Source organism: Trachurus japonicus, chromosome 4 (assembly GCF_045865225.1).
Source record: "Trachurus japonicus isolate A0001 chromosome 4, Traja_1.0".
Classification (NCBI taxonomy): domain Eukaryota; kingdom Metazoa; phylum Chordata; class Actinopteri; order Carangiformes; family Carangidae; genus Trachurus; species Trachurus japonicus.
Window position 1 is genome coordinate 32,421,555 of NC_140910.1, and position 71,704 is coordinate 32,493,258.

Genomic DNA, 71,704 nt, shown 5'->3' on the forward strand with positions numbered 1-71,704 from the left:
TCGATTTCACAGTAATGTCCAGAAATATCACCAAGAGATAAGGATTGATTGTGTAGAAATCGCCCAGAAATATTTTTTCTGTTCATAGAGATGTTGACGGTGTCCAGCGGTGGTCACTAGGAATTATTAATATTATTTTTCATATAGCAACATTAATTTATATGCCGAAGTTTGAGTCTTTTGTAACGCGCACAAGATTACTGGAGTGCAATCCTCAACTCCGCCAGAAGGTGGCGCATAACCCCAGTGGGAATTTTCTAGATGCACTCACTTTTCCCTTCTTCCGGTGGAGATGTTGCCAGAAAGCGTCAAAGACTGGTATGGAAATATGAATATCCTCTGAGGGATATAAATTCATAAAATCTCCTACCATGTATTGAATTACAGTGTCTGTCCATCAGGTTGAAAGCAGTGAGAGAGAGAGTTGAGCTGCATGAATCTGCGAGCCCTCTGGTAAGGATGCTAATGCTAACCAGAGTGTTATGCTAACTGTGCTGGCTCCGTTATGCCGTGAAATATTGTTCATTAAAAACAAATTGGAGTTGTGACCCCAATATTTGGTGTTTGATACCATATAGACACGAATTCAGATTGTTTTATGTTGTTGGAAATGTTTATAAAAGATTGCTAATCGCGTTAGCCGCGTGCTAATCGCGCTAGCATCGAGCTAATCGCTAGCATTTAAATCTGAATTTGTTTTGATTTTAGCTACACTGCTAGCTCAGCTAAGCTAATCACCACTGTAGCAGATCTTTGATAGCATTTACACCGCTAAAGGTGCCTTTATACTCTGTTTTCTTGACTTAGGGAGTATTTATTCTCTTGTTTATCATATGTAAGATAAGGGTGATTTTCCTAGTTCATTTAATTGCCAATACATGTTTGATATGGATATGAGAAACAGAAGTTCATCTTAACTGTTAAAAGAATGAATACATTAAAATGTTTGATTAAAATGTGATGTTTAAAATGTTATTAAGATGCATAAATAGATTTAAAAAGTTAAAAACATATATCTGGTTTCAGAAACCTCATGATTTTATTTCTATGCTGTGAGATGGAATGATTGACTGATTGATTGTAACTGACCTATCTTATGTGGTGTGGTGTGTATCTACTCATTTACATAGTGATTAGAGTATTTATATCCTTTACGATTGGTTATATTTGATTAGACATTTGAATGATGGAGATAAATTGGTCAGATTTAAACAGAAATGAGACAATAGTAACTAATGCATTCTGTACTGTATGCATAGATGGGTTTTTTGATGAGAGAGAGCGAGATCATCTGAACCTGACCTTGGCGGTCAGTGGCGAGCCAACCGCAGAAGTCGACATTAAATGGACCAAGAGTCTGGTGTGGCCAGCCGTGGCGTCTTTGGAACCATCATCATCCTGCTCCTTCATTTGAGATACAGATAAGATCACACGTAAAACCTACCCGGCGAGTGAAAATAACATACATACTTCAAGAAACACACACACACACACACATATCAATAACTTTGATGGACTCCAAAGGAAGCAACTTTATTTTCTTTAACTCCGCTGAGGAATTTCACAAAGGTTAAAACAAATTATTTATTTTGCGGCCCCTTTAATGTGCACCTGTGCACTTTGGAAGCCGGCTTAGATAGGCAGGGAATGTAAATTATAGTTTATAATTTTGTATAATACATTTCTCAAACGTACGTGTTTTGTGTTGTCTGTTCTCTGCCGACCTTTTACTACTTCAGGCTCCGTAGTCGTACCTAGAGTTTTCTGATATTAGCCCAGCTTTAATTCATAGCTAATAAAATTAGTTATCAGTTACATTTACCTGGAGATCCGGGTTACACATTACACAACCTTCTGGCAGAGGTTGGTGACCTCATACCTCTGCAGCAAAAAGCTGTTTCTTACAGTTCACGATACACAGCCACAGAACTGCTGTCCAGTATAGCAGACACTGTGCATGCAGCTCTAAAAAAAACAAAGTGAATGAATCTCCATTTGTGACTGTGCTCACAGATGAGTCTACAGACATCACCAACCACAAACGCTTTGTTGTATATGTCCAAATCACTGATACTGAATCATTTCAACCAAGAACTCATTTTGTTGCAAAAAAAGACTGTCTGGATACAACAGGTGCAGGGATTGCAAAATGCATCCAAGAAGTGATGTCAGAGCTGGATGTCCCATTAACCAAAGTGATGAGCATGGGATCAGATGGAGCTGCAGTCATAACAGGAAGAAACAAAGGCTGCACAGACATACTGCTTCGGTCCAACCCCCATATGGTGAATGTGCACTGTGTTGCCCACCCAAAATAAGAGAAATACAAAAACAGCTGGAAGACCCAGTGCTCACCTACAAGGAGCTGCTTTCCATTTGATGGCTAGGCTATCTTACTACAGTGCTCTTCAAACTGTGCACAGGACAACTGACAGCCTGCTGACATACTTCACTGAAGTGACCCAGAATGTCAGCAAAGATCCAAAGGCAAACGGCCTAAAGAAAAAGATAGGCACAGTGAAGTTCACCAGCATCACTGCTCTGATGATGGATGCCATGGTTACAACCTTAACAGAAAACACTGATGTAGCATTGGTAAAAGTGAAGCTGGACTTTGCCATCAAGGATCTGGAAAAGATCAAATAAATGACCTCTCCCAACCTCACAGCATTAGCCAGCGACATCCAGAGCAACATGTACAGGGGTGAGCATCAAATCACAAAAGCCACATTTAATCTGACGCAGTTGTGCATCAGATTTATTGACAGCTTGATAAGTAACATGCACTCCAGGTTTCCAAACACCTTGCTGTCGTGTGCGCTTGGTGTGATGAGTCTCCGTCCCATCTGCTTCATGAGTGAAGAAGAGTTGAAGACCTATGGAGAGGAGGAGTTAGAACTGTGTATTGCCCACTATGGGCATGAGCAAACCCACAAATGGACAGAGGGCGCCGAGGACCACCAGATGACTACCCAGCCCCTCATCAATGCTGAACAAACTCGAGAGGAGTGGGCCCTGGTGAAGAAAGTTAAAAATGCACCTTTACTATTTATTATAGTTGTTGTATTTGGTTTGTGAATTTTTATCTTAGTCAAATAGTTTTATTTTCTTTTTACCTGAGAGAGGACATTTTGCTGCACTTTGCTTTCTTTTTGTTCCTCCTGAGTCCCCGTAGTCCTCCAGGATTCTGTAGCCCCTCCCTTCTTCCCCTCACAGTGATCTTTACAATGGCTGAGGGTGAGTTCGGACGGGAAATCCCGCCAACAATTTTTGTTGTTTTCAGTGTAAATGTGGGTTTAACCTATTGAATGTGTGATGGGAAATGTAAACAGAGAATGTAAATATGTTTATCAGTTGTTTTCAGTAGTTTTTACAAACCATTTATATTACAGATATCAGCGCCACTCGGCTGTGGTTCTTTCGTGTGTGTGTGTGCAATGAGTGTCGTTCTGTGTGTTTAGGGTGAGATAAAGGACGGATGATGAAACGTGGTATCTGAATTGTCACCCGCAGGGTTATGATTTTACTTTTTAAGTTTTAGACGTAGCAAATGCTGCGTGTTTTTGGCCACGGGATGGCACTCTCTGTTAATTTAGTTCACACCCCATGTTTTGCTTCTGTTCAAGACAGATAGGTTTTATTTTTGTAATTTTCTTTGAAAATGTAACTGGAAATATTACAGGGAAAAAAAAGTGACAGTGATGTTAACAATGGCTGAGGGGTGAGATAAAAGACGGATGACGACAAATGTGGTGTCTGAATTGGTTACAAAACATGTGGAAGCTTTGGGCATTGGTGACAAAATATCACCTGAAAGATTTCCCCAACCTCACCATCCTTGCTCAGCTGGCCACCACCCTGGCTGTGAACAAGGGTTCTCTGCTCAGAACCTCATCCTCACCCCTCACAGGAACAGGAACAGGCTGTCATCAGAACATCAAGAGCAGCTTCTCAGGCCCCGTCCATACGAACCCGGGTATTTTTGAAACCGTGTGTTTCTCTACACGGTTTGGCCTTTCGTCCACACGTAACCGCAGAACTGGGCTCCTGAAACCGGAGTTTTTTGTAACCGGAGTCCAGGGTGAACTTTTTCGAAAACTCCGGTTTCAGCTTCACGTGTGGACAGGAAAACCGGACATTTTTCAGAAATCCCTGCCCTCCCTAGTTACTGTTGCTAGCACGTCAAGTTCTCGACGCTGACCATGCGCTGACCACTCAGACGCTCCTGTGAATATCAATAATCACTAAACATGCGGACACTAATACAAAACCGCGTGGTCACCATATGTGGTTACATGCTGCTATTCCGACATGCCGCTATTTCGACATTGACTTCTAATTTTATTTTTCAAGCGTCCCACTAGTCCGAGATTCTTTTTTCATTGTCGGAGTGGGGGCACTTTACTATTTTTCAAACATTCCGCTTTTCCGACATTGATTGATTAGGCTACATTATAGTCAGACCTGTCCTGATTTTTTTTCTTCATCTGAGACACTGTTTCTCATACACAAATACATAGGCCTATAAGAGAGAAGAAAAAACAAACCCTCCAAGTTTAAAAACACACCGGCAGCAGCATCCCTGATCTGCAGCTACTGAGACTGTTATTATTCTGTCACTGAAGTCAGCTGAAGAGAGAATAACTTTGTTGCTGCTCCACAGAGAGCACATGGCTAATTAATATGCACGTGCTGACCATTGTGTCTACGCATTCCGGGGGCAGAGGTGTGTTCACGTGCACAACTGCACACCATTCAACCAGTTTGATTTATCAAAGAGAAATTGCGGAGAGTTGTGCATGCACAGTTTGATAGATCTGAAAAAGGTGTAAATATTTTGGGTGTCTTTTCTCCGTAGGCCTAAGCAAAACATTTAGTAGCAGCAGTTTTACACTGCTTACTTACAGTTTTGATAAATGAGGCCCCAGGCCCTGAGCCCAGAGCCCAGACGCTCACAGACGCAGCTCTCCGCTGTCCGTGGTGCTGAAGGTGACAGGTTAACTTGACAAACAAACTGCAGCATAGTTCTGTTTGTTTATCATGTGTGTTAGTTTTGTTTGCGACTTGATAGTTGAGTTGTTGAAATTAAGAACATCACTCCCTCATCAAACCGGTGACAGGCATGCTGAAAAGAAAAGAGAGAGAGACGCGCCTGGGTATCGCAGCTGTAAAAAAAAAAAAAAAAAAATCGGAATAGCGGTATCAAAAAGTGTCGGACTACCGGCATGTCTAGATAGAGGGATGTCGTCTAATAGCGGGATGTCTAAATAGAGACATGTCGGAATAGCGGGCGGACCCCACCATGCTGATATGGCTAAAATAGGCTTTTATCAAATTGTAAATTGCGGTCACTTCCCCACTGTGTTGCTTCCTTCCGTCCTGTACATTTGTTTTAAATGAAGCCTTTCAGAATCAATCAGTGGATCGATGGATTGTCGTTACGATGTGTGTATTTGTGTATTTTCGTATCTGTCATAAACAAGAGATTACGGGCGGGGTGTGTTAGTAGCGCGGACTCGCGGTGCCGGTCAGTTTGAGCTGTTTGAGCCTCCACTCTCTCTGTACAGGTTATAGCTGCTTTCCTGTTAGGAGTGATATCACCACCTACTGCTTTGGAATGCACATGAAGACGGATTTGCGGTTTCATGTGGACGGAGTTATTTTTTATCACACCGGTGGTGTGGACGCGAATTTTTTTTTAACCGGGGTCCAGAAAAGTTCGGTTTCAAAAATACCCGTGTTCGTGTGGACTAGGCCTCAAGGTCAGCCTGGGGCCCAAAAGCTCAGAGTTCCCTTTTGAAGAGGCACTAGCCAAATGGAAAGAGGTCAAGCAGAGAAAGCGGTTCACTCTGAACTCTCATACGCTCTAGACTTGACATTAAGCTGCTTATAATGCACCAAAAACATAACATATCTGCATCATTTTATTTTTCTCAAACAGACTTCCCACTGTGTTAGTTATGTTTCATTTTTGTGCTAAAAGTTTCACAGTGATTGACTTCATTTGATTTAGTTGATGTTCAGACAAGAAGATTTTGGTGTTATTTTGGTGACAATTTATTTGTTGACTCATGGTGATGAGAATGTTTTGTTTTGTTTGTGTGTTAGAATCAACACTTTTATTGAAATTTTATTTTGATACTACACACCATTTTGTTTTCATTTGAACTTTAGTAATTTATTTTGGTGCTTATGTTGCTACAAAAATGCTGTTTTATTTTAATGTTGTATGTCATGCCACGCCACTGTGACAGTTGTTTTACAATAAACTTTTCAGATTTGGAATTGTATTTGTTTAATTTCAGATATTTTGAACATACATGAATATATACAGTACATTTATTACAACCATAATCATACCAGCATCAAAGGAGACACTACAATTTAAGAAATATAAGAAATAGAAATAAATATATTTTTTTAATTGGGGAGTTGGGGACCCACTCAAATCACCACCTATGGGTCCCGGGGACTTACTACATTGAAATATCAACGTCACTGTCCCAGTGTGGTAGGAAACACTGGAGATAAAAACTAATGCTTGAGGACTGTAGCCTCTACATGGGGCGGCCGCCTTAACCACTGCGCCACACACCGCCCCATGTAGAGGCTACAGTCCTCAAGCAGGCATCCCCGGTTCGAATCCCGCGTCGGGCAGACCTTTCCTGCATGTCATTCCCCCTCTCTCTGCCTCCCCCTTTCCTGTCTATCTCACTGTCTATCAAATAAAGGCAAAAAGCCAAAAAATATACTTTAAAAAAAAAACTAATGGACTAAAACTACTAAAACAGTAAAAGCTATACAAAATACAGGCATAAAGATGTAATTAAAACATGTAGCCAAAACCATATAAAATAAAGATTAATTATGATAAGAAGCCTGATTAAAAGGAATAAAGAAATAACAGAAATCAGTTAAAAGCTTGATTAAAAGGGTGGGTCTTGAGCAAGGCTGGATTAGGAATTCAGACTCTTGGAGGCCCTCACACATACACACTGGCGACAGCATATTATAGGAAAAGATCACATATCATATAGATAAATTCATCACAAGACCCTCAACCAAATGTTGGTGTATTTGTGTGTTATGTCAATACACTCAAATATGCAGAAACACTTATAAATATAGCAAACAACATAACCTGTTTTTAAAAAAGTATTCCTACAATTTTTTTTTCTAGTTTATTTCAAACCACACCACAGCAACCAGAGAAAACAAACTACAGACACCAACATACCAATACAGCGAACTCCCTCAACAGTCCTACATTTGTACTATAATTATTAATTTAACCACCCCCATCTCCCCTACTCAGTCCCTCCAGGATTTCGCGGGCTTTTTTTGTGATTGTTGCGGCCTAAAATGCCTGATTTTGCGGCCACATTTTGAAAAAATTGCGGTGAATGTTGCGATGTTTTAAGCGCTTTTGTTGCGATTAAATTGCGGGAGACAGCGAAAGTTGCAAAAAAAAGTTGCAGTTTTGTTCTGAATAATTCAAAATCAAAGGAAAATTGAAAATTTTGAAATGTCACAAAATAATGTGAGGTCCTGTTATACCAGCAATTTTCCACTTGTTAAGAAAGGCACAGGAAAATTAGAGTTGAAAGTTGTTTTACTTTTAATTAAAATGTCTGTTTAAAAATCGTGGTAAAAGAACTGTTTTAAAATGCCATTAAAACTATCCAGTCTTTGAATAAAAGGGGGAGGGTGGCTACTCAAGTCCAGGGCCAGGGCCAGGGCCAGGGCCTTAGGATGGGGGAAGGGGCACCTGGCCGCCGGCTGCTCCGCTCCGGCCCTGCAGTGGCGCACTCACTGGATTCCCCCTCGGCGAGTGCTGCAGGGTTGACAGCCTCGGGTGGTCAACCAGGACAACTCACACACTCAACACGTTCAACTCAGCTTGTGTTCCTTTACTTATCACTTTGTGCACATTGTTGTATCAAGTTTCTTGCCATCAGCCCAGCCACGCCGTTCCTCCGTGGACTCACTTTCAACCACCGCTCCGTCCAGACTCGCACTCTCTGCTGTGTAACTCGCGGAAAGCACCGACAATTGGTCCAATTTGCGGAAAAGTTGCGGTGATTGTACAAAATTGCAAGATCGCAAAAATTTGCGGGGATTGGCTGAATTTGCGTTAATTGTTGCGATCGCAACATCGCGAATTCCTGGAGGGACTGCCTACTGTACAAATCAATCATCTGTTGTTTCACTTCACCCTTCACGTGCGTGTGCGCACGCGCAGAGCTGACAGACACACACAAACTCCACATCTACAGGAGCGTTGGCGCATGTTCTTCATGCCATAGATTATGAACCAACATATGAGACGTGTTACCGCAGCTCAGTATTTCAGAGTCGGAGTTTTCTCGTCCACTTACTGACCGTCGTAGGCTATTATCACGTCGCTCTGACTCCACACTGCTCCTCACAGCAGCAGACATGATGCTGCTGGAGCCTCCTCTGTCTCTACACTGACCTGCCGCTACACTGGACACTGAATCCTCCGCCTCCAACACTAATTAAAAAAAAATAAGTCTCTGGTGCGAGGCTTCAACACATGGCGAACTGATTACTTTATTTACAATCGGCTGGTGACTGGAGATCGCTTTATCGCCCAGCCGTATATGTAGGCAATTTTTTTTTCCAACTAACTAAATTAATAACATCCAATAACACAGAGTTCAAAATAGATTAATAAAAGTTCAGTTGTGCTACCACTTATATTAACATTGTTAATATAGGCTAAGTGGTATAACAACTGAACTTTTAACAACCCCAAGTTCAAAACTACAAATAAAACCACACACACAAAGTGATGGAGGCCTCTGTGAGCTTGAGGCCCCTGGACCGCGGCCCAGACAGCCCGGTTCAGGATCCGGGCTTGATCTTGAGCAAGGGGGGGGTTGTGGGTTCTACAAGTGAAGACCACTTCCGCGTTCAAAAAGCTGCAGTTCTTCCACGGTCTCTGGGGGCTGGGACCAGAAGTGAGCAATTCTCCATTGACCCCCATGTTAAAATAGCCGACTTTACAGCTTAAAAAAACATATTTACAGCCTGGTACATTTTATTTTTTTGGTCTCTACCAATAGTTTCCACCTCCGTGAACACTGTGGGGCCTTCTCGGCCGGCAAACCGCCGCACCTCTCCAAATATGGAAAGTAGATTACCACTAAAATTCAAGATGCCCGTAGTAGGAGAAACAAAACAGACTCCCCCAAACCAATGAGTGACGTCACGGGTGCTACGTCCATTCTTTTTACAGTCTATGGTCTTGAGCCTCTTTTTAAAAACATCAACAGGCTCTGCGGCCCTGAGGTTCTCCGGCAGGCTGTTCCACAATCGGAGGCCATAATAACTGAATGCCGCCTCCCCGTGTGTTTTGGTATGGTTAAAAGTACAGTGCTGGAGGACACAGTACATCAACTTCAGCTTTTATTCATTTTGTCCCCCAGGGGGGCAATTGGTTTTGCAGTAGACAAGCAAGGGACATGGGGATAACACAACCCCTGAGACAAACACATACACATCCAATTTCACAAACCACAGTTCTATCAACACAGGGATGGTGATCCGCAATGCACAACCACAAGTCAACAATAGAAAGATGCATGTCAGTAGTACAGAAATCACATTTGAGGCAACTAACAGGAAACTGTTCAGCTTGGATCAGAACTGGATTTTTGGCCCATTTCTCCAGAGAACTGGTGGAACTGAATCACGTTTTTGCTCACACGTGCCTTTACAGCATCACCCACAAATGTTCAGAAGGACTCTGATACATTCAACAGAGACTCACTGAGGAACCAGGATTGGACCTGAAGAGTCTAAACCCAGGATACAGAGGTTGAGTGAAGGTGATGTTGAAGGTGTAGAGGTGGATCAGTGAGTCAGAGGAGACTCTGTAGAAGGACAGAGAGCCAGCAGGACAGTCCACATACACTGCTACTTTGTTAGAGACAGAGGAGGAGGAGGAGAAGGAGGAGGAGGAGGAGGAGGAGGTGATCTTTGTCGATCTGTTATTGTGCCAGACTCTGTAACCACCATCAGAGAACTCCAGACACCAGGACTTATCGTTCCTTCCAAACTCACAGTCATAACTGTCTCCTTTCCTGCTGATTCCTCCGTAACTCAATGATATTTCAACCTTTCCACCGCACTCAACCTCCCAGTAACAGCGACCAGTCAGACCAGTTGAACACAGCAGCTGTGACCAGTGGTCAAATCTGTCTGGATGATCAGGATATGACTGATGCTCCTTCACACATGTCGCCTTTCTGTTGTTGTCAGACAGTTTGATCTTTGTGTTCACTGTGTTTGTGTCGATTCTGAGTGGACAGGAATCTGATGGAGAGAACAAGACACAGCTGCAGTTATTGATCATTGATCAGTTATTGACAGTTTGATGAAGACTCACGACGTCAGTGATGTGACAGTGTGAAGATGGTTGAATGTGCTGCTTTGTTTCCATGAATCAAAGTAAAAACAGACTTACACTTCCTCAGACCTGGTGTCAAGAATCGGACTCCAGCAGGCTCCACCCTGAAAGGAGGAGGGAGGTCAGAGCAGCACCTTCTCTGTCAGCATGCACACATGGACATTACATGGCTCTCACACACACACACTGTTTTATCACTGTGTTCACATGGAGGCTGGTATGTATGGATTAACACTGAGCACAGAGAAGAAGGAGCTGGAGTCTTTATCTAGTGATGATACAGAGCAGGAGGAGACGAGGAGGAAACACTTCATCATGTGTTTTCTCTATGTGATGTCACTTCAGTGTGAGACACACACTTTCACCCTCTGACTCTCAAGCTGCACAAACACACGTCACAGCAAATAAGATGAAGACACAGCAGGTGGAGCTGACCAGCCCAGATATCCCACAACGCACCAGGAAAGGAAGCTGCAACATACTGACTCACTGAGATCAGTTACATCATGTGGAACAAAGCAGCCGTCCTCAGGACCAGTCCTGAGCTCCATCAAACCTGTCCACACATTTTTACTGGACTTGAAGTCAGAGTCCAGAGGAAGCAGAGAAACTGTAGAGCAGAGAGAACCAGGCTCAGCTCAGAGCACATGGACTCAGACATGAGGTGAAGCTCCAGCTGCTGGAGACTTTCATTAAGGAGCCACTTTGTGGCTTCATCTGATCTGGAGTCTACACTCACTCAGTACGTTTACATGACACTTGAAAAAACCGAATTATTGCCTTAATCCGACTATAACTGGATAACTGAAGTGCATGTAAACACCTTAGTCCGACTGAAATCGGAGTTGAGAACTCCGATTAAGACACCCAGATAATGCGATTGGAATTCGATTTTCTCCGTCATGTATACACCTTAGTCGGAGTATAACTGGACAATGCATGTCCGCATGCTCCACAACAGTAGAGACGGCACAAAGTGGAGCAGAGAAGCCGCCCGAACCCGGCAAAGTAAAGAAAAAAAACAACATCAGCGCGGATTCAATGCATTTCACACAGCGCGACCAGCAAGAGTGTTTTATTAAAAAAAAAAAATTTAAAAGAGAGAGAGAGAGAGAGAGGGGGGGGGGGAAATGAAGCCCGTATCCTATTCTCAGTGCGCATCCGGCCCAGACTGACGCGTCTGGTCGGGAACTGCAGTTGAGAATTTATTATTAAGCTACTACGTTGTTTATATTCAGTTTTTTACGAAGTGACAGAAAAGTCAACAGGACAGGCGGCGCATTAACCCGCTGAAACAACAGGTGACGCCGCATTCGGGGGCGGACCCCGTCAGTTATTCGGTTTTCTCAGTTGCATGTATATTGAGACAAGGACAGAAGTCCAGCTTGACGCCAAAATCGAATTTTGAGCATAGCTCGATTAAGCTCTGCATGTAAACGTACTGACTGTCTTCTGATTGACAGCTCCAGGCCTCTTGACAGTGAGGACATCTGGATGTCACACTTGTGATTTACTGTCTCCTCAACACAACAACAGATCTCATCAGGACAAGATCAGAATCTCAGAGAGACTGAGCTGATTATTGATCATCAATATCTGACCAGACAGAGACCTGACGGTGCCGCCTGGTTTCTGTCTCTTATTTCCTCCTTGGTTGGAGACGCTGGGAGACGAGTGTCTCTGAGCAGTGGACATGGTTTGATTCTTGTTGCTGTGTTGTTTTTAGTGTGTCCAGACTCAACGGGTGTCTACAGTCTCTGGGACTGTTCAGGTCAAACACTCTGTTGTTTCAGGAGCAGTTCAACCAGCTGCAGCTGAAATGTTTCCTGATACACTCTGAAATAAAGTCTGATCCAAACATCTGGAGAGATTCAGAGCTCAGCTGCCAAAAGCTGCTTTCATCACTGACATCTCTTCTCCTGAATATGACACAGTGAGTCATGATGAGACACTGACACTGACACACATCATGAGGAGAAACTCCTGATCGATCCCAGTAGTTCATCACTGTGACTGATGGAAGCTGCACAGCTCATGTTTGAAACACTCTGAGATTTTGGCTTCAGTATAAACTGTGTTGGGACGAGTCAGACTGTGACAGAGGACGTCAGTGGAGTGGGCGGAGCTTCACTGTGGCCTACACCACCTCTGGATATGGTCTGAGTGATGGGATCTGATGTCATCAATGCATTGATCACCTGAGACAGATGTTAATACCAGGTGTGACCAGGTGTGAACGGGGCCATAGAAAATGATCCAGCTCCTCCTCTATCAGACAGTGTGTGTGGCTGCAGCAGCCTCTCCATACCTGAGAGAGTCCAGTCTCCAGTCTGGATTCTCCAGTCCAGCAGACAGCAGCTTCACTCCTGAGGCTCCTGGATGATTGTAGCTCAGGTCCAGCTCTCTCAGATGGGAGGGGTTGGAGCTCAGAGCTGAGGCCAGAGAAGCACAGCCTTCCTCTGTGACCAGACATCCTGACAGACTGAACACACACAACACACAGGGAACCACTGTCAACACCTGGAGGTGTGTTCAAGTGTCATCGGATAAACAGCTGGATTGATCCTCACCTGAGAGTCCCCAGTCTACAGTGTGGACTCTCCAGTCCACCAGACAGCAGCTTCACTCCTGAGTCCTGCAGGTTGTTGTTACTCAGGTCCAGGTGTCTCAGACTAGAGGACTGGGAGCTGAGGACTGAGGACAGAGCTTCACAGCTTCTCTCTGAGAGGTTACAGCTGCTCAGTCTGGAGAGGAATTCAAGGGAAAGCACTCACATACTCAATATGAAGGAAATAGCAGGTTAGAATCATAAATACACAACATTTCAACACAAACCTGAAAGTTTACAGTGTTTCTTACTCAACATGTTCCAGTTTGTATAAATAGATTTGATTATATACTGTGATCTCTCACTCATCTTTGTATATTCATAGACTGTATGTACTTCCTTTGTTTATTGATTTAGGTTGCACATGTTGTTTGAATGTTATCATATTGATTTTTATGTTATACTAGAGCAGGGGCAGCAAACCAGCCAGGGTCTTACCCCAGATTTCCACTGGGTCCGTCAGCGCAGATCACGTGAGATCACGAGATCATGCGATAATCCTGAACATACTACTGAAATGTAGTTTCTGTAAAGTTAATTTAAAATCAAATTTTTATAATCTTCAGTCCTTTCTGCCATTGTCATTATAAAAAGGATCTGTAATGTCATAAATAATTGTGTTTTTTTCAACTTCCACAATTAATCTCTTGTCGTCCATAATGTTGATGTGAAGTTGTGATAATCTATATGAACTCTGTATTGTGTTTTATTTTGAAAGGGGGCGGAAGTGTATTATTTTGATTCTGTGTCTGGTAGATTTCCTGTCTGGTGCGATGTGCTCTGCTGAGCTAAATAGAAATGCTACAGATTGATAGCGCTGTGGTGTGGAGAGCCGCTGCTCTTTGATTGATTCAGTTAAACATTCACTAAAAATATGAACATGTCCAATGAAGCACAGCCTTCCTCTGTGATCAGACATCCTGACAGACTGAACACACACAACACATAGGAACCCTCTGTCAACACCTGCTGCTGTGTCCAAGTGGCATCAGATAAACAGCTGGATGGATCCTCACCTGAGAGTCTCCAGTCTACAGTGTGGACTCTCGAGTCCACCAGACAGCAGCTTCACTCCTGAGTCCTGCAGGTTGTTGTTACTCGGATCCAGGTGTCTGAGACTAGAGGACTGGGAGCTGAGGACTGAGGACAGAGCTTCACAGCTTCTCTCTGAGAGGTTACAGCCGCTCAGTCTGAAGAGATGATCATGAGGAATTAAAGAAGAAAGGAGTTCATTATCTGTCCTATTTAAGAGACACAAGTGTTTTATATAATGATGAATAAATCCAACTATCTCTACACTTACAGAGCTTTGTTAGAGGCTTTGACTACTGACAGCAGCCTCAGAAGAGCCGCCTCTGAAGCAGAGTATTTCTTCAGGTCAAACTCGTCCAGATCTTCTTCTGATGACAGTAAGATGAAGACCAGAGCCAACCATTGAGCAGGAGACAGTTTATCTGTGGAGAGACGTCCTGATCTCAGGGATTGTTGGATCTCCTCCACTAGAGAACGATCATTCAGTTCATTCAGACAGTGGAACAAGTTGATGCTTTTCTCTGCAGAGGGAGTCTCTTCAATCTTCTTCGTGATGTACTGGACTGTTTTCTGATTGGACCGTGAATCACTTCGTGTCTGAGTCATCAGACCTTGTAGGAGATTCTGATTGGTCTTCACTGAAAGACCCAGGAGGAAGCGGAGGAACAAGTCCAGGTGTCCATTTGGACACTGTAAGGCCTTGTCCACAGTGCTCTGGTAGAAGTTTGTCTCAGATTTCACTTCTGTTGTTTCAGTCTTCTTGGATGTTGTTTGTTGTTGTGACATCAGGTTGCGTCCAGAGTTGATGAAGGTCAGATGGACATGAAGAGCAGCCAGAAACTCCTGAACACTCAGATGGACGAAGCAGAACACCTTGTCCTGGTACAGGCCGCTCTCCTCTTTAAAGATCTGTGTGAACACTCCTGAGTACACTGAGGCTGCTCTGATATCGATGCCAAACTCTGTCAGGTCTGATTCATAGAAGATCAGGTTTCCTTTCTGCAGCTGCTCAAAAGCCAGTTTTCCCAGAGTCTCAATCATCTTCTTGCTCTCTGGACTCCAGTGTGGATCTGTCTCAGCTCCTCCATCATACTTGACCTTCTTCACTTTCAACTGGACCACCAGGAAGTGGATGTACATCTCAGTCAGGGTGGTTGGCAGCTCTCCTCCCTCTCTGGTCTTCAACAGCTCCTCCAGAACTGTAGCAGTGATCCAGCAGAAGATTGGGATGTGGCACATGATGTGGAGGCTTTGTGAGGTCTTGATGTGGGAGATGATCTTTCTGGCCTGCGCTTCATCTCTGAACCTCTTCCTGAAGTACTCCTCCTTCTGTGGGTCAGTAAACCCTCTGACCTCTGTCACCATGTCAATACACTCAGGAGGGATCTGATTGGCTGCTGCAGGTCGTGTGGTTATCCAGAGGCGAGCAGAGGGAAGCAGGTTCCCCCTAATGAGGTTGGTCAGCAGCACGTTGACTGAGGTGGACTCTGTCACATCAGTCAGGATCTCAGTGTTGTGGAAGTCCAGAGGAGGTCGACACTCGTCCAGACCGTCAAATATGAAGACGACCTGGAACTGATCAAACCTGCAGATTCCTGCTTCTTTGGTTTTAGTAAAGAAGTGATGAACAAGTTCCACCAAGCTGAACCTTTTCTCTTTCAGCACATTCAGCTCTCTGAAGGTGAAGGGAAATGTGAAGTGTATGTCCTGGCTGCCTTTGTCTTCAGCCCAGTCCAGAGTGAACTTCTGAGTTAAGACTGTTTTCCCAATGCCAGCCACTCCCTTTGTCATCACTGTTCTGATTGGTCGGTCTCTTCCAGGTGGGGCTTTAAAGATGTCTTCATGTCTGATGCTTGTTTCTGGTCTGTCTGGTTTCCTTGAAGCTGTTTCAATCTGTCTGACCTCATGTTCATCATTGACCCCTCCAGCCCCTCCCTCTGTGATGTAGAGCTCTGTGTAGATCTGGTTCAGAAGGGTTGGGTTTCCTGCTTTAGAGATCCCCTCAAACACACCCTGGAACTTCTTCTTCAGGGAAGATTTGAATTTACGTTGACAAACTGGGGCAACAGATTCTAAATGAAAACACAAGAAAAAAGATCAATAAGTAAATATAACATTTTAATTCATGTTTCCCTCCATGTGTTGATGTCAGTGAACGTCTCATTTGTCCATCATGTTGAATCTTTAGAGAAATCCTCTTACTGCTCTGCAGACACTCAGCCAGCTCCTCCTGCTTCATCCTCCTCAGGAGAGTCACTATGATCTTCACTAATCAGGGCTGTAAACTAACGGTCGCCACTCGCCAAATGCGACTAAAATATTCCCCTGGCGACTTAAATTTGGAGGGCTACACGCCACGGGGGCGCGTAGATGTTTGTCCTGCTTGTCCCGTGTTGTTGTTGTTGTGTCGCACTGAAGTAGCTCCCCCGACGACCCCGCTGTAGAAAACAGTTTCCCTCAGAAGCAACGTAGCCTCACGCCAGTGTCACACGCGGACACCACGGAAGCGCTACAGCGCCGCGCTCCGCGTGAGCCGGAGCCCTCCCTTCCACACCAGACGTGCATTTCTCCGCGCCGGTTGACAGCGCTTTTGCCCCGCAGCTGTGTGTGTGTGCGTTCGTGCCTATCTCTCTCGCGCTCACGGAGCTATAGACCAGAGATGAGGACTCAGTTTGCGACTCGAACTCGAGTTGCATACACAGAGACTTCAGACTTGACTAGTTGGACTCGTGTTTTGAGACTCGTGAACAATCATTATTATTATTTTTGGCTCGTGCCAGAGTGCAGCCAAACACAAGAGAGAGAGGGACAGCAGCTCCTCTGACAGCGCAGTCAGCTGCGAGTGAGTGACAGGTGACTGTGAATCGGCTTTTTTTTTTTTTTTTTAATAGCCTATAGCCGCACCGTCCGTACAGGTGAGGCACAACGTAAACGTTTGTTGTCTGGCCTTCCTTCACGGGGACTAGCTGCTGCATAACTGGTCTGGCACATATCAGGCTACTGTAGGATAAGTTGTTGTTGTTTTTTTGCTGCGAAATATGACTGAAGGCCCGTATGGAAGTCTGCACGGGTCGACACGCCCCCATGAGTTGACTGAGCTAATTAAAAAATAATAATAACAGCAGTTCATCTGTCAGACACATGCAGAGGGGCAGAGCAGCCTTGATTCTAGATACAGTTTTTCTTTAAAGGAAAATTCATTGTGTGTTTTCTTCATATTGCATTGCAATAGCCTATTTAAAGTGATCATAAACAACTAATAAATAGGTACTGTATGCTAATAAAGGAGTGATAATAATACAGTAAATGCTTTAAATTTCTTAGATTTAGCTGTGCAGTATTCTTAGTAGACCGGATAGCAGCAGATGATAGAAGGGTCATTACAACCAGAAGAGACAGGAGACTTTTATATTTTGGAGACTTGAGACTTGACTTGAACTCGTGACCAAAGACTTGAGACTTGAGACTTGACTTGGACTTGCAAAAAAAGACTTGTGAACATCTCTGAGTAACAGAATACAGAATAGAATAGAATAGAATAGAAGGAGTGTTTCGTTTGTTAGTTTTGCAATGTTAAGGTTTCCCAATTTGGAATGTTTGGATTATTCAATAAGATTACAATTTATTTGGCTTTGGCTTCTTTTCTAAGCATGTATTGCTATAAAATACTGTTATCTCAATGAAAAGTGCTGAAACTGATGTACTGTAAATGTAACGAAAAGAGGCAATTTATTATTTGGCCGGTAAAAAATGTCCTTGGCCGGTAGATTTTTTCATCTACCGGTCCCCTTGGCAGGTGAGTCAAAAAGTTAGTTTACAGCCCTGTCACTAATGCCTCTCTGATGCTCCTCTTCTGCTCTTCATCCTCACTGCCCAACACCTCCTCATCCTCCCTCTGACTCCCTGAGCATTCTGGGTAATCTGGACTCAGAGATTTGTGGATCTCCTTCAGCTCAATTTTGATGTTCTCCTCCAGCAGCTGGAACAGAAACTCTATGAGTGACAGCATCAAACTAAAACCATGGAGCCAAACATCAGATCCATATTGGACAGACTGACAATCCACTGGTGTCAAAGTGCAGCATGGAGATGATGGTGAACACAACAGATGTAACAGCAGCTGTTGGACATGTCCTCACCATAAATATGGAGTCCAGGTGAGTTTGATGCTGCTGGGCAGACTGACCACTGGGAACCTCTGAGCTCTCCTGGCCCACTCTGTGGAGGAATCAGTGTCAAGTCAACATCAGGACAGAGAGATAATACAAGATGGACTTTATATGTCCCCTGAGGACGTTAACAACAGACAGAGACATTTTAAATTCAGACCTGGTCCAACAACAAGTCGTACAAACTGGTTCTTTTGTACAATAACCTGAGTCTGACTGTCAGTTACAGCTTACATCTGATCAGCTGATCTACGTCCTCCTTTAAAGTCAACAAACAAGCCCTTTGACATGTTGCTGTTTAAAGACAGACAGCTGGGTTCAGGAGAGTCTGGTCTCTGCTGCTGGATCCTGAAACAACAACACAACTTATGTTAAATAGTGTGCAAAAAATGAACACAGAAAAAAACATGAACCTTGATACTTTAATAAAAACAATCCTTCACTTGTTTTTCCTTATTCCTATAGATAAGAGATTTTCCAACTCAGAAAATATCATTTATCTGTTTGTTTTGTTCTGTAGGTGAGTTAAAGCAGGTGGTCCACAGAGGTACTACAGGGGGGGTCACAAAATTTTTGGTTGATTACACTTTTTTTTTTTAATTTCCAAATAAACAAATTTACAAATAAAAACGTAAATTTGAATAGCGGACACGGACTGATACACTAGCATTAATTCTTGGTCCGAGCCCGTTCAAAAGCCAAGGTCACTGCATCATTTTCTGTAGCTATGCTTGTCAGGCAGTCATCTACGTAAAAGCTGTAAGACTGTTTGCACAGCTTCTGGTGATGCAGTGGCTTTGTGGTCCTCTGCGGTTCTTCTCAACGCGTATGAAGCAACAGTTGGTGACGAGGTGGCACCGAAGAGGTGCACTGTCATCCTAAATTCTTCCAAGGGCTCATCCAATTTGCCATTAGGCCACCATAGAAAGCAGAGGAGATCTGCATCCTTTTCTGGGACATTGACTTGATAAAACATCGACTCGATGTCTGCCATCATGGCTATTGGCTCCTCCCGAAAAAAAAAAAGCGCGTTGGTCAAGTCGGGTCCCTGAAGTAACTCCATTCAGATACCGGCCCTGAAACGATGCTGTGTAGTCGAAGACCACTCGAAACTTTCTTTACTTTGGGTGATACACCCCGTGGTGCGGTATGTAGAACACCTTCTTGTCGTCACGGCTAAGCTGATGTGTTGGAACTTGGACAGCATAGCCTTTACCAATGATATTATCCATGATGTCTTTGTACAGGATTCTTCTTGAATTTTCTGGCTATGCGCTGTTCTGCCACACAATGGTTATTAAAGCAGAAGTAAGCTTTATTTTTGTGTTAATATAAGTCTTAAATAGTTTTATCTTCCGACAGCAATCACTTACATAGAGTGTTTGGACCGAAACACGGGTCTGTCAGTCCCTCTGCTCTGCTCTGAGCCGAGGAGAAAACTTTTCTTGTATCCTACAATTTTTATCCAATGAGGAGAGAGAACGGCATGAAGGGCTGTATGGTGCAGCCAAGGGATGCACGTGAATGTGGTGACGTAGGGACGAGGACCAATAGATCCATGACGAGGGTGGGGGCTGCTAACTCCGTCGGCTGACAAGAAGTTATGGTGCGTTCAGGGCAGCCCGTAACTCGTGTTTTTCCCGACCTGTGAAGTTGTACCAGTTCGATCTGGTGCGCGTTCACGGGTCGGAAGTTACGAGTGGCTGTTATAGTGCACTTTCACAGGCATCAGGTTGGAGAAACGCGAGTTGCGGGTTGCCTGGAACGCTACAAAGTCGTAAGTCGTGACTTGAAGCTGTAACTTACGGTTTCAAAAGCCTGCCTGGAACGCAGCATTAGCCAAAACGACCGGATCGCTTACTTCTGCTTTAACTATTTGGAGCTTCCTGTTTCTGAGTGGCAATCCAACGCTGTAATGTCCGTAGGGCTGGACGATTAATCGAATTTTGATCGTGATTACGATTTTGGCTTCTCAAAATCATAAAAACACTGTAATCGAAGAAAAACGATTATTTTTTTGTCTATTGGTGTTTTATTCTGAAAAACACACATGTGCGCTTCCGCCCCCGCGCCTGCACTGCACTCCTCTCTCAGTTAATGCTGTGGACGAGTCCACTCGTGTGTTGACGGCGGCGTTTAAAAATCAGCGCCAGTGAAGAGAGAGCAGCGGCCACCGCTCAGGACGAATGAACGGGAAATAATAATTTAAAACACTCGCTCGTCTCCTCAAAGCGGCCGCACAACAACAACCCTCCTCCTCCTCCTCCTCCTCCTCCTCCTCCTCTTCCCCCGGCCCGTAGGCTACATGTGCATATGTTTACAAAGCAATCTGTAGAGCGGCGGATAACGTTATACGATGTTACGACGTGTATTTGTGTAGTTTAATCTGTCATAAACAAGAGATCACTTATGGGGCGCGTCAAAAAAAAAAAAAAGTTATGGGGTGCGTTTGTGACGAGAGCTGGGACAGCGCAGCGGGGCGGAGGCTCTGATCTTCCCAGGTTGGATTTCATCCCAGAGACGCAATAAGCGACGCACACGGAAGCAGAGAGCCTCCATTCTCCCTCTTAATAAGTTAAACCATGACAATTACTCCAAATCTGTTTATTCAAGGTAAAAATGTAGAAAAGTTAAGCTAAACATCCTGTATAGTTTCTGCTGCTGGATCATAAAACTTAAAAAAAAAAGTTTTAAATACATTTTGAATAAATATTAAAAATTTTAAACTTAAAAACCTTAAAAACACACATTGGCACTGTTAATTTAAGGTAATAATGTAGCCCATAATCGTGTAAATAATCGTGATTTCAATATTGACCAAAATAATCGTGATTATGATTTTTGCCATAATCGTCCAGCCCTAAATGTCCGTTTTCCAGAGTGGTTCCTTTCTGCACAGACTGCATGAATAGTTTGTCTTCTTGTGACAACTCTTCTTTTTCATTTTAGTTGCACTCTGAGAAGTTGTATTGTTGAACCAGCAGCTTTTCAATTTCCATCACAGATCCTGTTGACTGAACACTGAGGTGACTTGTTCTGTGTGTCATCCAGTTTCTTTATCATGGGCCCATTGACGATCCATCCAATGGCAGTCTTCAACGCATAAGGGCCTCCGTTTCTGCTGTTGATGATGTGCCACGGCTCCATGGCAATTTGCTCCAATGAGCAGGCCTTCATCGGCTTTCAATTCTGGCAAGTGTACGTCTTTGAGGTAAGGCCACTCCTCAATATCGAGATTATGAATGAATTTGCAAGATCTCGTGTTCCCGGAGCCGCAACGATCAACATCACGGACGGATCCGGTGGGTGTTGATGGACGGCGGAGTATGGAGCGGAGCCATTCTGGAGCCGGTCCGTATCCAGTGGAATCCCGGCGTGAGGTTTCTCCAATTTTTCCCTGTTAAAAGGGTTTTCTATGGAGTTTTTCCTCAGTCGATGTGAGGGTCTAAGGGCAGAGGATGTTGTTATGATGCCATGTAAAGCCCTTTGAGACAAACTGTTTGTAAAAACGGGCTATACAAATAAAATTGCATTGCCTTGCCTTGCCTTAATGACTTTCTGTTCTCCAAATTAGTTTTGACCCATTGTGCTGAAAATATTTTTATTGGTTTCCCTTTGACGTTCAATTTTTTTTGCAGGTCTCCGGTGCAAAATGTTCCTGTGCTTCCCGGGTCCATAAAGGCTAACGTTTCCACATATTTGTCGCTCTTTTTTGACTTAATCTTCACCGGTACATTGACATTTGACCCCACAGAAAGAACGTTCAACAGATACTCAAAAGCTTTGAAATTTAGTTTTGTCTCTTACATTTGATCAGCTGATCCACTTCCTCCTTGAAAGTTAATGCCCCAGTCCTTTGATTCGTTGCTCTTTAAAGACAGACAGCTGGGTTCAGGAGAGTCTGGTCTCTGCTGCTGGATCCTGAAACAACAACACAACTGATAAATGTGCATGTTGGAGAAAAACTGATGAAAAATATCTTCAATCTTCTAATAAACACAACAACTGACTTTTAGAGAGAAAAGTCTTTCTGACTGTTTAAATTCTGACCTTTGACCTGTGGTCTGGCTTTTGGTTTTAGAGGGAGGGGCTCCCTTCTCTTTGTCCTCACACTGATCCATGCTGCTGAGCTCACATCCACATCAGCTCACACACACTTTGTAGCTTCACCTGCAGAGGAAACACACATCATTCATCTGCTCACATGTCCATCATGTCTCCAGCTGCTCCTCCACTGATTGGCTCTTCTCCTCTGCTTCATGTCAGTGTCAGTTGAATGCAGTCACACAGCAGTGAGGAAGAGGAAGCTGCCATCAGCTGCTGTACTTCTACAATCAGTCCACTAGATGGCGTCATGAAGCTGCAGCCCAGCAACATGATCCATGGACCACTGTTTCCATCCACTGACACACACAAGGACTGAGATCCACTGAGTTGATGTGACACAGTCTCTGTGTGGACAGCGTCCCTGTAGAAAACCACTGGATCAAACAAGCTACAGCTGATTATTACACACACAACAACTGGGCCAAGACTTATTTCACCTCACAGCTCCACTATCACAACAGTTTATATTACAGTCAAATCAAACAAAGAAAACAAGGAAATCTTCAGTTTTTGAGGCTGAAAACTGAAATTTTCTGCTTGAAAAATGTTGATTGAACAACTGTTGCAGCTCTAAAATATTCTTCACAACAATATTGATGATTTGTGTCCAATAATCAATAACCCAGAGTGTTTGCTGTGTGTAGCCTAATCACAGACATGACTGGTGAGGACACAGAGACAGTGTCCAGCTGCTCCTCTTATCATTCATTCTAATGAGTCAGTGAGCTGATGTAACCTACAGAGTCACAGGAAAAACATGCTGTGGTTTCATCTTTAATCATGTGTTTATGAGCTCATCAGGTGTTTTTACATCTACAACCTGCAGCTGGAAAGTAGCTTCACCTGTCGGGTACATGAGCTGCAGTACAAGCAGGAAGTAGCACAATAGGGAAATACAAGTACAAGTACCTCACAGCTGTACTGCACTAAATATACTCAGATACTGTGAATAACCTGTTACTGAGAACTGATCAACACTGGAAAATCAATCATCAATACAGTCAGTTGAGTATTGATCAGACTAATGTTCATCAATAGACTGTAGTAGCTGTTGAAGCCGGAGCCTGAGACTCATTTGATGCGGTGTTCACTGTCTTTCTGAACATCATCTAGGACAGGGGTGTCAAACTCAAATACGCCGGGGGCCAAAATTTTAAAATTGGTACAAGTCGAGGGCCGAACTGGTTGTTTATTGAGAACTTATTGAAATGACCTTTTTAACAAAGCCTGTAAGTTATTGCATATAAAACAACATTAATCATTAAATAAATAAAACTGTTGCATTAATTTCTAATGGCTCTATCTGCAGCTTTCCATAGTCATTTCTAATTAGGGACGCACATTATAATAACTTTGACTGATTACTGTAATACTATCATTAATATTTTTATTTATTTATTTTTTGATCTAGAGCCTTAAAACCCCTGTGAGCCCCTCAGCCCGCCGTACTGTAGTGTAAATCTAATGACACTCACCAAAGAGCAGTGACAAAGTCCCAGCTGTTCTCCAGCGGCTGTCCGGACGAGCTCAAGCCGCGTTTAGTGGCTCAGACAGCGGGAGAGCAGCGGCTCCTCTCCGCCTCGTCCACAGACTGATTCAGACGGTAAAAGCTGCCTCCAGGCATCAGGAAGTGAAGCTGCACACAAAGAACCACAACTACTGACCATCTACCCACAACACCCACACAACATGACGGATGTCACGATTCTGTCGGTCCAGACTTTACAGTTACAGCTCCGACTCAGCTACAGTAACATTATAATAACACAACAACAACACAACGACAAGTTGAAGGACAGAGAACTCAGGTAACGACAGGTGTCAGCGAGGAAAACATTCAAACTGTTCACCTTACCTTCACACGAGAAAATGAACTGCGACACAAGCGCTGGGTGAAAGTGAAAGTAACTTCTTTACACAACAAAGAAGTGGAGGGGGGAGGGGAGGAAAGGGAAACCAGTTGGACACGTTAACAGATAAGAGAACACCTGTGTCCTAGACCTAGACGTTAGAAAATGCAAATAATTATAGCTCTAGGGATAGGCCCTTGTCCTGTTGACTTTTCTATCACAGAGTAAAAACCTGGATATGAACAACAAGCGTAATAAATTCACACAAATGAAGGTTCACTGGCTTCCTTTTTTTTTTTTTTTTAAATAAAACATAGGCTACAATACAGTGACACTATTTCAACGAAATGTGCTACTGTAGAGAAAAGGGCACTTTTTTTTAGTTTTTCTCAGTCGCTTTGGTGCATTTCTGCATGGTGCATTTCTCAAAACAATCAGTACAAACTGCAAAACCTGGTGGATAACCTGCAAAAGCGCATCAAATGGATAGCTCATCCCTCAAAAGCAAGTATGTAATTGTAAACTGTCTTCAAAATGAGAAGTCCTGACCATAGACACATAGAGTCATATGTCTATGGTCCTTACACCGCTGTCTATGAACACGTCGTAGAGAATAAAGTGTCATAATGAAAACAAAACCATCTTGTTCATAAACGATGGTGTCAGGACCACAGACATGTAAAGACTAAGTCATATGTCTGTGGTCCTGACACCATCGTTTATGAACAAGATGGTCAGATGGTTTTGTTTTCCTCATGACACTTTATTCTCTACGTGCTTTCTAATGCAAAAAATATCAGATCTTGGTGACACTACCTGAAAATGCTCAAGACATCACTATACGCTACTTGTACAGCCATTTGAAAACTACAGTAAAGTTACACATTACTGAGTAACTGATGCTGAATACATATGTTTCATATTTTTTACTTGACTCTTTGCAGTTCTACAGTAATTTGATACACTACAGTCACCTATTTACACCAAACACAAGAAACACCCTTTGGGTAGAGCTGTGCACACTGTAAACAATATTACTGTGTACTGTAAACCATTCCTGCACATCCAGACGTTCCTGTCTGTCTGGCCACATGTTTTCATCTACAAACTGATTAAATATTCCCAAAGATATTGTCATCCTCACTTTGTATCTCTCAACCTTATGTCATTGTAATCACCATTGCACAAAGGGCTTCCTCTTGTTGCAAAGTAAAATGGGTCCTCTTCCACCTGTGGGAGGTTCTGTTGCAGTCCTAATGTGGTGCAGAGTAAAAAAAAATGTGGTGCAGAGTAAAACATCAACCCATATTACTGTAGTGCACAATAACAGTGCTTCCCACTTGTAAAATGCTGTAGTACAGTGCCATACTGTAAATATAGCAACTCTTTACTGTAAGTAGTCTGCTGTAATAAACTACAATACAGAACATTTGACGCTGCATTTCTTAAAGACAAGACCTTTTTAAATGAGTCGATCAGTATATATCATACACATGGAAAAAAAAGAAAAGAAAAGAAAATATATAACATCAACAACCCACATAAACAAACACTCAGTAAATAAATAATAAAAAATAAAAAAATTACAACAAGCAGGATAATCACAGTTACAACAACAACATTATGGTTAAATGAATTGTACTAGGCTGACCACTTGGCCCATCTTATCTCATATAGTCTGAGGTTACCCCTCATTTTACATGTTACATACTCCATTTGATGTACCTGTTGAATGGTGTCCCTCCATTTTTCTATTGTTGGAGGGGTTTTCTGAAGCCAGTTTCTGGTGATTTGTTTTAGAGCAGTTATACGCAGCACCCTGAGCAAATAGTCATCATTTTCCTCATGGGGTGTGTCTATGGTCCTTCCCAATAGCATATAATCCATATTTAGTTGTACAGCACATCTTAAAATATGACTGATTTCTTTCTGTACCTTTTCCCAGAATATTTGCAAAATGGGACATGACCAGAATATATGTTGAACATTAGCATATGGTTCGCCACATTCCCTCCAGCAGCTTGCTGATATTCTATTATTATATTTAGCTTACTGCACCAGTGTTATGAAGTATCGTGATTGTATTTTCCATGCATATTCCCTCCATACGGCGATACAGTTGTTGTGTGAACATTCTGATTCATTTCCTTCCAACTCTCCTCTGATAGGTCTATATTCAATTCTTCTTCCCATTTCAGTTTTGCCTTTGTATCTTGATATTTACAGTTATTTTCCAAAATAGTATATACAGCCGAGATTTGATGTGGGACTTTAATCTTTTCATAATTCTTTATCAAAGATGGTACCAGTGGATGTAAGTCTCTGCTGGTCTTATTTTTTATTTAACTATTTTGGATATAACTTCTTATTTGTAAATGTGTGGGAATGCGGCAAATGATACGCTTTACTTAAAGATTCAAATTGTATTATTCCCTTCTCATTTAAACACTGCCCAAAAATGGTCAGTCCCTTTTGTGCCTAGATGTCGAAGGCTTCATCCGTTTTGTTAGGCATGAATTCAGGGTCTTCTTTTATCTCTCTCAGAGCCAGTAAGTCTTTCTTTATTTCAACAACATTTTTAATTCTAGCCCAAATTTCTAGAGTGTTTCTAAGTGATATATTATCTTTTACTGGTACTTTTCGTTGGTATTCTGTACAGAAAGTAATCGTTTTTATTGAACCATGACACATAAACATCTCTATTGATCTCCACTTTGCCTCTGAGTTGTCATTTAACCAGGTGCATATGTGCTTCATTTGCGCTGCCATATAATCATGCTTCAAGTTTGGGAGAGCAAGTCCCCCCCTCTCTTTGGGAATTTTCAAGGTCTTCATCTTAACTCTAGGTTTCTTATCATCCCATATAAATTTACCAATCATTGTATCCCAGGGAGTACATTCATTCTGATTGCATCTATTCTTCTACCCAAAGACCATATGGCTAATTTCCACCTATGCATATCCTGTCTAACATGTGCTTCCAAGTCTTTGTAATTCAACTGATACAATAATTTGTTATTCTCTGGTAGCACAGTTCCTAGGTATTTAATTCTATCCCTGTCCCACTGCCATGGGTAGTTACTCTTCACCTCTCTGCTTACTGGGGCTCCTAGTCCTAGAACCATTGCTTCACACTTCTGTATATTTAGTTTATATCCTGACACATTACTATAGTTATCATATGGTGCGTTCCTTGTCCACAGTCTCGTCACCTCCCGTCTTGATTATTGCAATTCTCTCCTTTTCGGTCTTCCTCACAAGTCTCTCCATAAGCTTCAACTGGTTCAAAACTCCGCTGCACGTGTCATCACCAAAACTACTTCTTCCCACCATATCACCCCGATCCTACAGCAACTTCACTGGCTCCCGGTCACATTAAGAATCCAATTCAAAATCCTTCTGTATACTTTCAAAGCCATCCACAACCTCGCCCCTCCATACTTGTCTGACCTTCTCCACGTTGCCACTCCAGCACGCTCCCTCAGATCCTCCTCCTCTCTCCACCTCACTGTCCCCCCTGCTCTCCTCAGCACCAATGGGGAGCAGAGCTTTCAGTCGCTCTGCTCCCCGACTCTGGAATTCTTTACCATCTCACATCCGTTACATTGACTCTCTCCCTCTTTTCAAAACAAAAATCAAAACCCACCTGTTTCAAATTGCTTATCCACCCCACCACCCCTCACCCTAACTTTTTCCCTTTTATTCTGCACAGTTTTATTTATTTATTTTTTTCTTTCTTTCTTTCTTACTGATGTTTTAATGTTGTTTATTCTGTGCTTTTTAATGTTGTTTATTCTGTGCTCTTGTGTTTCGGTGTGTTTATTGATGATTTATTCTGTGTTTTGGTGTTTGATGATTTTAACTGCTGTAAAGTGTCCTTGAGTGGCGTGAAAGGCGCTTTCTAAATAAAATGTATATTATTATCAATTTTCTTTTCTTTTTACCTGTGAGAGGGCATTTTGCTGCACTTTGCTTTCTTTTTGTTCCTCCTGAGCCCCCGTGGTCCTCCAGGTTTCTGTAGCCCCTCCCTTCTTCCCCTCAGGGATGTTTACAATGGCTGAGGGTGAGTTCGACCAGGAAATCCCACCAACAATTTTTGTTGTTTTCGGCGTAAATGTGGATTTAACCTATTGAATGTGTGATGGAAGATGTAAACAGAGAATGTAAATGGCAATGGCAAATATGCTTATCAGTTGTTTTCAGTAGTTTTTACGTTCAGAACAAGTTTTACAAACTATTTTATATTACAGATATGCCTCGTTTAGAGCTATGTACAGAGACTGTGGTTCTTTTTTGTGTGTGTAATGAGTGTCCTTCTGTATGTTTGTGTAGATAAAAAGAGATGGATGACGACAAATATGGTATCTAAATTGTTGCCCACAGGTTTGGGCCAAATAAATGCATGTGAACACTCCAAAATCCTTCTCCTCCTTCTTGTGCCAACTCACCTTTGTTACAAAAGCACATCACTACCCCAGAGACAGCATGTGGAAGCTTTGGGCATCGGTGACAAAATATCACCAGAAAGATTTCCCCAACCTCACCATCCTTGCTCAACTGGCCACCACCCTGGCTGTGCATATGGTGCGTTCCAGTTACCTCGGAAGTCGGAGCTGGGATTTACTTCACACCCGAGTTGACGCTATTCCAGTAAACAAGTCAGAAAACGTCAACACCTCCTGTTACCTCCTACAATACCGGTTGAAAACAACACAGAACGGTATTTAAACCATACCATACCATGTCCACAGATAGACGTTGGACAGTACTACATTTACCACTTATTTAATTTCACAAAAACAAAACAATACGTGCTAGTAAATAATACATTACAAGAGCTTTCACTATTGTTGATGTACAATGCAGGCATTCTGGATGACGTTTTTATGATGTGGTCAAGTCGGGGCTGGTGAGGTTTCCGACTTCAGGGTGCGTTCCAGATGAAATTTCCGAGCGGGAACTCGGAAAGTCAGCTGGCTGTGAATGAGGGTTCTCTGCTCAGAACCTCATCCTCACCCCTCACAGGAACAGGAACAGGCTGTCATCTAACATCAAGAGCAGCTTCTCAAGGTCAGCCTGGGGCCCAAAAGGTCTGAGTTCCCTTTTGAAGAGGCACTGGCCAAATGGAAAGAGGTCAAGCAGAGAAAGCTGTTCACTCTGAAGTACAAGTAATCATGTAAAGAGACTTTCCACTGTGTTAGTTATGTTTCATTTTTGTGCTAAGTTTCACAGTTATTGACTTAGTTCATTTGATTTAGTTGATGTTCAGAAGATGTTGGTGTTATTTTGGTGACAATTTATTTGTTGACTCATGGTGATGAGAATGTTTTGTTTGTGTGTTGAAATTTTATTTTGGTAGGCTACTACAGACACCATTTTGTTTTCATTTTAATTTTAGTAATTTATTTTGGTGCTGTTTATGTTGCTACAAAAATGCTGTTTTATTTGAATGTTGTATGCCACGCCACTGTGACAGTTGTTTTGCAATAAACTTTTCAGATTTGGAATTTTATTTGTTTAAAGGTGTACAGAAAAGAAAACTGAATTTGAGCCCACTCTGGATCATAAAATTAATGTGATAACTCATCTATCAGACGATGTAGGCCAAAGTTTGTGCAAAATTCTATTTTTGAGTAAATCCGGGATGAAAGTGTGTATTTTTTTTTTCGCATTGGATAATGCAGGCGCACGGATTATACGTCAGCCTGTACACGATTCATCAGCCACTGATATTGGATCCGTCATCCGTCATTCAAACGTCTGAGACACACACACACACACACGGAGCTCGGTCTCGCCCCAAGCTTTGAATATCCCGCCCGCTCGATAACGACCAATCAAATTCGTTTTCCTTACTCAGGTAAACTCGTGTTGCAGCTCGTGACAACTCGGTGCGACAAACAGGACAAACGGCCATTTCTGTACACCTTTAATTTCAGATACATTTTGAACATACATGATTATAACCATAGCATACCACCATCAAACCAGTTTAACAGTACAATTTAAGAAATAAAGGAATGTAAGAAATATTCCTTTATTCCTAAGTTTTCCTTTGTCCCTCACTCCACGGCTCTACTAAACAACTCGCGCTGACTCACTATTGTACAACATTAACAGACGAGCAAAGTTTCAAGGAAGTTTATTGGACACATCTAGAAAATGGGATAACAAAACATGAAACTAAGACAAGCTACATACACTATGTACACATGTGTGTGTGTGTGTGTGTGTTGGTGAGAGTGTATGGCTATGTGTCGGTGATCATGTGTCTGTGAGGTGTGAAGTGCACTGTTAGACAGATCTGTAATACTGTTATTTACCATATATCAGCCAGTATAATACTGTAAACCCCTTTTGTAGTAAATTACTGTAATTTGCAGTGCATCATGGGAAGTTTTAGTGGGAACATTCACAATATACAGTACTGTACTGTAATTTCAAAAAAATACGTATGATACTGTATTTTAATTTGGTATGATACTGTATTTTTTTAACGGCTGCTGCCTGCTTGTAGCGCGTTTTACCAGACCCCCGTCATTTTTCTAAGGGAGCCAGGTCAGTGACGGAGTCATTGTTCCCCGGAGACCACTGAGTGGCAGTTTGACCTCTGCAACTGGCACATCATTTCTTATGGTGCGTTCCAGGCAGGCTTTTGAACCCGTAAGTCACGACTTCAAGTCACCAGTTACGAGTTTGTAGCGTTCCAGGCAAGTTACGAGTTACTAACTGGGAACTGGGAGTAGATCGATCTAGTACGAGTTCACAGGTGGGAAGTTACGAGTTTGACTGTACGTTCTAACGGGTAACCATAGGAACAGGTCGGAAAAACACGAGTTACGGGTTGCCTGGAACGCACCATTAATATCAGGTAAGCATTTATCTAATCTTTGTAACAGTTACCCAACTGGTGTTCACTCCGAGGTTATTAAACAAGCTTTTACCAGTTTGTTTCGTGGGAATGTTAGCAGTAGCCTACTTTTGTTTCATAAATAGGATGTGAAAAGATCGATGCATAACTTTAGCGTTAGCATTAGCGCTAGCGTTATCATCCGAGATAACCTTTATTAACTGTAACTTAGATAAGACGACAATGTCAGCTCGGATCAGCGATCAAGGATGCATAGTTACAGTCCCGATAAAAGCAATAGGATCAATTTACAGCTATTTTATTAATTACAGAGTCTTAACGTTTTTTCTGATGTTAGCATTTTATGCTAGCCAAGGCCGGATTATAATTGGGGCACACTGGGCACGTGCCCAGGGGCCCATGGCAACCAAGGGCCCATGGCAACCAAGCCCTTGGTTGCCAGGGCCCAGCCCCTGCCGAGCAAGAGGTAAGAGTGTGTGAGCGGGAGGTCAGTAGTAGAGCGTGAGTAAGAGAAAGCAAGATTATGGATAAAAAAGTTTTTGAGCGGTGGAAAGAGGAAAAGAAGAGAGGAAAAGCAAGAGAGAGAAGCGGCGGTGATGAAAGATGTCCCGCGAATCACATCATTTTACAAAAAATACAAACTGGAGGATGAAATAGACCCGGAGTTATGCCAGTACTAGCACCAGCAGTACCACCCCATCCGCTGCCCGGCCTCGACCAACATCTCCGCGGTGATGAGAGCAGGTGAGCCGTCGGAGGACCCCGCTTTATGGGGTGTGTTACGTGAGAGCCATCCTGAATATACTATAGCGCGCACGCACGCGCACACACACACACACACACACACACACACACACACACACACACACACACACAGCAGCTCGTTCAGCCACTTGCGCTCATAGATATATCTATGACTTGCGCTGAGCCAATGGTGCGTTCAGTGACCTGGGCAGTGTGGGAATTCACAAGGGCTGCAATTATAAACAATGAAAGAAGCATGCAAAGAGGGATCATCTTATCTTTTGTACAGGCTTCTTTTCAGTTCACAGAATTGTTTGCAAAGTTGTAAAGACTCAGTGTGTGTATGTTGCTATTTTGTAGTTGGTTTGTCAAGTTCATATGTTGGCTGCATTTAGCTGTGCTGTGTGGCTATAAGGATGGCATTCTTGTAAGCTCCCTAGTGGTCATTGTGTTGATGTTGTGGGTTGTGTTGTGTTGTGTTGTGTTTATTTGACCTGCTGTTTGTGTCAGCCTTCGTTGTACTAGAAAGTCTTGACATAATAGTTTGTGATTATGGTCTGGTTTTGACATGGTAGGTCATATACACAATTGTGAATAGGTCTAATTAAGGTGGAGTTTAATGACTTTCCTGGTTTGTAATGGGTGGAGGTGATGTGTGAGATGCCAACGGTCTGTGCGACAAGGGCCCTCTGGGACCTGGTGCCCAGGGGCCCTTGGGGTGCTAATCCAGCCCTGATGCTAGCGATGTGACAGCAGTGGATGTTGCTTGGATACAGTGGTGACAGTGATATGAGGGTGTGTGAAATCCGACTTTTGCTCTACAAGTTGTCCTGCAAGAGTGACAGTGTGTGATTTTCAATGCCACTGATCAGAGAGGCTAATACAGATTTGAATTTTTTTTTTACTTTTTATTTTGTTAATGTCAATGACATTAGCACAACTAGATGAGACCAGCAACATGAATAAAGAGCATGTTGTTGAGCCATAATATATTTAGCCTGCATCTAGAGTTTCTGAGATGGTTGTGCTGAGTTTTATTTTACTTTTCTTTTCTTTGTTCCGCTTGGCGTTGTGGCTCCGTTCCTTGTTGACTCAACTAGCAGACCTTGTGTTGTGCTAGTTGGTTCTTGTTCTTTAATCCGTTGGTAGGCACTCGCGTCGCTGCCAAGGGTTGCTCCAGTGTAGGCGTCTGCCTTGTGCAGGCCTCACGGAGGTTGGAGAGCTATAGCAGTAGCTCCAGGTGAGGAGCTGAGAGGAGCGGCAGCTCCTTCTGAAGAGCGGGCAAGAGAAGAGTGCGAAAAGGAAAAGCACTTATCCTTTTATATGGCCTGTGACCTCACAGGTCCTGGGGCCATACCTGACCAATGGGGGGGCAGTAGTGGAGGTTTCACACCTAGGTGCGAAGAGGTGAAGGATTGAGTTCCATGGTTTTCCTTTGTCTGAGAGACAAAGAAGCCATGCGGCCTTGTCCTCCATTTTGACTGGGCTGAGTCCATAGACTGTAAAAAGAATGGACGTAGCACCGTGACGTCACCCATTGGTTTTGGTGAGTCTGTTTTGTGCCGCTACTACGGGGGTTTGAACTGCGCCATGTTGGATTTGACTTGCCATATTTGGAGCGGTGCGGCCGTTAGCCGGCCGAGAGCCCGCCCACTGGCCTCGAAGCAGTGGTCTCCGGACCTGTCACTCAACGTTTCCGCGCCCTAATTGGCCAGAATTTTAACCTAATAACAGTAAAACAGTAGAGTTTAAAAAAAATTCACCCCCCTCAGAGTGTGTGCGGGGGTAGAAACTATCGGTTGAGACCAAAAAACGTTCTGACACCAGGCTTTTAACATGTTTACTGAGGACGTAAAGTCGGCGATTTTAACATGGAGGTCTATGGAGAATGCTCCCTTCCGGTACCAGCCCCCAGAGGAAGCCGGGGGGATTGCAGTTTTTTGAACGCGGAAGTGAGCTTCACTTCTCAGACCGACAACTGCCCCCTTGGCTGAGTCCCAACACTATGAAACACGATATTTACAGAAAAGGGCTTAAACTCATCCCAAGACTACAGGCCAGTTATTGTCAATACATGCACACATGTTGCTCAGCCAGATTCACATCACACTGCAAGTCCTCCCTAACATTTGCAATAGCATCCAGAAAACCGAATATGTGAGAAAAGTTTTTTTTGTTTTTGCTGTTTTATTGTATTGTGTTTATTATGTTTGAATGGAGTGTACTGAAATGGTGCTGAAGATTTGAAGCTTTGAAATGTGCCAAGCATTCTCCCAGTCCTCAAGAAGTGTCCTGTTCTTGTCTTCATATTTGCGCTTAGCTTTGCATTTAGCTATTTTGACGGTGCTCAGGTAGAGGTTCGATTTTCACATGTTGAACTCTTTTTATACAAAGTAGCCAAACACCAGGCTGAAGAAAGAGGAACAGCAGAGGTTCTGACGCTCTGGCTAGAGCGAGCGAGAGCCGTATTTCTTTAAATTTTTTATTTACTGTAAGTTGGAGAGCCACATTCTTATTGGCCAAGAGCCGCATGCGGCTTGCGAGCCGCGGGTTAGCCACCCCTGCTTTTCAGCATCACCCACAAATGTTCAGAAGGACTCTGATACATTCAACACAGACTCACTGAGGAACCAGGACTGGACATGAAGAGTCCAAACCCAGGATAAAGAGGTTGAGTGAAGGTGGTGTTGAAGGTGTAGATGTGGATCAGTGAGTCAGAGGAGACTCTGTAGAAGGACAGAGAGCCAGCAGGACAGTCCACATACACTGCTACTCTGTTAGAGACAGAGGAGGAGGAGGAGGAGGAGGAGGAGGAGGAGAAGGACATGATGGAGAAGAAGGAGGAGGAGGAGATGATGGAGGAGAAGAAGGAGGAGGAGGAGGAGAAGAAGGAGGAAGAGGAGGTGATCTTTGTTGATCTGTTATTGTGCCAGATGTAGTAACCATCATCAGAGCATCTCAGACTCCAGGACTGATCGTTCCCTCCAAACCAACAGTCATCACTGTCTCCTTTCCTTCTGATTCCTCTGTAACTCACTGATATAAAAACGTCTCCTCTGCACTCAACCTCCCAGTAACAACGACCAGTCAGACCAGTTGAACACAGCAGCTGAGGCCACTGGTCAAATCTGTCTGTATGATCAGGATATGACTGATGCTCCTCCACACATGTCGCCTTCCTGTTGTTGTCAGACAGTTTGATCTTTGTGTGCACTGTGTTTGTGTCGATTGTGAGTCGACAGGAATCTGATGGAGAGAACAAGACACAGCTGCAGTTATTGATCATGTGATCAGTTATTGACAGTTTGATGACGACTCATGAGGTCAGTGATGTGACAGTGTGAAGATGGTTGAATGTGCTGCTTTGTTTCCATGAATCAAAGTAAAAACAGACTTACACTTCCTCAGACCTGGTGTCAAGAATCGGACTCCAGCAGGCTCCACCCTGAAAGGAGGAGGGGTGTCAGAGCAGCACGTTCTCTGTTAGCATGCACACATGGACATTACATGGCTCTCACACACACACTGTTTTATCACTGTGTTCACATGGAGGCTGGTATGTCTGGATGAACATAGAGCACAGAGAAGAAGGAGCTGGAGTCTTTATCTAGTGATGATACAGAGCAGGAGGAGACGAGGAGGAAACACTTCATCATGTGTTTTCTCCATGTGATGTCACTTCAGTGTAAGACACACACTTTCACTCTCTGACTCTCAAGCTGCACAAACACACGTCACAGCGAAGAAGATGAAGACACAACAGGTGGAGCTGACCAGCCCAGATATCCCACAATGCACCAGGAAAGGAAGCTGCAACACACTGACTCACTGAGATCAGTCACATCATGTGGAACAAAGCAGCCGTCCTCAGGACCAGTCCTGAGCTCCATCAAACCTGTCCACACATTTTTACTGGACTTGAAGTCAGAGTCCAGAGGAAGCAGAGAAACTGTAGAGCAGAGAGAACCAGGCTCAGCTCAGAGCACATGGACTCAGACAGGAAGTGAAGCTCCAGCTGCTGAAGACATTAAGGAGCCACTTTGTGGCTTCATCTGATCTGGAGTCAGACGTGTTTGAGCAGCGCACACCGTCCCGACGGCATGGGCAGGCATCGGCGGGCTGTGCCCACCCACAGAGTCAGCCGTGCCTGCCCTGGACTGGAAGCTGTTTATTTTATTTGGGTTTTGGTTTTTACTTCTGTTGTGCTCTAGCACAACTAAAGAGAAAGTGTAATTATGTCTCGCACGGGGAAACCATTTAATGTTGTGCTCTAACACAATTTATAGGTAATTTATTAAGAATATTTAGATGCCTCACAAAGGGGGCACCATTTATGTTGGGGTTATACCAACTTATAAGAAAAGTGTTATTAAGAGGGTTATTGGCTATCAAATTAGTAAAATATCAATACCAAAATATTAATAATTACTACAAAAATTATTAATGGGATTTAATTTTATTAAATCCACCTCGGGGCACCAGACAGCCAATGTACCAAAGTCAGTCTCATAAGGGTGTGCTAACTATTAATATAGAACCTTGTTTAATGATTAAATTAATAATTATAAACAAATTAACATTATTAATAGCTGCAAAGTTGAAGGATTTAGAAGTTCTACTGCGTAGAGGTTGGCATACTCACTATTGTACAACATTAACAGACGAGTAAAGTTTCAAGGAAGTTTATTGGACACATCTAGAAAATGGAATAACAAAACATGAAACTAAGACAAGCTACATACACTATGTACACGTGTGTGTGTGTGTGTGTGTGTGTGTGTGTGTGTGTTGGTGAGAGCGTATGGCTATGTGTCGGTGACCATGTGTCTGTGAGGTGTGAAGTGTGATCTCAGACAATGGGAAAGATGGAGGATGGTTGCTTTGTCCTGAGACAAAGGGGTTTACAACCAAATGGCCTCCAAGATGGCCTCTAAGACCAACCCCATGTGATGTGGGGGAGGTGAACAAAGGTGTGTCCTTTGTTCAACGCTCAAGTTGCATGTTAAACATAGGTTAACTAAATATGAGACTATAGCTGACAACAACAAAGCAACAACAACAAAGCTCAAGTATTTAAACTGATTTCAATCAATACATACATTGGCATGGTTGAAGTACTCTATGCTTAGTCAAGGTGCAAGGTAAGCTAACTAGACCCAGTTACGTTACCAAGTCACGTGAGGGTGAGAAGTTCCCGGTGCTGGTGGGGATTCCTGCGGTTGCAGGTTTTGCTGGTCCTGTTGTGGTAGTCAAGTCCAGTGATTGTGTCTTTGTCCAGTGAACTGCAGCCGTCCTGGCTGTGTAGTTTGAGTTGCGTTGAGGAGAGTCCTTCTCCTTGCAGAGTTGGTTGGTTGTTCTGCTTGGCGTTGTGGCTCCGTTCCTTGTTGACTCAACTAGCAGACCTTATGTCGTGCTAGTTGGTTCTGTTCTTTAATCCGTTGGTAGGCACTCGCGTCGCTGCCAAGGGATGCTCCAGTGTAGGCATCTGCCTTGTGCAGGCCTCACAGAGGTTGGAGAGCTATAGCAGTAGCTCCAGGTGAGGAGCTGAGTGAGAGGAGCGGCAGCTCCTTCTGAAGAGCGGGCAAGAGAAGAGGGCGAAGAGAGAGAGAAGAGAAGGGCACTTCTCCTTTTATATGGCCTGTGACCTCACCGGTCCTGGGGCCATACCTGACCAATGGTGGGTCAGTAGTGGAGGTTTCACACCTAGGTGTGAAGAGGTGAAGGACGCTGGGAGGCTGAGTTCAGAGGGTTTCCTTTGTTTGGGAGACAAAGGAGGCCATGTAGTCTTGTCCTCCATTTTGACTGGGCTGAGTCCCAACATCCCCCCTTTGGTCTCAGGATCCCACGTGATGTGTGATCCTGTGAGCACCATAGTCCATAGTCCATTCAAAATGTCTGGGCAGTTCACAAACCAACTGGGCATTTGGTTTCTATCTATCCTGACTAAGCATAGACAGACTACAGAACAAAATCCACTTACATACAGAATGAAACATAACACACAACAAATAACATCTTCTAGTTATTCATAAGTGTAAGTGATGCTATGGTGAGAAGGGGTGTGGCACCTGGAATGACATGTCATTATAGGTGTCTAACAGTGAATGCCATTAATAAGATACTGCAGAGGAGTCGATCCAAGATTACTTGCAGAAATCACAGTGATGGCTGAATCAAATCAGAATTTGCTGCTGTTGCTAACAAAACCATGCTGAGCTCTAACTGTAAGGAAATCAAGGAATCCTGCACTAGTACTTGTTTGACTGTCTGTGGTGTGAGGAGGAAGCTCTGGAGCTTTTGTGTCTTTGGTGTTTCCTCACACCTGGCTCAGGGCTGTAACGCTCCTGGTAGCTGGAGACAGAGAGGCATTCAGAAGAACTGTCACTATCTGAAAGGTGCTGACCATGTTCTTCACTGTGGTCAGAGATGCTATCATCTGATTGGTCATAGTTTTGGGCCACAATTTCATCATAAGGCTTCCTACAGCTTCTACTGTGTGAATGCCTATCTCTATGCGGCTGGTGGACACGGCGGTTGCGCTCAGTGTCTGGACGTGGCCGGCTGTCACCCCCCTTTGGCGTGTTGCGAGGGTGAGGTCTTGAGCGTGCAGGTCTGTGTGACACATGGGTGTTTGAGCTGCTGGGCTCAGTTGTTTGCCCCTGTGTTTTGGAAGAGACGAGAGTTTCCCAGGCAACCTGTGTCATCTTCCTTACTTCCTGCGTGGTGGGCTTACCATTATGTGTCATGAGTGTGACGTGAGTGCGTATAGAGGGGTGAAGGTTTTTCACAAACAGGGACCTGAAAGTGGTGCTTTCCTCCAAGCCTGGGGCGCTCTTTCCTTGAAAATACGCATATCTGAAACGTCTGAAAAAGTTTCTGGGATGCTCAAGACGGGAGTGTTTAATTTGAGAAGCTGCAACTATTCCTGAGATCTCATCAGCAGGGGAAGAAAATTCATCTAGCAGTGCTTGACAAAGATCATGGTAGTTGTCTCTTACTCTGGGAGGAAGTGACTGCATGAACTTGTGAACAGCTTTTGAGCTGGTTTTCCACACAAGTTTGACTTTCTCCCTGTGGGTCGCGCTTGGTAAGTCAACTAGGCTGTTGTCTAGTTCACTGAAGTAATCATTGATGTTCTGATCACCATTGTCGGGATCAAACGGCTCAATGTCTTTAGCTATGAACTCAAGCACTTCAAGGCGGGGGCACTGGGTGGTCCTGTCGGATGAAGGCGAGACTAAGCTATCCTGGACATCTACCGCCTGTGCTCTGGGTCTTACAGGTGGGAAGACAGGGACTGAACACCTGTCATCACTCTCCTGGTGCTGCAGGGAAGAGGGTGGACAGTTCGGAGATGTTCTAGTCCCCCCTCTGGAGGGATGAGCACAGGTGAAAGCCTGATTAAGTGGCTGAGGAGAACAAGATGCACTATACATGCTAGATACTACACTACATGTCTCCTCACTATCTACATCAGGAAGATGGGAAGTCAAGTGGCTGTTACCTCGACACCTTAGTGGAGGTTGGGGAGCTGACTTAGTTCCCAAGGACTTAAGGTCAGGTGGGGAATGTTCCCATCTGCATGGAGAAGGAGTTAACCTTTCTCCAAGGGAGGAGTGTGAATCAGAGTAACCTGAATCACTTTGTCTGAAAGACTGTGGAGAGTCAGAGCGTTCTGACCTAAGTTTAAACAACTCCTCCTTCTGTGAGCAGAGATCTAACTCTGCTGAGTGCAAATTTTCTAGGTAACGTAAAGCTTTCTGGTTTGCTGTCTTCACTTCTTGAAGTAGACTAGCATTTTGCACTCTGAGGGACTCTACCTCTTGTTCCAGAGCTGCTTTGGTCTGAGCTGAAAGACTGGCCTGTCTGTGGAGGATCAGAAGCATGCATTTTAACAATGGGCCCTTGGATGCTGTCTGAGCATCACACCTGTCATTAAGTAGCAAGTCCAATTCTTTCCTACACTCACTGAGATTCAACTTGTTGATGAGTTCAGAGTAGCCGGGGTTTAGGCTCTGAGCCAGGGAAGACATGAACTGCTCTACACAGGGGTTCTCCATTGCTACTCTGGGAGATGAGATTAAGTAAAATCTAAGAAACCTTTAAAACGAAGCAATTTGGTTTGCAGTGGTGTTGCGTGGCAGACACCTTGTAGTGTAGCTTTGGCTATGCACTACTCAAGTGGTTTCTTACAGTAACTCAAGCTGGGAGTGACAGCGAGGTACAAAACTTCACAGGGCTGGCAGCACACTGTGGCTCTATCTTCAAGCTCTATTCTTAATCAGGTTGAAATGCATGGCAGTGACAACCGGTACAAGCTCTCTAGGTTACACAGGGCCGGCGGCACGCTGTGTCTTAAAGTTAAGGGTAAAGGGGAGCACTTAGCTAAACAACCAATTTTGACAGTTCAAACAAAGTAGCATTGAATATGTGGTATTCAAATGCGGGACAGGAATTCTTAACGTTCTCACAGAGAAGACTCAACTGGAAAGACTAGCAACAGTCGCAAATTCTTGATGCAGCACAATGGGCTTAATTCTCAAAAGAGTTTTAGCAAAACTCAGGAATAAATCAAAATTCAGCACAATTCACTTTCTGCATGTAAAGTCAGATGTCTACTCGTGTAGCAGACTCGCTCTGTTGAATGTGAACTTTTGGTTAATTCAGTTTTGGATTTCACTTTCAGTAATGTCCAAAATTTTGCTCAAAATTAATATTGTACAAATGTGAATAAATGCCAACAGTACACAGCCTCGGACGGGGCACCATTTATGTTGTGCTCTAGCACAACTAAAGAGAAAGTGTAATTATGTCTCGCACGGGGAAACCATTTAATGTTGTGCTCTAACACAACTTATAGGTAATTTATTAAGATTATTTAGATGCCTCACACGGGGCACCATTTATGTTGTGCTCTAGCACAACTAAAGAGAAAGTGTAATTATGTCTCGCACGGGGAAACCATTTAATGTTGTGCTCTAACACAATTTATAGGTAATTTATTAAGAATATTTAGATGCCTCACAAAGGGGGCACCATTTATGTTGGGGTTATACCAACTTATAAGAAAAGTGTTATTAAGAGGGTTATTGGCTATCAAATTAGTAAAATATCAATACCAAAATATTAATAATTACTACAAAAATTATTAATGGGATTTAATTTTATTAAATCCACCTCGGGGCACCAGACAGCCAATGTACCAAAGTCAGTCTCATAAGGGTGTGCTAACTATTAATATAGAACCTTGTTTAATGATTAAATTAATAATTATAAACAAATTAACATTATTAATAGCTGCAAAGTTGAAGGATTTAGAAGTTCTACTGCGTAGAGGTTGGCATACTCACTATTGTACAACATTAACAGACGAGTAAAGTTTCAAGGAAGTTTATTGGACACATCTAGAAAATGGAATAACAAAACATGAAACTAAGACAAGCTACATACACTATGTACACGTGTGTGTGTGTGTGTGTGTGTGTGTGTGTGTGTTGGTGAGAGCGTATGGCTATGTGTCGGTGACCATGTGTCTGTGAGGTGTGAAGTGTGATCTCAGACAATGGGAAAGATGGAGGATGGTTGCTTTGTCCTGAGACAAAGGGGTTTACAACCAAATGGCCTCCAAGATGGCCTCTAAGACCAACCCCATGTGATGTGGGGGAGGTGAACAAAGGTGTGTCCTTTGTTCAACGCTCAAGTTGCATGTTAAACATAGGTTAACTAAATATGAGACTATAGCTGACAACAACAAAGCAACAACAACAAAGCTCAAGTATTTAAACTGATTTCAATCAATACATACATTGGCATGGTTGAAGTACTCTATGCTTAGTCAAGGTGCAAGGTAAGCTAACTAGACCCAGTTACGTTACCAAGTCACGTGAGGGTGAGAAGTTCCCGGTGCTGGTGGGGATTCCTGCGGTTGCAGGTTTTGCTGGTCCTGTTGTGGTAGTCAAGTCCAGTGATTGTGTCTTTGTCCAGTGAACTGCAGCCGTCCTGGCTGTGTAGTTTGAGTTGCGTTGAGGAGAGTCCTTCTCCTTGCAGAGTTGGTTGGTTGTTCTGCTTGGCGTTGTGGCTCCGTTCCTTGTTGACTCAACTAGCAGACCTTATGTCGTGCTAGTTGGTTCTGTTCTTTAATCCGTTGGTAGGCACTCGCGTCGCTGCCAAGGGATGCTCCAGTGTAGGCATCTGCCTTGTGCAGGCCTCACAGAGGTTGGAGAGCTATAGCAGTAGCTCCAGGTGAGGAGCTGAGTGAGAGGAGCGGCAGCTCCTTCTGAAGAGCGGGCAAGAGAAGAGGGCGAAGAGAGAGAGAAGAGAAGGGCACTTCTCCTTTTATATGGCCTGTGACCTCACCGGTCCTGGGGCCATACCTGACCAATGGTGGGTCAGTAGTGGAGGTTTCACACCTAGGTGTGAAGAGGTGAAGGACGCTGGGAGGCTGAGTTCAGAGGGTTTCCTTTGTTTGGGAGAAAAAGGAGGCCATGTAGTCTTGTCCTCCATTTTGACTGGGCTGAGTCCCAACACTTCGGAGTGGCCAACTCTCTATCAATCCTATCTCGATTAGCGACGGTGACCGCTTAGGTGCTCGTCGTAGGATCTCAACTCTGATTGGTGTGCGAGCACACAGCCCAAAGCCTACTAGCCCATCATCACTGCAGCACTGACTGAATCTCTGAGGTCTTACTCATCAAGCCTGTAACGGGCCGACCCGCGGTTGTTGAAGAAAAAAAAAAAAAGGACTCATTTTTCGCGCGAACACGCGTGGCACAAACTAGCGCGTCCACACCGGTCGGGTTGGGCCGTCCATGCTCACTTAACCCAAAAGAACAGCTAGACAGCCCAGTCCAGAGAGCAACAAAGAGGAACAGAGAGAAACAGCAGAGTAACAGGTGTGTGTGTGTGTGTGTGTGTGTGTGTGTGTGTGTACCTGCTGTAAAAGATAGGCTAATTCTATAATCATAGAAGGTTGAAAATCTCAGGACATGTCTGCTCCAATTATTCAGCAGTATAAAGCTAAAGCATGTGTGGGCCTCCTGTCATATCAATATCTGTCAGTAGCTACAACTATCAAAATAGAGATGAGAATAGGGCAGAAGTGTGGAAGAAGACAGTGTGACCTGAAAGAGGAACATGGTGAAGCAGAGGAAACAGGGCCCGTCACTGGCCGGTCCAGGCCAAAAGATTAAAAAAATTAGTTTTGTTTTTGCTCTCCAGCCACAGCTCCACACTAGACCAGTTCTGAGTTCAGTTTCATACACTTCAGCCATTCTTGCAATTACAATGAAAGGAACCTCAGTCAGTACATCACCCCCCCCCCCCACAGTGGTTTAGTTTGCAACTATGGTGTGTGTGTGTGAGAGAGTGAGTGAGTGAGTGAGTGAGTGAGTGAGTGAGTGAGTGAGTGAGTGAATGGGTGACGGGGCCGCCACGAATAAATGAATGTATGGGAAACACTGCCTACACCACCTCTGGATATGGTCTGAGTGATGGGATCTGATGTCATCAATGCATTGATCACCTGAGACAGATGTTAATACCAGGTGTGAACAGGGCCATAGAAAATGTTCCAGCTCCTCCTCCTCTATCAGACTCTATCCATACCTGAGAGAGTCCAGTCTCCAGTCTGGATCCTCCAGTCCAGCAGACAGCAGCTTCACTCCTGAGGCTCCTGGATGATTGTAGCTCAGGTCCAGCTCTCTCAGATGGGAGGGGTTGGAGCTCAGAGCTGAGGCCAGAGAAGCACAGCCTTCCTCTGTGATCAGACATCCTGACAGACTGAACACACACACACAGGAAACCACTGTCAACACCTGGAGGTGTGTCCAAGTTAGGGCTGCACGATATATCGTTTTACATCGTACATTGCGATGTGCGCATGCGCGATAGTCACATCGCAGGATGCGCGATGTTTTCTCTCTCTCTTTTTCAACATTTCAACTTTTATTTCGCTTCAGAAAAGCTCTGAACCAGCTCCTTGCGCCGCACTCTCTCTCTCTCTTTCTCTCCCCCTCACTTGACTGAGCAGGAGCCTGGCAGCGGCATCGCCCCTCCTCCCCATGCGCACACTCAGGGAAAGCAGCATGTTCACTAGGTGTTCACAACGGACTTTTTCTCCCGTAAAAGCGCGTCTGTGGTTGTTTCTCACCCTGTGTTAGGTGCGGTGGCGCGCATCCAGCTGAACAGAGCCCGTTGCCCGCATCATGAAGGTGTAACGTAACGTGTTGCGCGCTGCTTGTTTACAAGTATCCGCCTGTCAGTCACAGAGCAGCAGCCGCTTCACCCTCTGAGGTCGGCATCATCGCTAGTGATGCCAGAGGTTTTGTTGTACTCTTTTGCGTCTATTTCCAAAACGGAAAATGATAACGACATAATTCTTTTTTTATTAAAACCGGGACACTTCAGGCTTTACGCCGATCCCATCGGTGTGTCTATAAAAGCCATAGATCCATGGTAGAAGCCGAGCAGTCAAGCCGGTAAGATCGGGTGTCCAATAGGAGACCCCGGTGCCGTCACGTGACGAGCTGTGAGCGGTCACATGATCAGCCAAAGATCGTTTATTTACATCAAGATGCATCTTGCTCTGTTGATGGATGATCAATACTATGAGGAAATCTCCCATAAATCCTGACCCTAATCTCATTAAAAAAATATAACTATTCGATTGTAATTATTTTTTAATATCGCAATATACTATCGCGGAAAATTACAGTAAATGAAAAAATCGCAATGTCATTTTTTTCCAAAATCGTGCAGCCCTAGTCCAAGTGTCATCATATAAACAGCTGGATGGATCCTCACCTGAGAGTCTCCAGTCTACAGTGTGGACTCTCCAGTCCACCAGACAGCAGCTTTACTCCTGAGTCCTGCAGGTTGTTGTTACTCAGGTCCAGGTGTCTCAGACTAGAGGACTGGCAGCTGAGGACTGAGGACAGAGCTTCACAGCTTGTCTCTGAGAGGTCACAGCTGTCCAGTCTGAAGAGATGGTCAGGAGGAATTAAAGAAGACAGGAGTTTATTGTCTATCCTGTTGAAAGACACAAGTGTTTTTATATAATGATGAATAAATCCAACTATCTCTACACTTACAGAGCTTTGTTAGAGGCTTTGACCACTGGCAGCAGTCTCAGAAGAGCATCCTCTGAAGCAGAGTATTTCTTCAGGTCAAACTCATCCAGATCTTCTTCTGATGACAGTAAGATGAAGACCAGAGCCGACCATTGAGCAGGAGACAGATAAACTGTGGAGAGACGTCCTGATCTCAGGTACCGTTGGATCTCCTCCACTAGAGAACGATCATTCAGTTCATTCAGACAGTGGAACAGGTTGATGCTTTTCTCTGCAGAGGGAGTCTCTTCAATATTCTTCTTGATGTACTGAACTGTTTTCTGATTGGACAATGAGTCACTTCCTGTCTGGGTCATCAGACCTCGTAGGAGAGTCTGATTGGTCTCCAGTGAAAGACCCAGGAGGAAGCGAAGGAACAAGTCCAGGTGTCCATTTGGACTCTGTAAGGCCTCGTCCACAGCGCTCTGGTAGAAGTTTGTCTCTGCAGATTTGACTCCTGTTGTTTCAGTCTTCTTGGAGGTTTTTTGTTGTTGTGACATCAGGTTGAGTCCAGAGTTGATGAAGGTCAGATGGACATGAAGAGCAGCCAGGAACTCCTGAACACTCAGATGGACGAAGCAGAACACTTTGTCCTGATACAGGCCTCTCTCCTCTTTAAAGATCTGTGTGAACACTCCTGAGTACACTGAGGCTGCTCTGATATCGATGCCACACTCTGTCAGGTCTGATTCATAGAAGATCAGGTTTCCTTTCTGCAGCTGCTCAAAAGCCAGTTTTCCCAGAGTCTCAATCATCTTCCTGTTCTCTGGACTCCAGTGTGGATCTGTCTCAGCTCCTCCATCGTATTTGACCGTCTTCACTTTGGACTGAACCACCAGGAAGTGGATATACATATCAGTCAGGGTCTTGGGCAGCTCTCCTCTCCTTCTGGTCTTCAACAGCTCCTCCAGAACTGTAGCAGAGATCCAGCAGAAGACTGGGATGTGGCACATGATGTGGAGGCTTCGTGATGTCTTGATGTGGGAGATGATCTCTCTGGCCTGCTTCTCATCTCTGAACCTCTTCCTGAAGTACTCCTCCTTCTGTGGGTCAGTGAACCCTCTGACCTCTGTCACCATGTCAACACAGTAAGGAGGGATCTGATTGGCTGCTGCAGGTCGTGTGGTTATCCAGAGGCGAGCAGAGGGAAGCAGGTTCCCCCTGATGAGGTTGGTCAGCAGCACGTTCACTGAGGTCGTCTCTGTCACATCAGTCAGGATCTTGGTGTTGTGGAAGTCCAGAGGAAGTCGACACTCGTCCAGACCGTCAAAGATGAAGACGACCTGGAACTGATCAAAGCTGCAGATTCCTGCTTCTTTGGTTCCAGAGAAGAAGTGATGAACAAGTTCCACCAAGCTGAACTCTCTGTCTTTCAGCACATTCAGCTCTCTGAAGGTGAAGGGAAATGTGAAGAGTATGTCCTGGTTGTCTTTGTCTTCAGCCCAGTCCAGAGTGAACTTCTGTGTTAAGACTGTTTTCCCAATGCCAGCCACTCCCTTTGTCATCACTGTTCTGATTGGTCGGTCTCTTCCAGGTGGGGCTTTAAAGATGTCTTCTTGTCTGATGGTTGTTTCTGGTCTGTCTGGTTTCCTGAACGCTGATTCAATCTGTCTGACCTCATGTTCATCATTGACCTCTCCAGCCCCTCCCTCTGTGATGTAGAGCTCTGTGTAGATCTGGTTCAGAAGGGTTGGGTTTCCTGCTTTAGAGATCCCCTCAAACACACACTGGAACTTCTTCCTCAGGGAAGATTTGAGTTTACGTCCACAAACTGGAGCAACAGATTCTGAATGAAAACACAAGAAAAAATATCAATAAGTTAATATAACATTTTAATTCATGATTCCCTCCATGTGTTGATGTCAGTGAACGTCTCATTTGTCCATCATGTTGAATCTTTAGAGAAATCCTCTTACTCCTCTGCAGATGCTCAGCCAGCTCCTCCTGCTTCATCCTCCTCAGGAAGTTCACTGTGATCTTCAGTAATGCCTCTCTGATGCTCCTCCTCTGCTCTTCATCCTCACTGTCCAACACCTGCTCATCCTCCCTCTGACTCTCTAAGCATTCTGGGTAATCTGGACTCAGAGATTTGTGGATCTCCTTCAGCTCAATTTTGATGTTCTCTTCCAGCAGCTGGAACAGAAACTCTATGAGTGACAGCATCAAACTAAAACCATGGAGCCAAACATCAGATCCATGTTGGACAGACTGACAATCCACTGGTGTCAAAGTGCAGCATGGAGATGATTGTGAACACAACAGATGTAACAACAGCTGTTGGACATGTACCTACCATAAATATGGAGTCCAGGTGTGATTGATGCTGCTGGGCAGACTGACCACTGGGAACCTCTGAGCTCTCCTGGTCCACTCTGTGGAGGAATCAGTGTCAAGTCAACATCAGGACAGAGAGATAATACAAGATGGACTTTATATGTCCCCAGGATGTTCACAACAGACAGAGACACTTTGGTTTCAGACCTGGTCCAACAACACGTCTCACTGTCAGTTACAGCTTACATCTGATCAGCTGATCCACGTCCTCCACTAAAGTTAACGGGTAAGTCCTTTGAGTCGTTGCTCTTTAAAGACAGACAGCTGGGTTCAGGAGAGTCTGGTCTCTGCTGCTGGATCCTGAAACAACAACACAACTGATAAATGTGCATGTTGGAGAAAAACAGATGAAAAATGTCTTCAATCTTTTCATAAACACAACAACGACTTTTAGGGAGAAAAGTATTTCTGACTGTTTTAAATTCTGACCTTTGACCTGTGGTCTGGTTCTGATGTTCCCCACACAGAGTGGTTTTAGATCAGGGGTGTCAAACTCAAATACGCAATGGGCCAACATTTAAAAATTGGTACAAGTCGAGGGCAAGACTGGTTGTTTATTGAGAACTTATTGAAATGACCTTTTTGCACATATTGAACCTAAAATTAACAAAGCCTGTAAGTTATTGCATATAAAACATCATTAATCATTAAATAAATAAATAAAATCAGTTGCATTCATTTCTAATGGCTCTATCTGCAGCTTTCCATAGTCATTTCTAATTAGGGAAGCACATGATTAACCATTAACCAATATCAAGACATATTTCCTGTTGATCCTGAGCTGCACTGTGAGCATCACTGAATATTAACATGTGGATTTTCAGGCAGGGACTCTTTACTGCAGCTGGACAACAGGTGTCCAGCAGAAACTCAAAAGCTTTGTAATTTAGTTTTGTCTCTTACATCTTATCAGCTGATCCACGTCCTCCTTTAAAGTTAACGGGTAAGTCCTTTGAGTCGTTGCTCTTTAAAGACAGACAGCTGGGTTCAGGAGAGTCTGGTCTCTGCTGCTGGATCCTGAAACAACAACACAACTGATAAATGTGCATATTGGAGAAAAACTGATGAAAAATATATTCAATCTTTTAATAAACACAACAACTGACTTTTAGAGAGAAAAGTATTTCTGACTGTTTTAAATTCTGACCTTTGACCTCTGGTCTGGCTTTTGGTTTTAGAGGGAGGGGCTCCCTCCTCTTTGTCCTCACACTGATCCATGCTGCTGAGCTCACATCCACATCAGCTCACACACACTTTGTTGCTTCACCTGCAGAGGAAACACACATCATTCATCTGCACAGCAGCTCACATGTCCATCATGTCTCCAGCTGCTCCTCCACTGATTGGCTCTTCTCCTCTGCTTCATATCAGTGGCAGCTGAATGCAGTCACACAGCAGTGAGGAAGAGGAAGCTGCCATCAGCTGCTGTACTTCTACTATCAGTCCACTAGATGGCGTCATGAAGCTGCAGCCCAGCAACATGATCCATGGACTGTTTCCATCCACTGACACACACAAGGACTGAGATCCACTGAGTTGATGTGACACAGTCTCTGTGTGGACAGCGTCCCTGTAGAAAACCACTGGATCAAATAAGCTACAGCTGATTATTACACACACAACAACTGGGCCAAGACTTATTTCACCTCACAGCTCCACTATCACAACATTCAGTCATTTCTCTTAACACAAAACACTCTCCAGCTGCCACGACACTTATTGTCTCTGTCCATCCATTCATCGTCTGCTCCATCAAATGTCACAAAATACAGATGATGCGTTCAGGTTCCTCTCAGTCTGAGGCCACGTCTTCAAATGTCTCGTTTTCTCGCACAGCAACAATCACAGAGACAAAAACATTCAGCTTACAGTCAAATCAAACAGAGAAAACAAGGAAATCTTCAGTTTTTCAGGCTGAAAACTGAAATTTTCTGCTTGAAAATGTTGATTGAACTCTTGCAGCTCTAAAAGATTCTCCACAACAATATTGATGTTTTGTGTCCAATGATTAACCCAGAGAGTGTTTGCTGTGTAAACACAGACATGAGTCAGTGAGCTGTAACCTACAGACTCACAGGACAAACATGCTGTGGTTACATCTTTAATCTTGTGTTTCTGAGCTCACCAGGTGTTTTTACATCTACAACCTGCAGCTGGAAAGTGACCAGTAGCTTCACCTGTCAGGTACATGAGCTGCAGTATGCTATATAATACTCAAGGAAAGTGCAAGTACCTCACAACTGTACTGCACTAAATATACTCAGATACTGTGAAGAACCTGTTACTGAACACTGATCAACACTGGAAAATCAATAATCAATACAGTCATTTGAGTATTGATCAGACTAATGTTCATCAATAGACTGTAGTAGCTGTTGAAGCAGGAGCCAATTTAAATGTCATGTCTGACGAAGAGCGGTTGTTGCTCGAAACGTTACACATTATCTCCTGTGAATAAATGGACTGCATTTTGGAGCCCTGTGGTGTGCGAGCCGTTCTATTTTCTTTTTATCTTTGTATGTCACCGGCTCAGCACCTGCCCAAAGATTTTGGCACGGATGTGCGTGTGGTTTTTCCTTTTTTTGATACGCCAATTTAAATTTTAAAATTGGTACAAGTAGAGGGCCAGACTGGTTGTTTATTGAGAACTTACTGAAATGACTTTTTTGCACATATTGAACCTAAAACTAACAAAGCCTGTAAGTTATTGCATATAAAACAACATTAATCAGTTGCGTTCATTTCTAATGGCTCTATCTGCAGCTTTACATAGTCATTTCTAAATTAGGGATGCACGTGATTAACCATTAACCAATATCAAGAACTTTGACTATCATTAATATATTTTTTATAGCTACTTATGTCGTCAACTCATGGGGCCTTGCCGACACGTGCAGACTTACACTCGTGCCTTCAGTCATATCGGTCATTTCGCAGCAAGAAGGGGGACTGACTGCAGGTCTCCGGGTCTGCAGACACATGCTGCTAGGTTGCTGGTGCTGATGAACAAGTTGTTTTTTTCCTTCTCTTTATTGCAAACAAGTGCATTTACAAACTAGTCAGGCAAATATTATATAAGAATTCACCAAGAGCAGACATCTTGTTTCAGAGATAGAATCACACAATATCATCAATATGCTGATGAACAAGTAGTAAGTAGGAGAACTGTAATGAACAGAGCAGTGACATATTGGAATAGGCTCCCACCATATATGACCAACATTGAAAACAAATGGAGATTAAAAAAGAAAATAAAAGAGGCCATTATTAGTAAAGAACTCACATTTTTTTAAGGTTTTGAAAAGTCAAAGTTGGTTTGTATTTGTAAAATATTTTTTTATTCTTATTATTTTGTTTTATTTTGTTGTTTGTCATTTATCTAATTCTGTAAGTTATTGTATTATGTTTTGATTGTCACATATGAGTGTCTGGACCCCAGGAAGAATAGTCCTTACCAAGGTGAGGACTAATGGGGATCCATAATAAAACAAACAAACTAAACAAGTTGGACAAGGACTCTGATAGACGTGCCAACGCTACAGTCTGTGCCAACCATACACAAGGTGCCAACGCACTGGCAGTGCATTGTGGGATTTGTAGTGTATAGTGGTACGTGCAACCAGCTCTAATAGTAATTTGATATTATCATGCGGGAGTTTGACATAATGTGATCTAGAGCCTTAAAAACCCCGTGAGCCCTCAGTCCGCCACACTGATTCCACATCAGTCCTGTTAAAACTACTGACCATCCACTAACTCTGCTGTTTTGTTTGTAAAAACGGGCTATACAAATAAAATTGCCTTGCCTTGCCTTGCCTCTTATTCCAGCGCTTCTACCGACAACAACCACACAACATGGCGGACATTTCTGTCCGTCCAGACTTTACAGTTACAGCTCCGACTCAGCTACAGTAACATTATAATAACACAACAACACAACAACAACAACATAACGACAAGTTGAAGGACAGAGAACTCAGGTAACGACAGGTGTCAGCGAGGAAAACATTCAGACTGTTCACCTTACCTTCACACGAGAAAATGAACTGCGACACACCCGCTGGATGAAAGTGAAAGTAAACTTTACACAATGAAGAAGTGGAGGGGGGGAGGGGAGGGGAAAACCAGTTGGACGTCCTAGACTTTTTATTGCAAATGATTATAGATAAGATCAGATAAGATAAGAGGGGCGGGAGTTTAACATCGCAAAAGCACCTACCTGTCACAGCTACAGATCTCTGCTCTCACCTCGATTTGAGCGTCTCCTCAGATTTTGTCCTTGTCCCAGTTTACATGCGACGACGGCGCTGTGCGTCGTTTCAGCAGGTCAATACAGCCCCCAGTTACACATTATGTATTTCCCTGTCCTGTTGACTTTTCTGTCACCGAGTAAAAACCTGGATATGAACAATTTAATAACTTAATAAATTCTCAACTCCAGTCCAGTTAAAAAAAAAAGGAAGCCAGTGTTCCTTAAAAAAAAAAAAAAGGAAGCCAGTGAACCGTCATTTGTCTCATTCGGAAACAGATGGCTTCCTTTTTATTTTTCTATTTTTTTTTTATAAAACACAACTTCTCGCTGGTCGCACTGTGTGGAAAAAAAAATGCACTGAATCGCCGCTGACGCCGGGTTTTTCTTGTTCGTGCGGCTTCTCTGCTCCACTTTGTGCCGTTTCTGGAGCAGCGCACATGCAGTGTCCAGTTTCAGTCCGATTAAGGCGAATACATGCAGAAGAAAATCGATTTCCAATCGCATTATCTGTCTTTGTCCCAGTTTCTAGACATTTAAAGAGTCATATGTCTTTGGCTTTGTTTTCATTATGACAGTTTATTCTCTAAGTGTTTTCTAATGCAAAAATATCAGTCTTGGTGACTATAGCGGACCCTTAATTGGTTCCCAAAGAATGATGCGGAAAGTTTCATACGGGTGCTTAAGTTTATTGCCCTCAGTGTAGCACCGTGAAAACTATGCAGAGGAATAAAAAAAAGTTAAACACATTAAACACTTCACTTAGAATTCCCCAATAGCCTACAGATTCAAAATGCGCCAAACTTATCACCATCCCAATAAAATAAAAAAACTATTTTTTATTAAACCATTACAATATTACTAAAACCTGATTATCAAAACAAAAAATAAAACAAGACATCAAGAGTTAAGTAATAGCCCAAAATTGAGGTCACACATACCTTGTTCCACTCAACCAAGGGAGCTAATGCAGGATGGAAGGTGCCGTCTCTACTTGTGTCTCCTAATAACAATAAACAAAACCAAACTATGAGGAGACCGCACCAACACAAAGATTGTAAATAATTACAATACTCCAGAGAAACTCACTCAAAGTGCCACGAACATGGTCCAAACTAAAGAAAAGGTCAGCGGCACAAACGCTGCTCCAGCCGGAGGAGAACAAAGGAAGAGATGATGGAGATGCGCATAGACACACAGGTGGAGTTTACAGGTGACAATGGTCTCCTCCATTTTATATCCTGCTCCCTCAACAAGAAGACTGACCACTAGATGGCAGTCATTTCATTCACTGACATTTACAGGTACTTCAAATGAAAACTACAGTAAAGTTACACATTAATGTATTTAGTGGAGTAACTGATGCTGAATACATATGTTTCATATTTTTTACTTTACTCTTTGCAGTTCTACAGTAATTTGATACACTACAGTCACTTATTTACACCAAACATAAGAAACATCCTTTGGGTAGAGCTGTGCAAGAGTTGTGCACTTTAAACAATATTAGTGTGTTCTGTAAATCATTCCTGCACATCCAGTTCCTGTCTGTCTGGCCACATGTTTTCATCTACAAACTGATTAAATGTTCCCAAAGATATTGTCATTCTCACTTTGTATCTCTCTCAACCTTATGTCATTGTAATCACCAGTGCACAAAGGGCTTCCTCTTGTTGCAGAGTAAAATGGGTCCTCTTCCACCTGTGGAAGGTTCTGTTGCAATCCTATTATGTGGTGCAGAGTAAAATTACAGTAATGTAAAGTACATACGTATACTACATCAACCCATATTACTGTAGTGCACAATAACAGTGCTTCCCACTTGTAAAATGCTGTAGTACAGTGCCATACTGTAAATACAGCAACTCTTTACTGTAAGTAGTCTGCTGTAATACACTACAATACAGACAATTTGACGCTGCATTTCTTAAAGACAAGACTTTTTTAAATGAGTTGATCAGTATAAATCAATAATTGTTTGTTTTTTTTACTTTATTTTTAAAGTCACCACGTGTTTGTACCTACATGTACACATGAAAAAAAGGTCATAGACAACGTAACAGTCACAACATCATACACATGGAAAAAAGAAAAAGAAAAGAAAACATATAACATCAACAACCACATAAACAAACACTCAGTAAATAAATAATACATTTTAAAAAAAGAAAAAAAAAATTACAACAAGCAGGATAACCACAGTTACAACAACATTATGGTTAAATGAATTGTACTAGGCTGACCACTTGGCCCATCTTATCTCATATAGTCTGAGGTTACCCCTCATTTTACATGTTACATACTCCATTTGATGTACCTGTTGAATGGTGTCCCTCCATTTTTCTATTGTTGGAGGGGTTTTCTGAAGCCAGATTCTGGTGATTTGTTTTAGGGCAATTATACGCAGCACCCTGAGCAAATAGTCATCATTTTCCTCATGGGGTGTGTCTATGGTCCTTCCCAATAGCATATAATCCATATTTAGTTGTACAGCACATCTTAAAATATGACTGATTTCTTTCTGGGACATGACCAGAATATATGTTGAACATTAGCGTATGGTTCGCCACATTCCCTCCAGCAGGCAGTGGCGTGCACGGGGGGGGGGGCAGGGGGGGCGGTTGCCCCCCCTCGTGGCCCAATTGTTGAAAAACGCGTGCTAAAGTGCCCCCTGGGAGCCAAAACGCGCGTTAAAGTGCCCTCATGGGGGCCAAAATGTGTGCTAAAGTGCCCTCTAGGAGCCAAAACACGTGCTAAGTGTCCTCTTGGGGGCCAAAACGTGTGCTAAAGTGCCCTCTTGGGAGCCAAAACATGTGATTAAGTGCCCTCTAGGAGCCAAAACGCGTGCTTAAGTGCCCTCTAGGAGCCAAAACGCGTGCTTAAGTGCCCTCTTGGGAGCCAAAACACGTGATTAAGTGCCCTCATGGCAGCCAAAATGTGTGCTAAAATGCCCTCATGGCAGCCAAAACGTGTGCTAAAGTGCCCTCTTGGGAGCCAAAACACATGTTAAAACAGGCCAAATCGACATTTTTTTAGTCTTAAGGTATCAAAACAGGCCAAATCGACGTTAAAAAAGGCCAAATTTTTTTCGCCAACGCACCATGTCGCTATGGTCTCACTCTTGTCATGTTCTGAAACTTGGCAGCCCTGAAAGTGCCCTCTAGGAGCCACATCTAGGAGCCAAAACATGTGCTAAAGTGGCCTCTTGGGAGCCAAAACACATGTTAAAGTGCGCTCAGGGAAGCCAAAACGCGTGCTAAAGTGCCCTCTTCACTGGCAAGGACGCGCTATTATGTGCCCCTTTTTTTTCCTTTTCGCCCCTGCCCTTCAAAAAGTCTGTGCACGCCACTGGCTTGCTGATATTGTATTATTATATTTAGCTTGCTGCACCGGTGTTATGAAGTATCGTGATTGTATTTTCCATGCATATTCCCTCCAATACGGCGATACAGTTGTTGTGTGAACATTCTGATTCATTTCCTTCCAACTCTCCTCTGATAGGTCTATATTCAATTGACCCTTTGTTGGCCTTCTGATTGGTCTGCTGTTCCACCAATCAGAGCGCTTCTCCCCATGTCACGTGTTGCGCAACATTCTAAGGTTGGACAACTCTGGCATGAAACCCTATGAAACAAGATAGGTAGACAGCAAGTTTTTCGGCAAAAACTACTAATTTTTCAATATAGTTAAAATGTGCCTGGGGTTCCTGCAGTAGCAACTCACGATATCTGGAACGTATTCATGGAGTCATTTTTATCCCATTCCCCAAACCTAAGACATCAATAAACATGTAGGCTACTGTATACATATTACTTTAACCTTCTGTTATGTATTTAGTTGAGCTTAATAATAGGGTTTGGGGGTGGTCCACTAGGGGGAGCTGTAGGCATAGGTCAGGGGTTAATTGCATAGGTTTGTTTGTTGTTGTTTTTTTTTTGTTTTTTTTTCTTTCTTTTTTTGTTGTTGTGTGCAGTCCTCATGAGAAGTGAGCCGTTTTCCCTGGCTGTACTGAAGTGCTATTGAAGCTCATTCATTCTCCAGTCCACTCTCTGGTCGTGTTCATAGACAGAGAAGATCTAATACCTTCAAAGTTATCTAGCAAACGTAACATTACCGCTGCTAATGTCTTTTTAACTTTGTGAAGTTTTACGAGGAGAAACGGGAGATCGGCGGAGATTAGCTTGTAGCTAACGTTAGCTAGCGCCGTTAGCTACTAGCTAGTGAGTGACCAAAACAATGATTTTCCCCCATTTTTCGGAAAAGTCAGGTAATGCCCGTTTAACCGCTGTTGAGCCACGTCTGTCCTCTATCATGGACACTATTTTTCTGATGTATAAGTTAATTCAAATTTTCCTTACTAGCAATTTAAATCTGCCTAATTTTCAATGGTTTCCAATGGGAGTTAACCCTTCCGTGACCATTGTTTGTCCAACCTAGCAACAGTAACCGTGGGGGGCGGGGCCTTGACAAAGGGTCAATTCTTCTTCCCATTTCAGTTTTGCCTTTGTATCTTGATATTTACAGTTATTTTCCAAAATAGTATATACAGCCGAGATTTGATGTGGGACTTTAATTTTTTCATAATTCTTTATCAAAAATTGTACCAGTGGATGTAAGTCTCTGCTGGTCTTATTTTCTATTCACTATGGATATAACTTCTTATTTGTAAATATCGGAAGAAGTGGGAATGTGGCAAATGATACGCTTTACTTAAAGATTCAAATTGTATTATTCCCTTCTCATTTAAACACTGCCCAAAAATGGTCAGTCCCTTTTGTGCCCAGATGTCGAAGGCTTCATCCGTTTTGTTAGGCATGAATTCAGGGTCTTCTTTTATCTCTCTCAGAGCCAGTAAGTCTTTCTTTATTTCAACAACATTTTTAATTCTAGCCCAAATTTCTAGAGTGTTTCTAAGTGATATATTATCTTTTACTGGTACTTTTCGTTGGTATTCTGTACAGAAAGGAATCGTTATTGAACCATGACACATAAACATCTCTATTGATCTCCACTTTGCCTCTGAGTTGTCATTTAACCAGGTGCATAGCCTACAGTATGTCCTTCATTTGCGCTGCCATATAATCATGCTTCAAGTTTGGGAGAGCAAGTTCCCCCCTCTCTTTGGGCATTTTCAAGGTCTTCATCTTAACTCTAGGTTTCTTATCATCCCATATAAATTTACCAATCATTGTATCCCAGATTTTGAAAGTGTTCGCACATATATATAGTGGTATTGTTTGAAATAAAAATAAAAAAACGAGGGAGTACATTCATTCTGATTGCATCTATTCTTCTACCCAAAGACCATATGGCTAATTTCCACCTATGCATATCCTGTCTAACATGTGCTTCCAAGTCTTTGTAATTCAACTGATACAATAATTTGTTATTCTCTGGTAGCACAGTTCTTCACCTCTCTGCTTACTAGGGCTCCTAGTCCTAGAACCATTGCTTCACACTTCTGTATATTTAGTTTATATCCTGACACATTACTATAGTTATCATATGGTGCGTTTCTTGTCCACAGTCTCGTCACCTCCCGTCTTGATTATTGCAATTCTCTCCTTTTCGGTCTTCCTCACAAGTCTCTCCATAAGCTTCAACTGGTTCAAAACTCCGCTGCACGTGTCATCACCAAAACTACTTCTTCCCACCATATCACCCCGATCCTACAGCAACTTCACTGGCTCCCGGTCACATTAAGAATCCAATTCAAAATCCTTCTGTATACTTTCAAAGCCATCCACAACCTCGCCCCTCCATACTTGTCTGACCTTCTCCACGTTGCCACTCCAGCACGCTCCCTCAGATCCTCCTCCTCTCTCCACCTCACTGTGCCCCCTGCTCTCCTCAGCACCATGGGGAGCAGAGCTTTCAGTCGCTCTGCTCCCCGACTCTGGAATTCTTTACCATCTCACATCCGTTACATTGACTCTCTCCCTCTTTTCAAAACAAAAATCAAAACCCACCTGTTTCAAATTGCTTATCCACCCCACCACCCCTCACCCTAACTTTTTCTCTTTTATTCTGCACAGTTTTATTTATTTCTTTTTTTCTTTCTTTCTTTCTTACTGATGTTTTAATGTTGTTTATTCTGTGCTCTTGTGTTTCGGTGTGTTTATTGATGATTTATTCTGTGTTTTGGTGTTTGATGATTTTAACTGCTGTAAAGTGTCCTTGAGTGGCGTGAAAGGCGCTTTCTAAATAAAATGTATATTATTATCAATTTTCTTTTCTTTTTACCTGTGAGAGGGCATTTTGCTGCACTTTGCTTTCTTTTTGTTCCTCCTGAGCCCCCGTGGTCCTCCAGGTTTCTGTAGCCCCTCCCTTCTTCCCCTCAGGGATGTTTACAATGGCTGAGGGTGGGTTCGACCAGGAAATCCCACCAACAATTTTTGTTGTTTTCGGCGTAAATGTGGATTTAACCTATTGAATGTGTGATGGAAGATGTAAACAGAGAATGTAAATGGCAATGGCAAATATGCTTATCAGTTGTTTTCAGTAGTTTTTACGTTCAGAACAAGTTTTACAAACTATTTTATATTACAGATATGCCTCGTTTAGAGCTATGTACAGAGACTGTGGTTCTTTTTTGTGTGTGTAATGAGTGTCCTTCTGTATGTTTGTGTAGATAAAAAGAGATGGATGACGACAAATATGGTATCTAAATTGTTGCCCACAGGTTTGGGCCAAATAAATGCATGTGAACACTCCAAAATCCTTCTCCTCCTTCTTGTGCCAACTCACCTTTGTTACAAAAGCACATCACTACCCCAGAGACAGCATGTGGAAGCTTTGGGCATTGGTGACAAAATATCACCAGAAAGATTTCCTCAACCTCAGCATCCTTGCTCAACTGGCCACCACCCTGGCTGTGCATATGGTGCCTTCCAGTTACCTCGGAAGTCGGAGCTGGGAATTACGTCACACCCGAGTTGACGGTATTCCACTAAACAAGTCGGAAAACGTCAACACCTCCTGTTACCTCCTGCAATACCGGTTGAAAACAACACAGAACGGTATTTAAACCATACCATACCATGTCCACAGATAGACGTTGGACAGTACTACATTTACCACTTATTTAATTTCACAAAAACAAAACAATACGTGCTAGTAAATAATACATTACAAGAGCTTTCACTATTGTTGATGTACAATGCAGGCATTCTGGATGACGTTTTTATGATGTGGTCAAGTCGGGGCTGGTGAGGTTTCCGACTTCAGGGTGCGTTCCAGATGAAATTTCCGAGCGGGAACTCGGAAAGTCAGCTGGCTGTGAATGAGGGTTCTCTGCTCAGAACCTCATCCTCACCCTTCACAGGAACAGGAACAGGCTGTCATCAGAACATCAAGAGCAGCTTCTCAAGGTCAGCCTGGGGCCCAAAAGCTCAGAGTTCCCTTTTGAAGAGGCACTGGCCAAATGGAAAGAGGTCAAGCAGAGAAAGCTGTTCACTCTGAAGTACAAGTAATCATGTAAACAGACTTTCCACTGTGTTAGTTATGTTTCATTTTTGTGCTAAGTTTCACAGTTATTGACTTAGTTCATTTGATTTAGTTGATGTTCAGAAGATGTTGGTGTTATTTTGGTGACAATTTATTTGTTGACTCATGGTGATGAGAATGTTTTGTTTGTGTGTTGAAATTTTATTTTGGTAGGCTACTACAGACACCATTTTGTTTTCATTTTAATTTTAGTAATTTATTTTGGTGCTGTTTATGTTGCTACAAAAATGCTGTTTTATTTGAATGTTGTATGCCACGCCACTTTGACAGTTGTTTTGCAATAAACTTTTCAGATTTGGAATTTTATTTGTTTAAAGGTGTACAGAAAAGAAAACTGAATTTGAGCCCACTCTGGATCATAAAATTAATGTGATAACTCATCTATCAGACGATGTAGGCCAAAGTTTGTGCAAAATTCTATTTTTGAGTAAATCCGGGATGAAAGTGTGTATTTTTTTTTCCGCATTGGATAATGCAGGCGCACGGATTATACGTCAGCCTGTACACGATTCATCCGCCACTAATATTGGATCCGTCATCCGTCATTCAAACGTCTGAGACACACACACACACACGGAGCTCGGTCTCGCCCCAAGCTTTGAATATCCCGCCCGCTCGATAACGACCAATCAAATTCGTTTTCCTTACTCGGGTAAACTCGTGTTGCAGCTCGTGACAACTCGGCGCGACAAACAGGACAAACGGCCATTTCTGTACACCTTTAATTTCAGATACATTTTGAACATACATGATTATAACCATAGCATACCACCATCAAACCAGTTTAACAGTACAATTTAAGAAATAAAGGAATGTAAGAAATATTCCTTTATTCCTAAGTTTTCCTTTGTCCCTCACTCCACGGCTCTACTAAACAACTCGCGCTGACTCACTATTGTACAACATTAACAGACGAGCAAAGTTTCAAGGAAGTTTATTGTACACATCTAGAAAATGGGATAACAAAACATGAAACTAAGACAAGCTACATACACTATGTACACATGTGTGTGTGTGTGTGTGTGTGTTGGTGAGAGTGTATGGCTATGTGTCGGTGATCATGTGTCTGTGAGGTGTGAAGTGCACTGTTAGACAGATCTGTAATACTGTTATTTACCATATATCAGCCAGTATAATACTGTAAACCCCTTTTGTAGTAAATTACTGTAATTTGCAGTGCATCATGGGAAGTTTTAGTGGGAACATTCACAATATACAGTACTGTACTGTAATTTCAAAAAAATACGTATGATACTGTATTTTAATTTGGTATGATACTGTATTTTTTTAACGGCTGCTGCCTGCTTGTAGCGCGTTTTACCAGACCCCCGTCATTTTTCTAAGGGAGCCAGGTCAGTGACGGAGTCATTGTTCCCCGGAGACCACTGAGTGGCAGTTTGACCTCTGCAACTGGCACATCATTTCTTATGGTGCGTTCCAGGCAGGCTTTTGAACCCGTAAGTCACGACTTCAAGTCACCAGTTACGAGTTTGTAGCGTTCCAGGCAAGTTACGAGTTACTAACTGGGAACTGGGAGTAGATCGATCTAGTACGAGTTCACAGGTGGGAAGTTACGAGTTTGACTGTACGTTCTAACGGGTAACCATAGGAACAGGTCGGAAAAACACGAGTTACGGGTTGCCTGGAACGCACCATTAATATCAGGTAAGCATTTATCTAATCTTTGTAACAGTTACCCAACTGGTGTTCACTCCGAGGTTATTAAACAAGCTTTTACCAGTTTGTTTCGTGGGAATGTTAGCAGTAGCCTACTTTTGTTTCATAAATAGGATGTGAAAAGATCGATGCATAACTTTAGCGTTAGCATTAGCGCTAGCGTTATCATCCGAGATAACCTTTATTAACTGTAACTTAGATAAGACGACAATGTCAGCTCGGATCAGCGATCAAGGATGCATAGTTACAGTCCCGATAAAAGCAATAGGATCAATTTACAGCTATTTTATTAATTACAGAGTCTTAACGTTTTTTCTGATGTTAGCATTTTATGCTAGCGATGTGACAGCAGTGGATGTTGCTTGGATACAGTGGTGACAGTGATATGAGGGTGTGTGAAATCCGACTTTTGCTCTGCAAGTTGTCCTGCAAGAGTGACAGTGTGTGATTTTCAATGCCACTGATCAGAGAGGCTAATACAGATTTGAATTTTTTTTTTACTTTTTATTTTGTTAATGTCAGTGACATTAGCACAACTAGATGAGACCAGCAACATGAATAAAGAGCATGTTGTTGAGCCATAATATATTTAGCCTGCATCTAGAGTTTCTGAGATGGTTGTGCTGAGTTTTATTTTACTTTTCTTTTCTTTGTTCCGCTTGGCGTTGTGGCTCCGTTCCTTGTTGACTCAACTAGCAGACCTTGTGTTGTGCTAGTTGGTTCTTGTTCTTTAATCCGTTGGTAGGCACTCGCGTCGCTGCCAAGGGTTGCTCCAGTGTAGGCGTCTGCCTTGTGCAGGCCTCACGGAGGTTGGAGAGCTATAGCAGTAGCTCCAGGTGAGGAGCTGAGAGGAGCGGCAGCTCCTTCTGAAGAGCGGGCAAGAGAAGAGTGCGAAAAGGAAAAGCACTTATCCTTTTATATGGCCTGTGACCTCACAGGTCCTGGGGCCATACCTGACCAATGGGGGGGCAGTAGTGGAGGTTTCACACCTAGGTGCGAAGAGGTGAAGGATTGAGTTCCATGGTTTTCCTTTGTCTGAGAGACAAAGAAGCCATGCGGCCTTGTCCTCCATTTTGACTGGGCTGAGTCCATAGACTGTAAAAAGAATGGACGTAGCACCGTGACGTCACCCATTGGTTTTGGTGAGTCTGTTTTGTGCCGCTACTACGGGGGTTTGAACTGCGCCATGTTGGATTTGACTTGCCATATTTGGAGCGGTGCGGCCGTTAGCCGGCCGAGAGCCCGCCCACTGGCCTCGAAGCAGTGGTCTCCGGACCTGTCACTCAACGTTTCTGCGCCCTAATTGGCCAGAATTTTAACCTAATAACAGTAAAACAGTAGAGTTTTAAAAAAATTCACCCCCCTCAGAGTGTGTGCGGGGGTAGAAACTATCGGTTGAGACCAAAAAACGTAATGGTACCAGGCTTTTAACATGTTTACTGAGGACGTAAAGTCGGCGATTTTAACATGGAGGTCTATGGAGAATGCTCCCTTCCGGTACCAGCCCCCAGAGGAAGCCGGGGGGATTGCAGTTTTTTGAACGCGGAAGTGAGCTTCACTTCTCAGACCGACAACTGCCCCTTTGGCTGAGTCCCAACACTATGAAACACGATATTTACAGAAAAGGGCTTAAACTCATCCCAAGACTACAGGCCAGTTATTGTCAATACATGCACACATGTTGCTCAGCCAGATTCACATCACACTGCAAGTCCTCCCTAACATTTGCAATAGCATCCAGAAAACAGAATATGTGAGAAAAGTTTTTTTGTTTTTTTAACGTCATTGCTGTTTTATTGTGTTATGTTTATTATGTTTGAATGGAGTGTACTGAAATGGTGCTGAAGATTTGAAGCTTTGAAATGTGCCAAGCATTCTCCCAGTCCTCAAGAAGTGTCTTGTTCTTGTCTTCATATTTGCGCTTAGCTTTGCATTTAGCCATTTTGACGGTGCTCAGGTGGAGGTTAGATTTTCACATGTTGAACTCTTTTTATACAAAGTAGCCAAACACCAGGCTGAAGAAAGAGGAACAGCAGAGGCTCTGACGCTCTGGCTACAGCGAGCGAGAGCCGTCTTTTTTAAAAATTTACTGTAAGTTGGAGAGCCGCATTCTTATTGGCCGCGGGTTGGCCACCCCTGCTTTACAGCATCACCCACAAATGGTCAGAAGGACTCTGATACATTCAACACAGACACACTGAGGAACCAGGATTGGACATGAAGAGTGTAAACCCAGGATACAGAGGCTGAGTGAAGGTGGTGTTGAAGGTGTAGAGGTGGATCAGTGAGTCAGAGGAGACTCTGTAGAAGGACAGAGAGCCAGCAGGACAGTCCACATACACTGCTACTCTGTAAGAGACAGAGGATGAGGAGGAGGAGGAAGAGGGGGAGATGGAGAATAAAGGGGGGATAAAGGGGGAGTAGGTGATGATGGAGGGGAAAGAGGGGGAGGAGAATAAGTAGGGGGAGTGGGGGAGGAGGGGGAAGGGGAAGAAGGAGGGGAGGGGGGAGATGATGGAGGAGAAGGAGGTGGTGGTGGTGGTGATAGGTTTCCTTTTGCCATTGTGCCCGACGTAGTAACCACCATCAGAGCACTCCAGACTCCAGGACTGATCGTTCCTTCCAAACCAACAGTCTCTACTGCGTCCTTTCCTTCTGATTCCTCTGTAACTCACTGATATATCAACCCATCCTCTCCACTCCACCTCCCAGTAGCAGCGACCAGTCAGACCAGCTGAGCACAGCAGCTGACACCACCGGTCAAATCTGTCAGGATGATCAGGATATGACTGATGCTCCTCCACACGTGTTGCCTTCCTGTTGTTGTCAGACAGTTTGATCTTTGTGTGCACTGTGTTTGTGTCGATTGTGAGTCGACAGGAATCTGATGGAGAGAACAAGACACAGCTGCAGTTATTGATCATGTGATCAGTTATTGACAGTTTGATGAAGACTCATGAGGTCAGTGATGTGACAGTGTGAAGACAGAAGTTGAATGTGCTGCTCAAAGTAAAAACAGACTTACACTTCCTCAGACCTGGTGTCAACCATGGGACTCCAGCAGGCTCCACCCTGAAAGGAGGAGGGGGGTCAGAGCAGCACGTTCTCTGTCAGCATGCACACATGGACATTACATGGCTCTCACACACACACACTGTTTTATCACTGTGTTCACATGGAGGCTTGTATGTATAGATGAACACTGAGCACAGAGAAGAAGGAGCTGGAGTCTTTATCGAGTGATGATACAGAGCAGGAGGAGACGAGGAGGAAACACTTCATCATGTGTTTTCTCTATGTGATGTCACTGCAGTGTGAGACATACACTTTAACTCTCTGACTCTCAAGCTGCACAAACACACGTCACAGCAAATAAGATGAAGACACAACCGGAGGAGCTGACCAGCCCAGATATCCCACAATGCACCAAGAAAGGCAGAGGAGGAGGAGAAGAAGAAGAAGAATGTAGCTGTGAACAGTGGGTGGTTTCAGTGTTTGATGAGGAAGGAAACACACTTAACACGTTTGTTAGAGCTCAGTGAAACACAGTGAGTTAAGGGGGAACACTGAGTGTGAACACAACTTGTGTTTGTTTGAAGAAAACTCCACAGGAAGCTGAAGAATGAGGCTGTGAGCAGGTTTCCATAGGAGGTACAGCAGCAGTGAGTGGATGAAGGAGCTCTAATAGAAACCATCTGATCACAGTGACAGGACGGATCAGGATCTCATGATCACTAGCTGCGTTTCCATTACAGATTTTCGCAAAATAAAAGTGCTATTTTTCTGAAACTTTGAAAAAGTGCAATTGCCATTTGCGGGTGTTTCCATTGAAAGGTATTTTGCGAATGAGCCGTAATGCGTCTTGCGTTTCTATGGTGACGGCACAGCGATCTCAGCTGCCTACAGCTGTTGCTGTTATTGTTTTTAACAAAGACAAAAACAGCGCTTGATTACTGAAAGGCAAAGCCCGTGTGGCGCTGCAGCGGCCACAAATAAGGACACACTCACACGGGCCAGTTGTACCGTGCTGAAGCCCGAATGCCCCATCCTCTGTCCCCCGCTGGCCCGCACTCACCACCTCGAACCCAAGCTGATCAAGCACGGTTGCCTCCGTTGATATAGAGGGATTATTTGTTTACCAACACGGTGGATGTGCGCTTTAACCTGACTGCAGAAAGAACGGAGCCTTTTAACACCAGCGGTGATGAGGCGCTGACAACAATATAGGTGGTTGTGTCCACACACCCGTACTGGTTTATGTGACTTACGGGGACATTTCGGCACAGGAGGGAGTGGGAGCGTGGAGCTAATCTCCTTCAACCATGCACGGAAAAGGGGAATGATAGGAAAGGTTTTTCTAATTTATTGAGAAACAATGCCCAGGTCAGCAATGCATGACAAAAAACATGTGGTTCATTTATCCCCTCAAGTTACGTAAACCAACACAGCGTGGACACACACAACTCCGTTGACGCCGGTGACGTGTAGAAAAGCGAAAAAAGTGTTTCCATTACACTTTTGCGATACACATTTGTATCGATATGTCTCAAAAACCACCTCATGAGAGCGTAAAAACTTTTTTGCGATATTTGAGAGTTTTTTCGAAATGTAGGTGTTTCCATTACCAGTTTTTAATTTCGATATTTAGGTTTTGCGCATTTCAAGGGGTAATGGAAACGCACCTAATGACTATGTTCTTCTCTGCTCTTCACACAGATCAGCTGCAACACACTGACTCACTAGCTGGGTTTCCATCCAAGTCGTATCGAATTTAAAAGCGGATTTTGTGAAAATGCGCAAAAAGCAAAGCGAATTTATGCCCGTTTCCATTCATTAGTGTTTTGCGATTAGGAGGAGTGCACCGTGAGATTACGTCATAAGAGAGCGTGAATGTATCCAACAGTTGACACTCAGCTGACACTCAACATCATGGACAATTTACGTACTTTCCGGACTATAGACGCACCTGTATAATCCGCACCAGCTACATTTTAAAAGAAAATACATATAGCCTATAGGCCGCACTTGAATATAAACTGCAGGTTTTCATGTTGTAACATGAGATATTTACACAGAAAGACAGTAGGAACTGTGACAGTCCGCTCGCTTTTCCGCTGTTTTGGTTATGCTCCTCTCCTCCATGTGCATCTGTTTACATACGAAGCCGGTGAAAAATCAATAAGTTACATAACGATGTTACGGCGTGTGTTTGTGTCGTCTTAACCGTCATAAACAAAACATTACGGGTTACGGAGCGCGTTTGTGTTGCAGTGCAGAGAGGAGAGCTGGGAGACCGGGGCGTCGCTGGGTGAAGTCCAGCAGCTTCACCCACAAACTGTGCCTCAATTCGCATAATCTGTTTCCATCACAAAAACTCGCATTTCCTTTATTCGATACGCTGACAAATCCACCCCCTCCAAGCGTATAAACTTTTATGCGCATTTACTGCCTTTATTCGAATTTCTGGCGTTTCCATTCAAGTATTTATGCGCATTTTCACAAAATGCGCATAAGAAAAGGTGGATGGAAACCCAACTACTGTGATCAGTCACATCATGTGGAATAAAGCAGCCATATCTGACCAGACAGAAAACTGATGGTGCTGCCTGATTTCTGTCTCTTATTTCCTCCTTGGTTGGAGACGCTGGGAGACGAATGTCTCTGAGCAGTGGACATGGTTTGATTCTTGTTGCTGTGTTGTTATTAGTGTGTCCACACTCAACAGGTGTCTACAGTCTCTGGGACTGTTCAGGTCAAACACTCTGTTGGTTCAGGAGCAGTTCAACCAGCTGCAGCTGAAGCTGCAGCTCAGAGCACAACTGCCAACAGCTGCTTTCATCACTGACATCTCTTCTCCTGAATTTGACACAGTGAGTCATTACTCATGATGACTGACACTGAAGTCATCATGAGGAGAAACTCCTGATCCCAGTAGTACATCACTGTGACTGATGGAAGCTGCACAGCTGTTTGGCTTCAGTATAAACAGTGTTGGGACGAGTCAGACTGAGACAGAGGGGGTCAGTGGAGTGAGCGGAGCTTCACTGTGGCCTAATAGTGTTTCCCACAGGTTTGCAAGGAGACTGTGGCGGATGGTTGGCGGGGTGGTGGGGTGGGGGAGGATCGGACCGTATGAGTTTGGCTTTTACCGTGCACTGCTGTCATGCATGTGTTGTGGTCCGGTCACAATCACAGCGACACACCAGAGACGCATCTGCAATTAGCGCACCAGAGGTGACAAGAGGAGACGCTGCCGTGCAATCAGTGCCAGATTGTGCCGTCTTGTCCCGGTAGTAACTCGTGATAGCAAGACTATTGTGTTTTCTGCTCTCTTGTGACCCTGAGACTAGTTTTAAGCCTCTCTCCTCCAGACGATCCAGGACGCTCGGCTTCCTGGGCTCAGGCTGTCGGTGCCCTCGGCGTTCTCCCTCTGCCCCACACTGCTCCTCGAGCCGAACCCAGCCAGGATTTCCCCCCACACGCACGCCCCCACCTGTCCCTGCCGTGAGGTTTTTCCCCACCTGTCCCTGCCGTGAGGTTTTCCCCACCTTTCCCTGCCGTGAGGGTTTCTCTGAATAAAGGTGCCCCTGAGCTTCAACCTGCCAGAACTGTGTCCTGGTTCCTCGTTAACCACAACAGCATGTGCGCTTCTGTGTGTGTGTGTGTGAATGCCAATAACAGAAGGAGCGCCACAAATAAATGAATGTATGGGAAACACTGCCTACACCACCTCTGTATATGGTCTGAGTGATGGGATCTGATGTCATCAATGCATCAGTCACCTGATACAGATGTTAATACCAGGTGTGAACAGGGCCATAGAAAATGTTCCAGCTCCTCCTCCTCTATCAGACGGTGTGTGTGTGGCTAGCTGCAGCAGCCTCTCCATACCTGAGAGAGTCCAGTCTCCAGTCTGGATCCTCCAGTCCAGCAGACAGCAGCTCCACTCCTGAGGCTCTTGGATGGTTGTAGCTCAGGTCCAGCTCTCTCAGATGGGAGGGGTTGGAGCTCAGAGCTGAGGCCAGAGAAGCACAGCCTTCCTCTGTGACCAGACATCCTGACAGACTGAACACACACAACAACACACAGGAACCCTCTGTCAACACCTGCTGCTGTGTTTAAGTGTCATCAGATAAACAGCTGGATGGAATCCTCACCTGAGAGTCTCCAGTCTACAGTGTGGACTCTCCAGTCCACCAGACAGCAGCTTCACTCCTGAGTCCTGCAGGTTGTTGTTACTCAGGTCCAGGTGTCTCAGACTAGAGGACTGGGAGCTGAGGACTGAGGACAGAGCTTCACAGCTTCTCTCTGAGAGGTTACAGCCGCTCAGTCTGAAGAGATGATCATGAGGAATTAAAGAAGGAATTAGTTTATTATCTATACTGTTGAAAATACACAAGTGTTTTTCTATAATGATGAATAAATCCAACTATCTCTACACTTACAGAGCTTTGTTGGAGGCTTTGACCACTGGCAGCAGCCTCAGAAGAGTCTCCTCTGAGGCAGAATATTTCTTCAGGTCAAACTCATCCAGATCTTCTCCTGATGACAGTAAGATGAAGACCAGAGCTGACCATTGAGCAGGAGACAGTTTATCTGTGGAGAGACGTCCTGATCTCAGGGCCTGTTGGATCTCCTCCACTAGAGAACGATCATTCAGTTCATTCAGACAGTGGAACAGGTTGATGCTTTTCTCTGCAGAGGGAGTCTCTTCAATCGTCTTCTTGATGTACTGGACTGTTTCCTGATTGGACAATGAGTCACTTCCTGTCTGGGTCATCAGACCTCGTAGGAGAGTCTGATTGGTCTCCAGTGAAAGACCCAGGAGGAAGCGGAGGAACAAGTCCAGGTGTCCATTTGGACTCTGTAAGGCCTCGTCCACAGTGCTCTGGTAGAAGTTTGTCTCTCTGGATTTGACTTCTGTTGTTTCAGTCTTCTTGGAGGTTTTTTGTTGTTGTGACATCAGGTTGAGTCCAGAGTTGATGAAGGTCAGATGAACATGAAGAGCAGCCAGAAACTCCTGAACACTCAGATGGACGAAGCAGAACACCTTGTCCTGGTACAGGCCTCTCTCCTCTTTAAAGATCTGTGTGAACACTCCTGAGTACACTGAGGCTGCTCTGATATCGATGCCACTCTCTTTCAGGTCTGATTCATAGAAGATCAGATTTCCTTTCTGCAGCTGCTCAAAAGCCAGTTTTCCCAGAGACTTGATCATCTTCCTGCTCTCTGGACTCCAGTGTGGATCTGTCTCAGCTCCTCCATCATACTTGACCTTCTTCACTTTGGCCTGAACCACCAGGAAGTGGATGTACATCTCAGTCAGGGTCTTGGGCAGCTCTCCTCCCTCTCTGGTCTTCAACAGCTTCTCCAGAACTGTAGCAGAGATCCAGCAGAAAATTGGGATGTGGCACATGATGTGGAGGCTTCGTGATGTCTTGATGTGGGAGATGATCTTTCTGGCCTGCTGCTCATCTCTGAACCTCTTCCTGAAGTACTCCTCCTTCTGTGGGTCAGTGAACCCTCTGACCTCTGTCACCATGTCAACACAGTAAGGAGGGATCTGATTGGCCGCTGCAGGTCGTGTGGTTATCCAGAGGTGAGCAGAAGGAAGTAGGTTCCCCCTGATGAGGTTGGTCAGCAGCACGTCCACTGAGGTGGACTCTGTCACATCAGTCAGGATCTTGGTGTTGTGGAAGTCCAGAGGAAGTCGACACTCGTCCAGACCGTCTAGGATGAAGACGACCTGGAACTGATCAAACCTGCAGATTCCTGCTTCTTTGGTTTTAGTGAAGAAGTGATGAACAAGTTCCACCAAGCTGAACTTTTTCTCTTTCAGCACATTCAGCTCTCTGAAGGTGAAGGGAAATGTGAAGTGTATGTCCTGGTTGTCTTTGTCTTCAGCCCAGTCCAGAGTGAACTTCTGTGTTAAGACTGTTTTCCCAATGCCAGCCACTCCCATTGTCATCACTGTTCTGATTGGTCGGTCTCTTCCAGGTGGGGCTTTAAAGATGTCTTCATGTCCGATGGTTGTTTCTGGTCTGTTTGGTCTCCTTGAAGCTGTTTCAATCTGTCTGACCTCATGTTCATCATTGACCTCTCCAGCCCCTCCTTCTGTGATGTAGAGCTCTGTGTAGATCTGGTTCAGAAGGGTTGGGTTTCCTGCTTTAGAGATCCCCTCAAACACACACTGGAACTTCTCCTTCAGGACAGATTTGAGTTTACGTTCACACACTGGAGCAACAGATTCTGAATGAAAACACAAGAAAAAAGATCAATAAGTAAATAAAACATTTTAATTCATGTATCCCTCCATGTGTGTAAAACGTCTCATTTGTCCATCATGTTGAATCTTTAGAGAAATCCTCTTACTCCTCTGCAGACGCTCAGCCAGCTTCTCCTGCTTCATCCTCCTCAGGAGCTTCACCGTGATCTTCACTAATGCCTCTCTGCTGCTCCTCCTCTGCTCTTCATCCTCACTGTCCAACACCTCCACATCCTCCCTCTGCCTCCCTGAGCATTCTGGGTAATCTGGACTCAGAGCCTTGTGGATCTTCTTCAGCTCGTTCTTGACTAAAGTGACCATGTTCTCCTCCAGCAGCTGGAACAGAAACTCTATGAGTGACAGCATCAAACTAAAACCATGGAGCCAAACATCAGATCCATGTTGGACAGACTGACAATCCACTGGTGTCAAAGTATTTATGGACTTTTTATGTTAATTGTTGTTTTGTTTGGGGACTACGGATGAAATTTAGCAGCAGTGCGAAATCCGGTGTATTTACAGTGAGTACTCATGTACTCACTAATATGCACTGTCCCGTCTAAATAAACAAATAAATAAATAAATAAATAAATAAAGTGCAGCATGGAGATGATTGTGAACACAACAGATGTGACAGCAGCTGTTGGACATGTCCTCACCATAAATATGGAGTCCAGGTGTGTTTGATGCTGCTGGGCAGACTGACCACTAGGAACCTCTGAGCTCTCCTGGTCCACTCTGTGGAGGAACCAGTGTCAAGTGAGCATCAGTACAGAGAGATAATACAAGATGAACTTTATATGTCCCCTGAGAACGTTCACAACAGACAGAGACACTGATTTCAGACCTGGTCCAACAACACGTCGTACAAACTGGTTCTTTTCTACAATAACCTGAGTCTGACTGTTAGTTACAGCTTACATCTGATCAGCTGATCAGATGTAAGCTGATCAGAGGACATTGACAATGTCCATGTCCTTTGACCAGTCACTCTTTAAAGACAGACAGCTGGGTTCAGGAGAGTCTGGTCTCTGCTGCTGGATCCTGAAACAACAACACAACTGATGTTAAATAGTTTTAGGTTTCCCAAAAAAACAACACAGAAATAACATGAACCTTGATACCTTAATAAAAACAATCCTTGACTTGTTTTTTCTTATTCCTGTAGATAAAAGCTGTAAACCATGATCAGTGTTTCCCAAAGGAATTTCCCAAAGGAGACCATGGTGTGCAGGGGGGGGGGGTGATCGCGCTAATTTCAATGCTGTACAATTAGCGCTATTAAGGAGATTTTGCAGACTGTCGCTTCTTTTTTTCAGTCTTTTTTGGTCAGTGTTGTTTGATCTTTTGATCAAATCCCAGTATCAAATGCCAGCAGAGCTTTGTTTTGGTACATGATATGAGACGTGACTGGTGCATTGACATGGCTTCACGTAACGCTCAACGTCATCACGTAAATTAGCGGGTTGACCCGGGTCTGGCGTTCCCACTGCAAGCCGATCAGAGCCAAGCCGATTGAAGGCGATTTTAACCCGTGTCGCTTGTCGAGTCGTTTGACGCGGGTCGGTGCGCCTTTCTCACTGCCACCAAAAGCCGATTGTTAGTGGGTTTAAATGGGTTTTTTGGCCAGTGGGAAAGGGGTATTGGTGACGAGGTGGCACCGAAGAGGTACACTGTCATCCTAAATTCTTCCAATTTGCCATCAGGCCACCATAAAAAGCAGAAAAGATCCACGTCCTCTTCTGGGACAT

General features: G+C 43.7%; 3 protein-coding genes across 3 annotated transcripts; all 3 read right to left on the reverse strand.

The window, feature by feature from the left end:
* Positions 1-9,671: 9,671 nt before the first annotated feature.
* LOC146989269 (protein NLRC3-like) lies at positions 9,672-47,558 on the reverse strand. The gene is made up of 8 exons (XM_085773179.1): positions 47,443-47,558; positions 46,839-47,294; positions 14,487-16,147; positions 14,060-14,229; positions 13,006-13,179; positions 12,744-12,917; positions 10,493-10,539; positions 9,672-10,341 (listed from the first exon to the last, which is right to left on the reverse strand). Exons 2-8 carry the CDS (start codon positions 47,083-47,085, stop codon positions 9,782-9,784), a joined length of 3,033 nt encoding a protein of 1,010 aa, XP_085629305.1. The 5' UTR covers positions 47,086-47,294; positions 47,443-47,558; the 3' UTR covers positions 9,672-9,781.
* Positions 33,946-46,549, reverse strand: LOC146989270 (tripartite motif-containing protein 14-like). Its single transcript, XM_085775297.1, has 5 exons — positions 46,539-46,549; positions 44,618-44,791; positions 43,421-43,594; positions 35,215-35,261; positions 33,946-35,062 (listed from the first exon to the last, which is right to left on the reverse strand). Exons 1-5 carry the CDS (start codon positions 46,547-46,549, stop codon positions 34,425-34,427), a joined length of 1,044 nt encoding a protein of 347 aa, XP_085631423.1. The 3' UTR covers positions 33,946-34,424.
* A 15,247-nt stretch (positions 47,559-62,805) lies between the features above and the next one.
* LOC146989271 (protein NLRC3-like) lies at positions 62,806-69,280 on the reverse strand. Its single transcript, XM_085775238.1, has 5 exons — positions 68,134-69,280; positions 67,846-68,019; positions 67,580-67,753; positions 63,714-63,760; positions 62,806-63,572 (listed from the first exon to the last, which is right to left on the reverse strand). The coding sequence occupies exons 1-5, from the start codon at positions 69,228-69,230 to the stop codon at positions 62,872-62,874; spliced, it is 2,193 nt and encodes a 730-aa protein (XP_085631364.1). The 5' UTR covers positions 69,231-69,280; the 3' UTR covers positions 62,806-62,871.
* Between the last annotated feature and the right edge of the window lie 2,424 nt (positions 69,281-71,704).

Excerpts from the sequence above, each read along its gene's own strand:
- LOC146989270 (XM_085775297.1), bottom strand. Across the intron at positions 35,262-43,420 it reads TGGAGACTGGACTCTCTCAG|GGTGGAGCCTGCTGGAGTCC; the intron begins GTATGGATAGAG and ends TCCTCCTTTCAG. Across the intron at positions 35,063-35,214 it reads GACACCAGGTCTGAGGAAGT|ATTCCTGTCGACTCACAATC; the intron begins GTAAGTCTGTTT and ends TCTCTCCATCAG.
- LOC146989269 (XM_085773179.1), bottom strand. The coding sequence starts at position 47,085 with ATGCTGTCACTCATAGAGTTTCTGTTCCAGCTGCTGGAAGAGAACATC. Across the intron at positions 14,230-14,486 it reads TCTCCACAGATAAACTGTCT|AGCGGCTGTAACCTCTCAGA; the intron begins CCTGCTCAATGG and ends CTCTTCAGACTG. Across the intron at positions 12,918-13,005 it reads TGTAGACTGGGGACTCTCAG|TCTGTCAGGATGTCTGGTCA; the intron begins GTGAGGATCAAT and ends GTGTGTGTTCAG.
- LOC146989271 (XM_085775238.1), bottom strand. The coding sequence starts at position 69,230 with ATGGTGACAGAGGTCAGAGGGTTCACTGACCCACAGAAGGAGGAGTAC. Across the intron at positions 68,020-68,133 it reads AAAGCCTCCAACAAAGCTCT|ACTGAGCGGCTGTAACCTCT; the intron begins GTAAGTGTAGAG and ends TCATCTCTTCAG. Across the intron at positions 63,761-67,579 it reads TGGAGACTGGACTCTCTCAG|GGTGGAGCCTGCTGGAGTCC; the intron begins GTATGGAGAGGC and ends TCCTCCTTTCAG.